The sequence below is a fragment of the Dasypus novemcinctus genome, chromosome 25 (assembly GCF_030445035.2).
Source record: "Dasypus novemcinctus isolate mDasNov1 chromosome 25, mDasNov1.1.hap2, whole genome shotgun sequence".
NCBI lineage: Eukaryota > Metazoa > Chordata > Mammalia > Cingulata > Dasypodidae > Dasypus > Dasypus novemcinctus.
Window position 1 is genome coordinate 15,350,151 of NC_080697.1, and position 52,608 is coordinate 15,402,758.

General features: G+C 38.8%; 1 protein-coding gene and 1 pseudogene across 2 annotated transcripts; both read right to left on the reverse strand.

The window, feature by feature from the left end:
* Window positions 1-315: 315 nt before the first annotated feature.
* On the reverse strand, window positions 316-51,930 carry DNAJC27 (DnaJ heat shock protein family (Hsp40) member C27). Of its 2 annotated transcripts, XM_058287715.2 has the most exons (7): window positions 51,608-51,930; window positions 35,671-35,753; window positions 27,978-28,047; window positions 19,003-19,167; window positions 18,246-18,368; window positions 7,030-7,190; window positions 316-4,070 (listed from the first exon to the last, which is right to left on the reverse strand). In XM_058287715.2, the coding sequence occupies exons 1-7, from the start codon at window positions 51,692-51,694 to the stop codon at window positions 3,938-3,940; spliced, it is 822 nt and encodes a 273-aa protein (XP_058143698.1). In that variant the 5' UTR covers window positions 51,695-51,930; the 3' UTR covers window positions 316-3,937. The 2 variants fall into 2 exon arrangements, with proteins under 2 accessions (XP_058143698.1, XP_004473264.1); XM_004473207.4 differs by lacking the exons at window positions 27,978-28,047; window positions 35,671-35,753 and having other exon boundaries at window positions 51,608-51,911.
* LOC101447088 (ras-related C3 botulinum toxin substrate 1 pseudogene) lies at window positions 45,142-45,887 on the reverse strand (annotated as a pseudogene).
* Window positions 51,931-52,608: the final 678 nt, after the last annotated feature.

A 52,608-nucleotide genomic window follows, 5' to 3' on the forward strand; every position in this document is an offset into this window, starting at 1 on the left:
GTCCAGGGACCAGTTAACTTTAGTCCATTAAAATGAGTTAACAACAGGTTCATCTGAATCAGAAAGGCAAAAATGTTAGTATCATTCTTTAGACGAAATCAAAAGACTTTCATCACTACTTAATATGGTTAGAATAGCCTGATAACAATAATAAAACAATAAAAAGACTGATGAACAAAATTTCCTCCATTTTGCAAAAGGAAAATTAAAGGAAGATGTCTTAAGTCACAGTTGGTGAGGATCTGGATTGGTTTCTAGCCTGGAATGTTTTACATTAAAGATGAGTGTCACAACAGGTAAATACAGCCCACAGACTGGTGTTTGAGATTTGACTTTACTTTACAAAAATACACAACTTCAATACATATGGCACTCTCTATACAAGACATAAACAGTTGATAGATTGAACATTTTCACTTATTTAAACAGACAAAGGGGGAAGAATGGCTGGACAGCAGTCAATGCAGGAAGCTTACCAAAACCATCCAACTTTCCAACAAAAGTCATTTTGTCCATAGGATCTTTATTGCACAGCTTAATATTGCACTCACTGCTCCTTAGACACAATCTAACGTATCCACATCGCCAGTGTAAGCATTTTTCCTTCTCCAGAAATGGTTAGTGGAAAAAGCAATGTACCAACAATATTAACTGAGTTTTACAATTGTGCTAACTACCAGTTAGGAGACCATGAATCTCTCATCACATTGTACACCTTGCAATGGAAGGTGGTTAGCTATATCTTGCAGCTAAATTCATTTTCCAAAGTTTTGCAAAAACATTGGCAGACTCACAGTGAACAAGATGGTGTGTGGTGAAGGAAATGGCATTCTGGTGTCTACTCAAAGTGCCTGTGAGAAGGGCACTGTCAAAGACAACTTGCTCATTGTTCTGTGAGGAACAGCTGCTTCAGGACCCACTCCCAGCTTATGGGGCTGCTGACTACTCTGGCTGTCTTTCAGAAATTTAGCTGTCTTATCTATGGCACATTCACCTAACACTGAGTTAGATGCTAGTTTATAAGTATCAAGACACATTTACCAGCTGAGAATTCAAAATGTGAGAACATACTAGAATAAATTTCCTGAGGTCAACATAAGCCTGAAAGATTGTTGTGCAATTTCTAGAATTATAGCAATATATCCTGGGTAGCAGCACAATGACCCCCAAGTCTGGATTTGCCAATTAACAGGTTAACAAAACCAAGGACAAGTTTATATGAAGAAATGAAATAATGATGCTGAAGTAAAAGAAATAATGACAGTTAAATTGCAATGAGAATATCAGTTCAAAAGGAGGCAGGAAAGGGAGAACAGAGGAACAAAAGGAAAGTGCATTTTAAAGTGCTTAGGTAGGTTGGATGATTAATTTCAAATGCCTCCAGGGATTTCTATCAAGTGTAAAAAGTGTTACTTCTTAGAGACTCAGATGTAGAAGAAATGGCTCTTCTTTAATAATAGCTGTTCAAACTTTTTATTCTTTTTTGAAAAACAGGATTCTCTAAAACATTTTTTTGGCAACTGAGAGTATTCTGCTAGTTGTTACTCTCACTGATGTACTTTGAAACCCCAAATGGCTGAGGGATTTTAATAAGGTTGAACTACAGGATGCATATTTGCATCAAGAATTTAAATTAATGCATAAAGGTCTGAAATTTTTTACATGAAGTTAGTGTTAGCAAATCTTTTCATTGTATATCATGCTTCATTATTTTTTAATATGCTTCTCAAGGATCATCAAAAAAATTCTAGGACCCTGAAGACTAACCTTCTTATTTTCTTTCCTTTGTGTAAATGAGGCAGGATGTGGCCATCTTTAACTTTAATCGTGAAGGTGTGGACACTAAATCCCAAGACCTAAGGATCAAAACCAGGTAAACGACAAGCCGCATCCTCGCACGCAAGGAAGTGAACGGGAGCACTCAAGAGCAGGCTCTGCCGGAGCTGCTCGTCCGCGCACGGAGTTAAGGACGAGGGGCCGCTCTGGTATTTAGTGAGAGTGAGGAGAACTGGCCCCAGCTTTGTGTACAGGGCCATATACTCCGTGAGCCATCGGGCCGATTTGGGCTGACACCCCTTTACACAGCCCCCTAATTCCCAGGACATGTAAGTTGATCCCCTAATTCACAGGACTCGTAAGTTCTATGGCAAGAGTCAGGTCATGTGTGAATTTAGGGCATGGTGACAGCCTGAAGCAAAATTTAGGTCCAAAAGAACTCTGTAACGTAGGGGTTGGAACCCTGTGGGCCCAGAAGCTAGTTAAGACTTGGGGGAAATGCCACAAGAGCTCATCTATCAGATTTCAATTTATAGAAAATACCTTTTCTTCTGAGGTGGTAAGGTAGATACTATTTGGTGCTCAGTAAGGGATGGCTGTTTAAAATTCATGGGACAGTAATGTTTCACACAGTTGAAAGCCCCAATTAAAGCAGCTAAAAATACAAGCAGTGTAATGAGAGGTAACGAGTCAAGTGTTGAGACCGACTATATAAGCTACGCAGGAAAAGCCAGTCCTAATACCTGATCATCCTCTATCCCGTTACACTCAGCATGAGAAGATGGCAAGAGAATGTATTTCCCTATGTGATTTTCGTTTTCATAATCTGTGGTTTAAAATTATTACTCAGAAATTTGGAGCCCAAGCAAAAACGACAGATATTCCTCCCCACACATGCCTTAAGATCTGCCCACCAGCACCCGTGAGGGATTCATACTTGTCTCTGGTTAACCAGGCCCAGTTCAAGGCTTGTGAAGGCATGGGTTGGAAGCCAGGGATTTCAGGAGAGAGAAAATGACAGCAGATGTCGGGATTAAAAGCAAACAAACAGGGAGGAGCTGCAGCTCAGTGGGTTGAGTGCCTGCCTCCCATGTATGATGTCCTGGGTTTAATCCCTGGTACCTCCTAAAAAACAAAAACAAACAAAACAAAAAAAGGGGGAAGGGGTGGGCAGGGAAGAAGAGGAATAAAGAATGAACCAACATTGAAGAGCAAGCAAGGAAAGAGGCCTGGTTTGCTGAGGAGACCAGTCTCTCCCACCTGCCTGGGGACACTGATGCAGAATCAAGAAAAAGGATAAGACCCGGAGGAGGACTCGCCAGTGTGCCAATCCCGCCCCCAGCTGGGCCGCCCTTTCCCCTGCGGAGGTGTGCATGACCTTGGGGTGGGACCTGCAAGTACTTCTGCCTTGGGGTCTGAGTCCTGCTCCAGGGTGCCAAGGGCTCTCTACTGCGACCAGCAACCACTTCCGGGCTAAGGAAAGGCAGGAGTGCCCAGAATTTGAGGCTGCTGCCCCTTTTCTCTCTTAAGACTAGCTCGTCTCTCCCCCTGGTGGTTGGAGAAGGAGAAGAGTGAATGTCATCAAAGGGCTGCTTAATTCAGAACTGTAGCATCTCATTTCACAAACTTCCGAAGGGAAGTTCATTCATTACAGATTGATGGTTAAAAGACCACCTTAGGAATTCATTGTAAAAGAAGCAACTTCCTTGTGAGGTCACATCAAACTTATAGGACTTTTGATATTGCCTGTTTCCACTTTTGTGGTCTCCCTCTATGATTATAAACCCTGCTTCCCCCAAAAGGGTGAAAGGATTCTCCTTCCTCCTTCCAGAAACCTCATGGACTTTCCTGAGCAAAGTGCCTAAGGGATGTACAATTAAAGAGCTTACGAATGAATGAGAAAAAACCAGATTATCTAGAAATATGAAAGGAATAGGATCCTAGTGATGCCTGGTTCTCTTCACTTTATGCAGATCTAGGTTACCTCTCTAAAATATCTAGGACCTGGTAACAGGCACCTGAATTACTGGTTTGCAAATGGCAACGAACACAGGAGTGAGAAAAGCAGTGAGTGAGTGTGGAGGCGATATCCACGTTGGTTCTTTCTCTCCTGGGAGATCTGTTTGCACTTGAGTCCCACGCTGGCCCTTTTCTCTACTTTCTACTTGATGTTTTTCAGGAGCGCTGTCCGGGCATTCACAACTGCTTTGAAGGCATCTTCACTGCCAGGCGCTACGCATTTGTCGGGGTGAAGAAGCACAGCAAGTTTCCGATATGCTTTGTTTACTTCGTCCCTGTGCAAAGGAGGAAAGGGAGTTCAGAAACAGGGTCAGTCCCAGCCTACTACAGCTTAGCTGTCTGAACACGTATAATAGCTCCTTCTGTGAGCAGATTCCAAGTAATTATTACCCCTTCTCCAAGATGGGACCAAAGGGTTAGGAAATAAGGAACAAATGAATAATGCATAACATACAAGTAATAAATACCACCACCTAATAATTTGTAAAATGAGTCTATCAACACTAAGAAAATGCCTGGTAAAAGAATGATCAGATGAAAATCAACTGTAGTTGGCACTGAGTAGGCATGCAAATCTCTGCTGACTGAAGAACGAGTGTGTGGCATTCAGGGAAGGCCCTAGAACAGAGGTCGACAGAAGGTGGGCCTGTGTATTCAACACAGACCATCTGGAGAAACAGAGCTGACAGAGGCTAGCTTTCAACATGGCACAGCATGGCATGGCATTCCACAAGGCAATGGGGCTGGGAAGTAACAAGAAACTAAGTTGGCCAGGGAGCAGGGTCAGTAAATGAAATACTGTTTCTTGACGACAACAAAACAAAACAATTGAATTTGATAAACAACAAAAACAGTACATGTTTCATGACAAAACGGTGTTGGGAAAGCCGTTTCTTGAATTAGGAAGTTGTCACAATCACCCAGGCATGACATACAAGAGTTTAGATGAAGGCGTTTGTAGAAACAAACAAGGGAAGATAAAAGAGATAATATAAAGAAGGAATTGGCAGAAGTAGGTGATAAGTTGAATATATAGATAGAGGAGATATAAGAGAAAGGGCCTGAAATGAGTTCCAGGATCACGGACAGTCCGAGGCCTGGGCAAGATGATGACACCACAGACAAGAAAGACACTGGGAAGGGGAACCTGAGCATTACAGTGAGTTCACTGAGACCACAGAAAAGAGAGAGAATCCTATTGTCTAGGGGGCGAAAGGAGCAAAGGGCCACAGGCAGTTACAGTAAGACAATGGAGTTCCAGGGGAGATCTTTAGGCTTCTGAGCTTCTCAATGAGCAAAAACTGGTCCAGTAGGACTGGAGACTGGACCCAACCCTCTCGCTGCTCTTCTGTCATCCCAGGTGCCAGGCCTCCTACAGGGTTCTCTGTTCCCAGACACTCCCCAGGTATCTTTCCCAGATGGTTTAATTCCCCAACTTCCTCTTGCAATTCAGGATTCCAGTTAACCTATAAGCATGGATATGGTACTTCCTCAAATGCCCAAACCTTTGCTCCTTTATTTTTTCATCAGAAGGGTTTCTAATTTGATCTCTCCAAATTAGAGATGGTTTTGGGGAGACGGTCTTTGATACCTTGGATGTGATAGAAAGTCTTAGGTGTCAACTTGGAGACTGAGGTTACAGGGCCACGTTAACTGTTCTCCGTTGTTTATCGTCACACAGTTCTGCTTCCTGAGTGAGGACGCCCAGATAGGGTGAGGAGCTTTGCCGTGTCCTCTGCGCTAAGAGGGTCTTTCAAGAATTTTAGGTTGCACGAGAGATTTCCAATGAAAATTTTTGGAGAAACAAGATCGATTTAAACATAACAATTCTATTGAAGATGAAGATTTTCAGAAAGTTTCATAGTAAATATAGCACTGAGAAAACAATAAAGCTCCCTAGAACTAAAGACAACAAAATGTTTTTAGCTTTTTCTCAAATGTGCCCAATGCTATATAAAATTAGTCTGGTAGACCCAGTGGAGCAAAGGAAAAAGAAGTACAAGTTCACATTGGTTAAGAATATAGAACTTATGAAGGTCTGCTAAGTTTGGTAGATTCGGTTAATCACAGGGAATAAAGAAGGAACCAAAAGGTTCTTTTTCCTTCATGAATATTGTTCTAATTAATCAGTAAGTAGATGAAGTAATAGTTCCTTAAATTTAGAGCCAATATCTCTTGGAGATGAAATGGGAGAATTTAAAATAGAGATCTGAAAAGACATTTAAAAGATATAATAATACATAAGACATCTGAATTCCTCTAAGTTGTAAGCATTGTCAATAATGCTGGGAAGTAGAGGGGACCAGAAGCTGTCTTCTTCTTCCCTTTCCCTCTTTCCTTCTGTATTGTATAATATGCTAGATACTCAGATGGAGAAGAGACAGCTAATGCTTTTGGTGTTCAGAAGGCAATTTTAAGACATACTTTTTCTTTTGTGGACATCAAAGTGAAAAAGTAGAAAGGGAGAAGTAAGGGAGGAAGGCTAAGGTGTAAAAGACAAGATCTGAGAACGCTTATAAATTCTAATATGCATGGCAGGGGTCATATTATATCTTTAAAAGTTATAGGACCATTCAGAATAATTAATTTTATTTTGCACAAGCAACAAATAATAGTGATGGCATTTCTTTTGGGAGAAAAATAACTGGCTCAAATAAAATAATTTAACAAAAATGCATATACAAACAGAGGAGCTAGCAGGATTTTGTTTGAAAGAAGGAGAAAATGAGACAGAGGAATAGGACAGATAAGTGCTCTAGGGTCAAAAATCAATCCTACCACTAACTTGGTGAGGTCCTTGAATATGTATTTAATCTCACTAAGTCCCAGTTTTTTCACCTATAAAATAAATGTTGGACAAGTTGATTGCTAATGCCCTCATCTTCTCTAAAATTCTATTATTTAATAATTCTCTTTTTGTAAGGCTTTTGTAAGGTTACATTAGTTTCACAGGTTTTGCTCAACACGGACAAAAGCCAAGCATACCATTTCCTAAGGTATTAATGCATACCCATGGCCCAGTTTTCCTATCAGGTAACTTAACTAAGCCCTCTGTTTCATTTCTTTGTTCATTAGTCAATCCAGTGAGGCAGAGTCATTAAGCAATCTTGATATATTTGCACACATCTTTGTATCTCTAGCCAATTAGAAAAAGTACAGGGCACCAGCAATTTTGACTCTTGGGTCTTTCTCTATAGTAGGACTCAACACTAAGGATCCTACAGCAGCGCTTACCTTGAGGCCCCAGGTTTGACTCCCAACATGTCCCAACTATCTTTACTATTTCGAATTCTGCGAATGGTGTCTGCTTGTTCTTTGGTGAAACTAGCACTGCTATTCGTGATAGGACGTTTCCCGCCATTTTCACATAAATCAACTATGGATACATAAAAGGTCTGCAAAAAGAAAACACATCCTATAGTAGAACTGATTCTGTGAAAACAGGAATTCCTTTTAAGCATGATTTTAAAGACTTTTAATAGATTTCAGTAATTTCTGAAAGTTTAATTAATAAAGAAAATATGTACTTTGGAAATATTTTTCTTGTAGAGTTTATATGGATATATATTTATACATTTTAAAACAGAAAACATATAAAGAATTAAATTAAAATGGTCAATAATACTACTGTTGGCTAACTCCACTTGAGGTTAAAAATTCGCGTGCAGCCCATTACTCCAAGCTGTTTTTGGTGACAAAGCAGCTGAACTGCACAGGAATGGCCCACTGCGCACCTGGAATCTCTCCAGCTGACAACCTAAAAGCTGCTCCTGAACTATCAGCAATTACATTAAAAAGTTTTCTGGTGAATACACTAGAGATCTATATTTCAGAGACACCAAGACCCAGCCACTATACCACACTTCTTAAATGAGAAATATCTCCTAAGCCTCACAGAGGAACAAATGGATATACTTCTAGAAATGGATCTGACTTTCCTTAGAGATGTCAACATTAGACGTTATAACAATAACTAAATCCACCAACAGTTGTATTTGATGATTTCTTAAAACATTAAAAAGTTTTAGGGAAGCGGACTTTGCCCAGTGGTTAGGGCATCCATCTACCACATGGGAGGTCCACGGTTCAAACCCTGGGCCTCCTTGACCCATGTGGAGCAGGCCCATGTGCAGTGCTGATGCGCGCAAGGAGTGCTGTGCCACGCAGGTGTGTCCCCCGCGTAGGGGAGCCCCACGCACAAGGAGTGCGCCCCATAAGGAGAGCCGCCCAGTGTGAAAGAAAGTGCAGCCTGCCTAAGAAGGGCGCCGCCCACACGGAGAGCTAACACAAGATGACGCAACAAAAAGAACACAGATTCCCGTGCCGCTGACAACAACAGAAGTGGACAAAGAAGAAGATGCAGCAAAAGAGACACAGAGAACATAACAGAGGCAGGGGGGTGGGGGGTGGGGGAAAGAAATAAATATTTAAAAAAAGAAACATTAAAAAGTTTTGAACAGACAAGACCCTGCCCCAATCAAAATGGCACAGTGAGATACTCCAGGGCTCTGTCCCCCCACAGAAGCATTGAACAACCAGCAATAACTGGCAGAAACATCTTCTCAAAGCTCTGAAACAGTTAGAAGACTACAACAGCAAGGGAAGCACTGAATCAAGAAAAAGACTACTTAAAAGTGGTAGGCTCTCATGGCACCTGGCTGGCCCCTTTCCCCCTCACTAGCCCGATGTGGAGCCAGCTGCACTCCTGGTGTGGATCCCCAGTCCTGTTTTTGGAGGGAGCAGAGTACCCCTTATGCACATACTGGAAGCACATCTGTCTAACCCAATCTGCCTGGTGGTGGCCTGAGAGACTTTCCATCCCAGAGCTTGCCTGTATTTGAAGAAATAAGATTCAAAAAATTCCCAAATTTGATGAAAACACCTGACTACTGATCCAAGAAACTCACTAAACCAAAGTATGGTAAATATAAAGAGAGCCACACTTAGGCACTTGATAGTTAAAATTATGAAAACAAAGATAAAGAGAAACTGTTGAAAGTAGCGAGAGGGAAAAAAAGGCATTATGTACAGAAGACTAAGAGTAAGAAAGTCTGATGACATCTTATGGGACACAATGGAGGCTAGAACATAGTGGAACAATACCTTTAAAGTCATTAAAGAAATTTCACCTCTAAGAGCTATTACTTATACCCCTTGCACCAGTTTATAGTACTCAGACCTGCCAGCATTCTTACTACTTTACTACTCTCAGCCTCACAGTAAGTACTCAGGTATGAAATGAGGATAACAACTGCCTCACATTGTTATGACTCTCAGATGAAATGAACACGTAAAATTTTCCAAAATTGTAAAATACTAATCAAATGGCTAAATGTCACTACTGCACATATTTACATACAAATTCACATAGATCTATGAACCCAATAGAATATGAAGTGAGGACTGTAGGAAGATGGTGGAGGAGGAAGTTCTAGAATTCAGTTCTTCCACCAGAAAAACTATTAAACAGTAAGGAACTATCTGAAACAACTATTTTGAAACTCTGGAAGAAAGGAAGAGGCTGGTAAATTATGGTAAAGACCAGTAAATTATTCTTACTGAGACTCATCCCCTACTCTCAGAGCAGGCCACCATGGGGTCCAGCTCCTGGCTACTAGCTGGTGATAGAAAGGGACAAAATACCCTCATCCCCATGATAAGGGGTGTGCACAGCTGGTCACCAATCATGGCTTTGGCCAGTGACTTCAGACTGCTGGGAGCCAGGATGTGAAGGCAACCACTGCTCCAACCAATCCTGGACAAAGGTAACAGCAAAGGAGACTTAAAGATATTAAACTTTGCCAAGGCCATGAGGGACAATTAGTTGTAGGGCTACATTTGCTGAAAGTTCAATTTTCAGAAACCATGGAAGAAGTTCCTGGCTCCCTTCCTGATTCTCCTTCCCGGGCATTTTGGTGGTTGTCTGTGTCCCCGTCATGGGTCCCTGGCCCTGTTTCAGCTGGGAAAGACTTGCTTGGAAAACTCCTCTCTAATGTGCCCCATCTCCCAGAATTTGCTCTCTAGGCGAGGCAACGAAAGGAGTATAAGAAATTAGAAGTGGACAGTCTAGGGCAAAGGCTTGCCTGCTTTATTTATTTATTTATATAATTTTTAAAGCTTTTTAAAGATACTTAGATTACATAAATGTTACATTAAAAATATAGGGGATTCCCATATGCCCCACTACCTAACCCTCCCACATTTTCCCACATCAGTGTGGTACATTTGTTACAATTGTCCTTCATTAGTGTGATACATTTGTTACAATTAAGGAACACATTTTGGAACACTGCCACTAAGCATGGATTATAGTTTACATTGTAGTTTACAGTCTCTCTTGCACAATTTTATAAGTTATGACAAGATATATAATGGCCTGTATCTGTCATTGCAATATCATTCAGGACAACTCCCAAGTCCTGAAAATACCCCCATATTACTACAATTTTTCCCTCCCCCTTCCCCTCAGAACCTCCAGTGGCCACTGCTTCCACAACAATGACAAAAGTTCTTCCATAGCTAGAATAACAATAAGTCTACAGTAGAATAACAATAAGTCTACTCTAGTCCATCTTTCATTCCCCAAGCCTGAGGATTCTAGGATGGTGATGGCCACTCCACCCCCTAATTGAGAGGGGGCTTAGATTCCAAGGGGCAGATGGATGTGACTATCTTGCTTGTAGTTGCAGACTCTGTTACTTGAGATGGTTGTTGTCCATCATCATCTCCTTGTTAATTGCCCTGGGTGAGTCCAAAGAACTGGAAAGTAGGGGTTGCAAATCTGTTGAGATTCAGGACCCAAATGGTACATGGACAGCTCAAATACTTAAGTCTCTTGAACATACACCTATCAACTTTAGTACTAACTATAGGTTCAAATAGAAGGGGTAGAAAAGCCATGTGTAGGGAAACCCCAACTGAGTCCAACTCTATCACATTGGGGAACACAAATACTAAAGTAGGGCCCACTGGCAGGGTGCCAAACTCCTGAGCTGTCTGCCCTGCCTATAGTGACTGGATGTCTCCAGAGCCCTCAGGAGTAATATTTACTATGGCAGTGAAATGATCCTGCTGAGACATGCATAAGCGTAACCTCTGGAATGACCTCCCAACTCACTCTGAAGTTTCTTAGCCATATAAACTCATTTGTCTTTACCTTTCCCCCTATTTGGTCAAGGCCTTTTTCCAGTTGCATTGCTAGTTGGTGTTTGGTAGTAATTTCTTGGTGGCAGGGAGGCCCATCCCCGGGAGTCAAGTCCCATGCTGGTGGAAAGGAAGGTAATGCATTTATATGTTGATTTTGACTTAGAGAGAGCCTTGCCTGCTTTAAACACCTGGGAGACTGAGGTTAAAACAACTAACAAGCACAAGCCCAGGAAAAGACATAGACCCAGAAAAGACAGCAACCCTGCATACTGCATTCATCTTAGGCAGACATTCTTGATAAGAGGGCTGAAGCTCAAGAAAATCTCTGTGTTATCACCAGCTGGTTACAAAATCAAGAAACAGACATCTTCGGGAATAAATCCTAGGATGAACATTCTAAAATATTAAAATGTTCAGTGTGTAACAAAAGAGTATAAGATAAAACAACCAGAACAGGAAATGATGGCCATCCAAAGAAAGAGGATATAGTTCCAGAAAACATAAACACCAGTAGGTGGACTTCCCAAAGAAAGACCTCAGAAAAATGATCTTAAAAATGCTCAAGGAGATGAAGGAAAATACAGAGAAAGAACTAAAGGATATTAGGAAAACAATAAATAAGCAATATGAGAGTCAAAGTAAAGAGACAGAAATTTTAAAAAGGAACCAAAAAGAACTACTGAAGATCAAAATAACTGAAATGAAAAATTCCCAGGAGAGTTTCAAGAGTAGACTGGAGCTGACAGAAGACAGAATCAGTGAATTTGAAGATAAGACAATTGAAATGAGTCAGGCGAAAGAGTAGAAAGGAAAAAAAGAATTATAAAAAATGAAAGAAGCCCAAGAGACGTCTGGGACACCATCAAGGGTATCAATATATACATTATGGGAGATTAAGGAGAAGCGAGAAAGAGGCAGAAGTAATATTCAAAGAAATAATGACAGAGAACTTCCCAAACTTAGCAAAAGATGTGAATATGCACATCCAAGAAGCCCAGAGGACACTAAACAGAATAAGCATAAAGAAAAACACACAGTGAAATATCGATCACACTGTCAAATCTGAAGTACGAGCAGAGAGTTTGAAAACTGCCAAGAGTAAAGCAACACGTTATGCACAGAGGAGCCACAATTAGATTAAGTGCTGATTTCTCATCAGAAACCATGGAGGCAAGTAGGCTGTGGGCTGAAATACTTTAAGTGCTGAAAGAAAACAACTGTCAACCAAGAATTTCATATCCAGCAAGACATTTTTTTTTTTTCAAAATTGAAGGACAGATTAAGACATTCTCAGACAAACAAAAGCTGAGGGAGTTGACCACTAGACCTGCTGTACAAGCAATGCTAAAGGATGATCTTCAGATTGAAAGGAAAAGGACAAAGCAGCATAAAGAAATAAAGACCTCTGGTAAAGGTAACCATTTGGATAACTACAAATGCCTGTACTATTGTATTGTAGATTTTGATATATAATTCCTCTCTTACTACTTCCTACAGGAGCTAAAATGCAAATGCATAAAAAGTAACAATAAATCTATGGTTTTGGACATATAATGTACAAAGATACAAATGGTAACAAGTATAAAAAAAGGTGTGGGGACAGACAGGTATAGGAAAAGGGTATGTAAATACTGCTGAAGTCAAGATGGTATCAAACTAAATATGACTGCTATATACTTAAGATGTTAAATTTTAATCCTTGGTAACCACAAAGAAAATATATGAAAAAATACATCCAGACAGAAATGAGAAGCTGCTCAATATGGTACAACATAAAAAATGACATACACATAAAACTAAGCATAATGGAAGAAATGAAGAACAAAAAAAGTATAAGACCAAATAGCAAAATGGCAGAAAAAAAGTCCTGTACTATCAGTAGTGACTTTAAATGTAAATGGATTAAACTCTCCAGTCAAAAGGCAGAGATTGGCAAAATGGATAAAAAAGCATAACCCCACTATATGTTATCTGCAAGAGACTCACTGTAAATTCAAAGACACAAGTAGTGGCAAAAAAGAGAGCTGGAGTAGCTATACTAATATCAGATAAAATAACTCTAAGTCAAAAGCTGCTACAAGGGACAAAGACAGCCTTTATATACAGATAAATGGGTTCAACAGGAAGATGTAACAATTATAAATATATATATATCTAACAGCAGAGCCCCAAAGTAAAGGAAGAAAATTTAAAGGGATAAACTGATGGTTCTACATTAATAGTAGGAGACTTTAATAAAACACTTTCAATAATGGATAGAAGATTTACGAAGAAGATCAATAGGGAAATACAAGACAAATGAAATCAACTAGACTAACACACACAAACAGAACATTCACTCAACAACAGAATACACATTCTTATAAGTGCACATGAATCATTCTCCAGGATAGATCATATCTTAGGTCACAGAACAAGCCTCAATAAATTAAAAAATACTGAAATCATATAATGTATCTTCTCTGACCATAATGGAATGAAACAAGAAATTAATAACAGAGGGAGAAATGGAAAATTCACAAATAATGTGGAAATTAAACAATGTGCTTTTAAACAGCCAATAGGTTAAAGAGAAAATCACAAGGGAAATTAGGAAATATCTTGAGGGGGATGAAAATGAAAACACAACATATCAAAATTTATGTGATGCAGAAAGGCAGTGCTGAGGGAAATTTATAGCTCTAAATGCTTATATTAAAAAAAAAAAAAGAAAGATTTCAAATCAGAACCCTAACCTCAAAACTAGAAGAATCAGAAAAAGTAGTGCAAACTAAACCCAAAGCAAGTCAAAGGAAGTAAATAACAAAGACCAGAGTAGAGATAAATGAAATAGAAAGCAAAAACAACAGAGGGAACCAACAAAACCAAAAGTTGGTTCTTTGCAAAGATCAATAAAATTGACAAACCTATAGGTCAACTGAAAAAGAAAAAAGAGGAAGGACACATGAACTAAAATTAGAAATGAAAAGAATAACATTACTACTGACCCCACTGAAATAAAAAGGTCTATAAGAGGATACTGTGAACAACTGTATGCCAATAAATTAGATAAACTAGATGAAATGGACAAATTCTTAGAAACCTACAAACTACCTATACTGATTCAAGAAGGAATGGAAGATCTCAACAAACCAATAACTACAAGAGATTGAGTCAGTCATAAAACCTCCCAACAAAGAAAAGACCAGAACCAGATGGCTTCACAGCGGATTTTGCCAAACATACCAAGAAGAAATAACACCAATCCTGCTCAAATATTCCAAAAAACTGAGGAAGGAACACTCCCTAATTTATTCTACAAGGCCAACATCACCCTCATACCAAAGCCAGATAAAGTTGCAATAAGAAAGGAAAATTACAGACGAATCTCTCCTATGAATACAGGTGCAAAAATCCTTAACAAAATACTAGTAAACTAAATCCAAAACATTAAAAGAATTATACAGCATGATTAAGTGGGACTTATCCTGGTATGCAAGGATGGTTCAACATAAAAACAATTAATGTAATATACCACACTTACAGAATGAAGGAAAAAACCCACACATGATCATCTCAATTGATGCAGAAAGACCATTTGACAAAATCTACCACCCCTTCATGATAAAAAACCCTTAGAATATTAGGAATAGAAGGAAAGTTCCTCAACATCATAAAAGGCATATATGAAAAACCCACAGCTACCATCCTACTTAATGGTGAGAGACTGAAAGCTTTCCCTCTAAGATTAGGAACAAGACAAGGATCCCTATTGTCACCAGTCTGGAAGTTCTTGCCAGAGCAATTAGGCAAGAAAAAGAAATAAAAGGCATCCAAGTTGGAATGGAAGAAGTAAAACTTTCCCTATTCACAAATGACATTATCTTAAATGCAGAAAACCCTGAAAACTCCACAACTAAGCTCCTATAGTTAATAAACAAATTCGACAAAGTGGTGGGTGTTGATCAATACTAAAAAATCAGTAGTGTTTTATACACAAACAATAATTGGAAGAAAAAATCAGAAAATAATTCCTTGTACAATAACTAAAAGAATCAAATATATAGGAATCAATTTAACCAAGGATGTAAAGGACTTGTACACAGAAAACTATAAAACATTGCTAAAAGAAATCAAAGATGACCAAAATAAATGGAAGAACATTCTGTTTTCATGGACTGGAAGACTAAATATTGTTAAGATGCCAATCCTACCCAAAGTTATTTACAGTCTCAATATATTAATAATTCCAATCAAAATTTTCAGAACTTTTTTGGCAGAAATGGAAAAGATAATCATGCAAATATAAGAAAGAGTAAGGGGCTCCAAATAGTAAAAGTCATCTTGATAAAGAAGATTGAAGTTGGAGGACTCACACTTCCCAAAGTTAAAAATTATTATAAAGCCATAGTAATCAAAACAGCATGGTATTGACACAAGGACAGAAATGTACAGCAATGTAATTGAATTGAGAGCTCAGAATTCAACCCTCACTAACAGCCAACTAATTTTGACAAGGGAGAAAAAACTACTCAACTGGAAAAGAACAATCTTTTCCACAAATGGTTCTGGGAAAAGTGGATATCCATTTGGAAAAAAAAAAAAAAAAAAAAAGATGGTCCCTACCTCACACAACATACAAAAATCAACTTAAGGGAAACGGACTTTGGCCCGGTGGTTAGGGCGTCCGTCTACCATATGGGAGGTCCGTGGTTCAAGCCCCGGCCTCCTTGACCCGTGTGGAGCTGGCCATGCGCAGCGCTGATGCACGCAAGGAGTGCCGTGCCACGCAAGGGTGTCCCCCGCGTGGGGGAGCCCCACGCACAAGGAGTGCGCCCATGAGGAAAGCCGCCCAGCGTGAAAAGAAAGAGCAGCCTGCCCAGGAATGGCGCCGCCCACACTTCCCGTGCCGCTGACAACAACAGAAGCGGACAAAGAAACAAGACGCAGCAAATAGACACCAAGAACAGACAACCAGGGGAGGGGGGGAAATTAAATAAATAAATAAATCTTTAAAAAAAAAAAATCAACTTAAAATAGATCAAAGATTTAAATGTAAGAACCAGAACTCTCAAACTCCTAGAAAAACAAGTAGAAAGCATTTTCAAGACCTGTGTTGGTCAATGGTTTCTTAGACTTTACAAAAAAAGCAACAAAAGAAAAACTAGATAAATGGGACCTTATCAATAGTAAATACTTGTATTCTTCAAAGGACATTATCACAAAAGTAAAACAACAATCTCCCCAATGGAAACCACATATCTGGTAAGGTTTAATATCCAGAATATATAAAGAAGACCATTTTAAAAACAAAAAGTCAAACAAAAAAATGTGTGAAAGGCTTGAATATACATTTTGCCAAAGAAGATATACAAATGGCCAGAAAGCACATGAAAAAATACTCAACATCACTAGTCCTGAGGGAAATGCAAATCAAAACCACAGTGATATGCCATTTCATACCCAAAAGAATGGCTACTAATAAAAAAATGGAAAATTACACGTGTTGGAAGAATTAGGAGAAACAGGAACACTCATCCACTGCTGGTGGGAATATAAAATGTTGTAGCTGCTGTGGAAGACAGTTTGGCGGTTCCTCAGAAAGTAGAGAACTACCAATGACCCAGTAATCACACTTCTAGCTGTACACCAAAAAGAATTGAAAGCAGGGACTCAAATATTTGCACTCTGATATTCAAAAAAGGCATTATTCATAAACGCCAAAAGATGGAAGTAAACTAAGTATCCATTACTGATGAATGTATAAACAAAATGTGGTCTATACATACAGTAGAAGATTATTCAGCTGTTAAAAAGGAACGAAGTTCTGATACATGTGGCAACATAGATGAACCTTGAAGACATCATGTTGAGTGAATTAAACCAGACATAAAAGGACAAATACTGTATGATCTCACTGATTTGAAACAATTAGAAAAAGCAAACTCACAGAGTCAGAATCTAGAATATAGATTACCAGGATATGGGGTAGGGACAGGGGATGGTTAATTAAAGCTTAACACGTACAAGTTCCTATTTGAAATGATGGAAATATTTTGGTAATGGATGGTAGTGATGGTAACAATGTTGGAATATAATTAACAGCACTGAAATATATCTCTGGTTGAAGGGAGAAATGTTAGGCTGTACATATGGTGACAAAAATTTTTTTAAAACAGTGAACCCTAAGTTAAACCACAGTTAACAGCACAATCATAAAAGTGTGCTTCAATCAATTGTAACAAATGCTCCACACCAATGCAAGGTGTTAATAATAGGGTGGCATATAGGAATCCTGTATTTTATGCATGATTGTTCTGTAAACCCACAACTTCTCTAATAAAGAGAAAAAAAAAAGGAATATGAAGCATGACAAACCACAGTCAACCTTATTTAGTCTTGAAATAGAAGCCTCCAATGCCCAATTCAGCCTGTCAGCCAAGGATAACACCTGTCTTCTAGAAGGAGGGCTGAGATCTTATGAGAAGGAAATTCAGCATAAAACTGTGAATAAAATCCCACTCAGTAATTAGGAACAACTCTATATTAGAGCTACATTTTCTGAAGTGCTAAAAACTTCCAAAATAGCAGATGTATTTATTAGAAGAAAAATTCATTACTCTTGATACCACTTCCTTCCAAATATATCTATAATGAAGAATTGATTTGACTTTATAACATTGTTTTAAATAGCTTTCTTTCCTTGAAATTATTCAAGATTACTGTACTTTAACAGTGACCATCCATTCAGGTTGCAAAATGAGTACATCTTTCTATTGCCTACTTGACTGATGATAGCTTATTTTTACATGTGACTGGCTGGATTCTGCAATAATGGTTTTCCATTAATTCTCTAATTACACCCCTTTGGGCTACAATATAGGATTATATTAACTGTAGCAACACACTTTTGCCAAAATAATGCTTTGGTTATATGTAACACCGCTAACCAAAGATGATTCTGAAGAAAGTATTTGTCCCACTTAAGTAATACATAATAATTGTTTTTAAAACTGACCATCACCATCATCACCTGGGGAGCATTTTGGGAATATAGATTCCTGGGTTCTATCACACCATTAAGTTTCCAATAAGTTGAGGACCCAGAAATCAGTATTTTGAAAATTTCCCCAGGTGATTTAGCCAGATTTGGCATCTACTGGTCTATAATAGAAGGAAACTGTCTCTTTCTCTCACCAGCTTCTGAAAAGAAAGAGCTTATTCCAATAGGAAATGCTTATTACTTTTTTGCTTCTCATAATGTAAACTAAAATTTGACATAGTCAGTCTTGACACAAGCTCTAAAATGACAAAATGCTAGTTACCTGGAACATCTCGCTAATTCCCTCTCCAGTCTGTGCTGAAGTTTCAAAATACAGGAACCCTCTGCTTTCAGCCCAAAGACGCCCTTCACTTTCATCTACACAGCGATGCTTGGTACAGTCAATCTGAAATAGAAAGTTGGGGTACAGAGAGAAGATTGCAATCTTGTCCCACTAGAATAAGCCCAGTGACATCATTATCAATCCTTTACTGAGACAAAACTATTCTTACTGAAACCCGGAACTGTACATAAAATTATCAGGACCAAAATGAACAAAAATACTAATCCTGAGAAAAGACTGATTTTCTGAGGCAAAAGGACCAGTGCCTGCTACGGCACTCCTCCTTTTATCCATTGGGAAAATAGCTGTCGCACACCTCTGTGATCGCAGGCCTTATAATATCTGCCAGGCTCCAGGGGCCATGGTCTGCTTTTCCCATACATTCCCATAGTCTCCACTTCATGTAAGTAAGGCCCCTCCTCCAGATCAGAGTGGGATTATGAGGACCCACCTCTCCTGCTCAGTCACCAATATCCTCCCTCCAGTATGGCACAAGAAAGAAAGTGGATAACAATTTTGATATACGAGGTTTTGTTTTTTTTGTTGTTACTGCTGTAGAGACATGTTTTGAAAGGTGGTTGAGCCTTATATTGCAGAAAAAATAATTTTTCTTTTCATTTGTTTTCCAAAACTCAAAAGCTACACTTTATCCATAATGAATCTAGAAAGTTGGTCATACCATTTCCAAAGCAGTTACCTTGTTGGCACACACTACAAATATAATATTTTCCATGTTTCCATGAGGTCCAAGTTCTTGCTTCATTTCTGCCAACCATGCATCAAGGGCATCAAAGGAATCTTTCTGTCCAACATCATAAACCAGTATCACACCCTGTGTGTCCTTGTAAAATTCATTACGAACCTTCACATAAAAGAACAAATGCACAAGATATATACATTTTGTGATTTTATAAAACTAAATCTCATAGTTATTAACTTAGCCAAGTGTGTTATTTTGTGTATTTGTAGTATTTGTTCTTTCTCAATATCTACTGCTTTTTAGAGAACTTTGTTTTTTAATTTGTTGGCCAAAGTAACAGAGAGACATGATAAAATAATACATTAGTACAGAAGGACTACTAATGGAGACCAATGGCCTCCTGCATTATTTCTTCCCACACCCACTGTCATTCCCCAGAAGTAATAAACCTTTAATTGTTTTTAGCAGACTTTAAAAGAGCACAATTTATACACGGTAAATTTCTTCTTAAGAAGAACTAGGAAGGTGAGAGAATAATTCAAAAGAATTAGGCAAAAATGACATGAGTATCAGCAATAGCTACAGCCATTTATATTATATATCATACCCCAAAGTTGGCTTTCCTCAGAATGCTGATGAACAGAGCTTCCCTAGGACTCCTGGGTCTGTACGTCGACTTGGGAATTCTGAACTCAGAGCCTCAGTGTAGTGTGATGGAAGAGAGCACAGGCTCTGGACTCAGACAGATCTGGGTTCACACTTACTAATCGTGTCATCTTGGGCAATTCACTTAACCTCTCTGCGTCTCAATTTTCTCATCCATAAAATGAAGATATTACTATTTAAACCACAGGGTTATTATGAGGATTATATGAGATAATGAAGGCAAAGCACCTAGTATGGTGCCTGGCCAAGGTGTGTTAGTACCTTCTTCCTTCCTTGTTTTCATTCTCTGGTTGGCCTCCTTTGATGTTTTCATTAGAGATGGCAACTTGCCTTTAGGACATATCTACAATTCCTGGAAGAGGCAGCATGACGTATTGGGCACACTAAAGTGGCAGAAGCGATGAGAGGTTGAGTGTGTGAGGAGCAGCCCTGACTGGTTATAGGTTTCAGGCCAAAGAGAAACTTGTCAGAGGCCATATATGATGCGTTCTTTTCACAAATGCCAGTATGACTGAGACTCATACTAGACATGTAGTAAGGAATAAGGACAACTTACACACATCAGGCATGAAATGTCTTATGGGTTTCTAAGCATAGACAGACACCTGGACCAAGAATAACTGTGTGTTAATTTGGAGTAACCCAAGAAGCTATCACCTAAAGTTAAAACCAACAAAAGCAGAAAGACTTTTAAACAATGAAGACCAATAGTCTTCTCCTCTTCCTGGTCCTTAGCCCTTCCTCAGTAGTTAACAACGGGGGCTCTCCTTTCTTTACTGAAATTCTTACTGCCTTGGCTCCTTGATTCTTCAATTAACTGTCTTCCACCAAGTCTTCTCTCCACTGCTCCCACCCCTTCCTACCACCAAATTCCCCAAATCCTGTCCTAGATTCCTTTTCCTTTCTTTTTAAATTCTTCCTCCCAACTCAGTAACATCAACCACTGTAGCACTTTGATATGGTTATGAATTTCAAAAATAGATACTGGATTATGCCTGAAGTCTGATCTGTCCCTGGGCATGATTGAGTTATGATGAGATAAAAGGCATGTCAAAGAACAGAGTTGAGGGTTTCTGATGTTGAAATTTGATGCTGAAGACTTAAGCTGGAGCCCAGGGAAGTCAGCACACAGAGAAAAGAGAAACCAGCCACAGGAAGAAAGGAACCTTGAACCCAGAGAAAAGCAAGCCCCAGGAACACAGGAACCCAGGAAGCCTGAACCCTCACAGACATTGGCAGCCATCTTGCTCCAAACAGACTTTGGTGAAGGAAGTAACTTATGCTTATGGCCTAGTATCTGTAAGCTCCTGCCCCAAATAAATACCCTTTATAAAAACCAACCAATTTCTGGTATTTTGCATCAGCACCCCTTTGGCTAATACAACCACTTACACAGTTTCAACAGCAAGAACCTCCGTAAGTCCTTTCATCTAAACTTTCAGAACTTGCATTTTAATTAGCAATAGACTTCCAGCTGAACTTCCTGCTCAAACTCATGTACATGTACAGTAGGAAATCCATCAACTCATTCCTTCATAAAATGTTCGTTCTCTTGAACTTCCATTGACGACAGGTTGATGTTAACCTTTGTAACTTACTTCTCCCTTTGCTCAGTAGATTCAAGCAGTCCTGTTGAGGCCATTTTTAACACTTTTCTTGCACCTCCCACTTCCTTTCCAATCTCATTACCAACATTATCTGTTGACTACACTACTGTTAAGAGTCTTCTAAGTAACCTCTCCAACATTTTACTCTATGCATATTTATCTTTTAAAAGCCCTCCTTGTCATTTAATTTCCCTGGCTCAAAAATTCTTTAGTGCTCCTCACTGTCAACCTTCAAAGTTCAAACTCTTTTAGATGACATAAAATCTTCTGATTGGCTCTCCATCACCCTTCCCAGTCTTATCTTCCTACTATCCTCTTTCAGACTTCTCATTTCCCAAATCCATCCTAATGTCTTCCTAACCACACCTGGAAATGGACACCTATTTTATTAACAGTCTTCCAAGATTTAGCTAAAATATAATTATTGCTATATCTTTCATGAAGCTTTTCCTGCCCCACTCCTTACCATTTAACCCCTTACCCTTGGCCAAACAGAATATGTGCATATCACTTCCTTCCTAGTTTTATAATTAGTATATCCAGCTGTCTTCTCCACTAGACTGTAAGCAATATGAAAGCAGGCATAGCAATGCATCCATCTTTGTGTCACCCACAAAGTCTAGCAGATAGATGTATTTGAGACATATCTGTTTAACTGAATGGCTGAATGTGCTACAGAAGGGAACAAAATGGTTGTGACGGACTGGCCAAAGGGGAAAAGAATTAAAAAATGTAGGTCATGCTGTCCAGAACGGAGATTTGCACGTAAAAACAGAATGAAGCAAGCACAAGTCCCTCTTTTAAGGGACTTAAGTTCAAGCCTGGGATCAGCAACTAGCTACCTATGTAAACTCGTGTAAATTGTTTTATTACACCAAGGCTTAGTTTCCTCATCTGTAAAATGAAAAGGTTATCATAGATGATCTCAACAGTCCTCTAGGTTCTATTACTTTTGGTCCTGGCAATCTTATTGCATGCGAAGTTTAATTAAATAGGATGCTAAGGGGGTTAGGAGTTCTTTAATTCTTAAAGAAGCAATTTCTGCCCAGCAGTAACAGAGCCACCAAGACGGTAGTGTCAGTGGAAACCAGGCAGAGCTAGAACTTCTGCACCTGTCCAGGAATAAGGAGGAGTCCCCCCTCCCTCAGGTGCCAATGGAGACGGAGGGGGAGCTTGGATTTCTACCTCCATCTGGTTAGAAAGGAAACAATCTAATTTGTGGGTTAGAATAAGTTGCTAGTCAAATATTACTCAGGCCTCAGAGAGTTTCTAAAATCAAGCTTCTGTAAGGCAACTCTAATTCATACCAATAAACTCCAGAATTCAGTGTGGTCACAGGACTGGTGGTAAAACACAGGCCCCACATTTCCCCTCAGCAGCCCCCCTTTGACGCTTTCCTCTGAGACTCTGTAATCTCACATATTAAGCAGACTGCCAGTTCTCAGCAAGCCTTCTGGGCAAACCTGCCAAGAGGACTGGTAGCAGTGGAAGTTTTGATGGAGAACAGGTAGCAAGGAACTGAGGAAGCCAGGAACAAAGGGGACGGCTGTGGGTGCTACTCTAGGTGTGTGCTGAGCAAGGGTATCTTCTGGTCAGCTTGGGGCGCAGAAGATGTTGGCTTGCTCTGGCCAAAAAGCAGGGGCTAAGGGTGTGAGTTGCAGACAACAAATATTTGCAAAAAAAGGAGAGATCAAGGCTATTTCAGTAAAAAGGTACTTCAAGAGTGATTTCAAGGAGTTTCTATAATTATACTTTTTTTTTACATGAACTGCTGAAAAAATCGATTGCAATCTCAAGTTGCATTAACAGGAATTTAGTGTTAAAGACAGAAATTAATGAAATGCATGATATTTTTCACTAGTTAGAACATATCTGCAATGTTAGGCTCAGGTTTTGTTTCCACACCAGCTAACTACAGATCATCCACAAAGGCACTGACTAGGAATGCGAATAAGTCTAGCTGTGGCAGGAATAAAAACTGTTTCACATGGAGAGGAGTAGACTAACACATATTAGACAGTCTCTCTTGTAGAAACACAGACTCAGTCTATGTTGCTTCAAAAAACAAGGCTGGAATCAGTGGTGAAAGTCAAAGGAAGGCTGCTTTCATAAGGAAGAAGGTGCTAAACTAGAAAGTTTTGACTCTGCAAAGGATTATTTCATGAAGCAGTGAGGCCCTATCATTAGAGATATTCATTTTCCAGACTCTTACAGTTGATACTGCTCCTAACTGTCCTGTGTATAATTATTATCCCTGGGCTCCCAACAACCTACATAATCCTTACTTATCTCCAAGCTCTCAGTTTACATGTTGATTCCTTCAGCAGGACTTCCTGACCTCTCAGATAAGTGAAGCCTTGGTATTAGGGCTCCCAAGCACTCTGTCAATTATTTAATGACATATTAAAGTTCTGTAAGGGCAAGGGATGGTGTACGTTCAGTGCCCAGCATTGAACCTGGCATATGAATGATGACCATCTATCAGTAACGCTACAGAAAAAAATGCTTACACTGGGCAGGGGTCTAGACCATATTAATTCACAGACATCTTCTAACTCCATTTGTATAACACTGGTGTAATTTATGTTAGTGTTTCTGGTGGTTAGCATCTTTGTCAAACTTCTGGTCAATTAGACTCTCCATGCCTTTTTCACTGATAATAATTCATACTTGTGAAATTGATTTAACCCATTACAAGACTTCACATATAAAAGGAATTCATATTACTTAAATAGTGGAGTATCTTCATATGATAGAAGATTATGCAGTCATTAATAGTTATTAGTCCTCAGGGAAGGTGGAATTGTATTCTTCCCTCTTCCTCCTGCAGAGTACAGCTAAAATCCCAGGGCATTACATATAAAACAAAAATAAGAAGATTCTGAAAGAAGTAGAGAAGAAAGCAGTCTGGCTAGGGACCTCAAGATCCAAGGAATGACATGGTGATAAGTTTTCTGGGTTTTCTTGTCTCATATATGCCAGACTTGGAGCTAAAGAAGTCAGCAACTCAGAAATGCTAATGGGTACAGCAGCAGAAAAATAAAAAGCCCAACAAAAGCCTGATCCCTCTAGACAAAGGACCAAATGGAAAACTTTTAGACAATAACAACTCTACTCCAGTAAAACACAGAAAAAACTGTCATCCTACCCCTGCCTAGTCTAGTAAAGAATGAGTGGGGAGTCTAGAGCTCACCCTTTCAAAACTGTAACAAGGTGTCTCAAAACCCCTACCAGAGTGGTATCAGGAGAGGTCAAAAAGTCAGCCAGTACTTTAATCCTCCACTGGCCAGTAATGAGTCTCTGCCCACTGTCCCAGCGGAGATCACTTTGGGAGCCAGGTCTTCCACCTAAAGAGGCCACCACCACTATGGTGTCAGTGGAGACCACCAGGGGAGCTGGAATTCCCAACCACATGCTGAGGAGTTTCTCTTTCCTTAGGGAATCTGGACTTTTACCTCCACCTGGAAGTAATGAGATGATGTTCTCTTGCCAGAGTGGTATTAAAGAAAACACCTAAAACAGAAGGTTTAAATCGATCCAGAGTCTCATAAAATAATGTGAAAATATACAGGTTTCGATAAAAATCATTCAAATGATATATCATTTGTCCTGTTTCAAACTGGATGAAAAAAAAAGACAATCAATAAAGACACCAATAAAGAGATGTTAAAATTATCTGAAAAAGATCTTCAAACAGTTATCAAGAAAATGATTCAATGAACAATTACATACATACCTGAGATAAACAAAAAAGAGAGTTTCAAAAAAAAGAAATAGAATGTCTCAGCAAATAATTAGAAAATATAAAGAAGAAATATTAGAACTGAAAAAAATACAGTAACCAAAATGAAAAGCTCAGTGGTTGGGTTCAACAGCAGAATGGAGGATATAGAGGAAAGAATCCGTGAACTGGAAGATAGAACAATAAAAACTAACCATTCTGACCAAGAGAGAGAAAACAGACAAAAAAAAAAAAAAAAAAGAAAAGAAAAGAATAGAACTTCAGACACCTGTGGGGCAACAACAAAAGATCTAGTTTTCTTATCATCAGAGTCCTGGAAGGAGAGGAGAAAGAGGGCAGGGCTTAAAATTTACTCAAAGAAATATAGCTGAAAACCTTCCAAATCCAGCAAGATTCACGAAGCTGAGAAAACCCCAAAGAGGATAACCCCAAAGAAATCTATACCAAGACATATCATAATTAAAACTTCTGAAACCTAAAGACAAAGGGAAAAATCTTGAAAGCTGCCAGAGAACAATGATTTCTTGCCTACAGGAAGAAAACATTTGGAATGACAGCATATTTCTCATCAGAAACCAGGGAGGCCATAGGGAGGTGTGATGGTTAGACTATTGTGTTAACTCAGCCAGGTAACTGTGCCCAGCTGTTTGGTTAAGCAAGTACTGGGCTAAATGTAATACAGGGCATTTATGAACTTTAGTCACCGTTGACTTTACTGCAGTGGTAAATCATAGATATCTGATTACGATTACATCAATTAGGGCAACGGCCATCAGCAATGAGTGACACTTTATCCAATCAGTTGAATGCCTTAAAAGGGGAAGTGATCCCAGCACTGAGTGAGAATTTCCCAGCTCATCCTTGAACAGCCAACATCTCCCAGAACTCACCAAGAACCGTCACTGGACTTTCACCAGAGTCCCTGGTTGCAGTCTGCCTGTGGAACCTGGACTTGTGCATCCTCACGGTCACGTGAGTGACTCTGATAAATCTCTAACTATCCACAGATATCTCTTGTTGATTCTGTTTCCCTAGAGAACCCTGACTAATACAGGAGTGGTCAAAATATTTTTCAAGTGTTGAAGGAAAATAACTATCAACCTAGAATCCTATACCCATCAAAAATATCCTTAACGAATGAAGGAGAAATCAAGACATTTTAGGGTGAAGAAAAACTAATTTGTCACCAGCAGATTTCTCTAAAAGAATGTCTAAAGGAAGTTTTCTAAATAAACAGGAAATGATAAAAGAAGGAACCTTGTACCATCAGCAAAAAAATAAAGAACACAGTAAGCATTTTCTAAATTACATTTTATGGTAGATGCAAAAACTGTAACACTTTCTGATGTGGTTCTAAATGTTTGTAAAGGAAATATTTAAGGCAATATAATACCCAGAGTAACCACTAAAAACACTACAGATAGACTAAAGTTGAACTTTTAAACATGTGTGAATAATGCATAGGAAGGAAGGAAAAAGAAAACAGAAACAAAAAAAGAGAATAAACAGAAAACAAAAACTAAAATGGAAGACTTAAGCCCTAATATATCCATAATTACATTAAAGGTAATTAGTCACAATATACAAATTAAAAGATGAAAATTGACAGAGTGGATTAAAAAACATGACCCAAATATCTGCTGTCTATAAAAAACTCACTCCACATTGGAAAGCTGAAAGTAAAAGGATAGAAAAAGATATATCATGCAAACATTAATCAAAGGAAAGCAGGAATGGTTATATTAATATCAAGGTATGCATCAGAGAAAAGGTATTTACATAATGATAAAATTATATAATGAAGACATAGCAATCCTAAATGTATATGCCCCAAACAATAGAGTTGTAAAATATGTGTACAAGCTGTTGAAACTAAAAGGAGAAATAGACAAATCCACAATTACAACTGGAAGCTTCAACACCCCTCTCTCAAAAATTAACAGAACTAAATAGAAAATCAGCAAGAATAAAGAAGGCAACAAACACCATCAACCAATGAATCTAACTGACATTTATACAACACTTCAGCCAACAATAGCAGAATATACATTCTTTTCATGTGCCCATGAAACATACAATAAGATAGACCATATACTGGGTTACGAAACAAATGTCAACAAATTTTTAAAAACTGAAATCATATAGAGTGTGTTCTCCAACCATAATAGAATTAAACTAGAAATCGATAATAGAAAAATAACAGAAACTCTCCAAGCACTTGAAAACTGAACAACATACTTGTAAAATAATCAATGGGTCAAATAGGAAGTCTGAAGGGAAATTAAAAAAAATACAAAAATTTTACTGAATGAAAATGAAAATACAATGTATCAAAATTGCTATAGCTGTGCTAAGAGGGAAATTCATAGCATTGAATACACACATTAGGTAAGATTTAAAAATCTCAAATCAAGTCTTAGCACCCATCTAAGAAAATAGAACAAGAAGAGCAAAATGAATTTAAAGCAAGCAAAAGGAAGGAAATACTAAAGATAAAAGTAGAAATCAATGAAATTGAAACAGAAAATAGAGAAAATCAATATAATAAGGAAGTGGCTCTTTGAAAGGATCAATAAAATTAACAGACTTCTAGCAAAACTGACAAAGACAAAAGAGAAATGACACAAATTATCAGGAATGAATCAGGGATATTACGATAGACTCTGCAGGCCAAGGTATGTAAATAGAAAACAATAGCTCTCGGAAGGTTAAAATGTTTTATCTAAGTGTTTGAAAACATTAGCGGTGAAATTTCCTAGCCCTACTTAAGGGATAGCACAAAAGATCAACAGGTATCCTCCATTAAGTTAAGGCTTGGAAGGCAAATCATCAACACCAGCTAGAATTTACCTAATTCTACATATGGTCTGAATACTGGCTGTTTCAGGTAATTAAGGCTCTTTCCTCAAATCCACTGACAATACTGGATTCAAGTTTTCTCAAAAAGGCTTTCTTACCTCATAGAAGAAAGGATGTCCAGCCATATCAAAGATGTTAACTTTGATTTCTCTGTCTCTGACTTGTACCCTGAAATGTTCAAATGGAAACAGTCCCAAAGAAGGTCATAGTTTCTACATTCAAATTAATATCATTTATTATTATATTATATACTTATCATTTATTATTAAGAATATCAATAGGGTATGCAAGTGAAATTTAGAAGAGGCTTTCTTAGTGCCTCTTTTTGATTCTGGGTCATCTTTACGAGGACCCAGCAACTTGGCATGTGATTTGCCTCCTTATTTTCAGAGCACAGAAGCCACTGGGAATTAAGCAATCTTATTTCCCTTCACCTTGACTACACTCTTTAATTGGTAAATGGCAGTTATTACTATGATATTAAGGAAAATTAATTTGGGACAATTAGGAGCCAGATGAAGAAAAACAAAACTTTTTATTTCACTGAGTAAAAGATCCTGTAATTACAATTGGTTATGCTTGGTCACCATGCAGTAGAATAACAAAGATGTATATTATTAATGACATCTGTTTAATTTTCTGGTGATCTTCATTTGTGAAAGGGCAATCAAGTCAATTTTTTAAGAAATTTGAAAATAAAGAAAAGAACTAAAAGGGAAAACATACCATTCATACTAGAATTAACTACTTTTAATAGCCACACATTTGCTTCCATAATTTTTAGAGAAAAATCACTATTGGAAGTGAATGAATGGACACTACAAATAAGGCAAAGAATAAAGAGAAATACAAAGATGAATGTTTAAAAGTGACCCCAAACCCTATCTTCCAGAAATAACCTTCATTAATATGAGAGGCACATCATCGTCTACTTCCTTCCATGCATTGATAACACTGATAAGCAAGACCATTTCTATAAAAATGGGATCATACAATTTTTAAAGTATTAAAATATTTTTTTCTTGAGTTTAACAAAAAAAGAAACTGAAGTGAAGGTATGAATAACTGACTATAAATGTTTCCTCACCGCAAGAAATATTTATTTCTAAGAGATCCCTCTAAGTTAAGAACACAGACTATTAACAATAAACTAAGAGATTAGATCATGATATTTTTTAAGCAACCCATATCTGTTTTAGAGAGCAGTGACATGACACCCAGCTATAGTGTACAAGGACATCAGCTCTTGCTCTCATTGTTCCTGTACTCCCTCCTGGTTTACTTATTAGTATTATAATCATGTCCAAGTTTGTAACATTCACCTTCTGTTTTGAAACCATAATTCCTACAGTTGGTTTATATACTTGCATATTTAAGCCAATTCAATACTGACCACTAATCATTTTACCATGAATTCTTCATTCCTGAATTCATTATTGTATTTCATTAATTCTAAGATGTACATTTGTTATATTTTGACACCGGTGAAGTCAGGATCCATTTTATAATTAATGCCACGTCAGAATGTAAGTGTTTTAGTTTTTCTTTCTTGACACAAAATTAAGAGGCTCCTACAATTGACAGTCTCTTAGAGTCCACAAAAAAACAGGATCTCCAATTATTTCTTAATTGGTTGGATCTAATTGTCAAGTTTTTAAAGACAGGCTCATGGTGTTCTAATCTCTGAATTCTTTCATGTTTTAAAAGTCTGCCTAACACTTTCATATGTGAATGGTGTCTTGACCAGATATAATATGTTTTGGGTCACACTTTCTTTCTTTTAGAATGCATTGCTCCAGCATGATTTTTCCCTTCTGAGGTTCCTGAAAACAGACACATACACACACAAAAAAAACTTTATCCCTAAAATCCAGTAGCTTAACTAGAACATTACCTCTGTGTTGAGAGGTCAGTTTTGGATTTTTCTAGGGTATGGTTTACTTTTCCTATCTGAAGATTTGGTCCTTTCCTCTGTTTCCTCTTGTTTCATGTCTTTTAAAACAGCTCTCTTCCATTTGTTGGGTTATTTACTTCTGTGCAACAATTATCCTTATGTTGGATCATCTCTTCCTACTTTCCATGTCTACCACTTCCCTCTAATTATTTTACTCTTGCTTTTTTTCATCTGTATTCATTTTAACTATCTTGTTTTCCCCCATTATAGTAAATCAGTTCTCAGTGTTTTGCATTCTTTCCTGGTGTTTCTGAATGTATTTGTTTTTATGTAACAATGGTGTATTAAGCCTCAGTTAGTTTCTGAAGACTGGCAATCTTTTTATTTCACTGTTATTTCATCATCTCATCTTTATTTAGGCTTTTGATTTTCCCCAACTTATATTCTTAAGCTATTCTATAGTTTAAAGCAATTGGGAGAAGTCTCCTCCTGGTCTTCCAGGCAGATATTCTTTTAGACTGGGTACTTGCACAGCATGATCCTTTATTCCTTTTTCACAGACACGTTCATTTGATTGCTGTAGCAGTTTGATATTGTTTTTCTTTTAAAAGATTAATTTTTCTTTCCTTTCCCGCCCCAGTTGTCTGCTCTCTGTGTCCAGTCACTGTGTGTTCTTCTGTGTCTGCTTGTATTCTTGTCAGCAGCACCAGGAATCTGTCTCTTTTTGTTGCTCATCTTGCTGCATCAGCTCTCTGTGTGTGCGGTGCCACTCCTGGGCAGGCTGCACTTTTTTCATGCTAGGCGGCTCTCCTTACGGGGTGCACTCCTTGCATGTGGGGCTCCCCTGCGTGGCATGGCACTCCTGTGCACATCAGCACTGTGCATGGGCCAGCTCATCACACAGGTCAGGAGGCACTGGGTTTGAACCCTAGACCTCCCATGTGGTAGGCGGATACTCTATCCATTGAGCCAAATCTGCTTCCCTGATATTGTTTTTGAATTCCAAAAATAGATATTAGATTATGTTTGTGAACTGGTCTGTTTCTCAGGGCATATTAGATTGTACTGGATTCAAGGTTTCACTTTTACTCGAGTTGTGATTAGGGCTTTGATTGGGCTATGTCAGTGGGATGTTGAATCCCTGCAGATTTCTATGCCTCACCCAGTCAACCTTGCAAACCAAAAGCTTAGGGGTGGACCCTAGGAAAATCTGTATTTTTACAAACTCTGCAAGTAAATCATATGTACACTGCAATTAGAGTGTCATCATATTGAAAACAGGGAGGACAGAATGGACAGCACCCCTCTTTCTTCTCCCAGTTGTGGTTCAAATGGGTTCTGCCATCTTTTTATTGATTCCACTCTGACTAGTAGGGGAACAGAGCAGGGAAAAGCACCAGCCCCTCTTGGACCAACCAAAGCTATCCCTTTCTTTTAAACTTGAGTCCTTAGTTTTTTTTTTGTTCCTATCTAGAAGTTATAAACATGAACCTGAGAGTTGCTGGCAGCTGTGTAAAGGAAGCCCACTTGAAAGACTGAAGCCAATGGACAAAGAGATGAAGTGAAAATGACCTGGCTATTTTCTGTTCCTTGTTCCAGCCCAGCTACACAATCCTTGTTGTTGGATTATATGAATTCATTGATTTTTTAAAAGTTGGTTTGAGTTAGGTTCTATAAATTTATATCTTCCTGACTTATCATAAGACAACTCTCTTTTCCTAGAAAGTTTTAGCCAGAAACAGAATAACAGGATCCATTGAATAAACCACAAGTGTATGGCTTAATATGGCATTTTTATTTCCTAGGCTGCTTAAAGCAGATACCATTAAATGGTTTGGCTAAAACAATGGAAATTTATTAGCTTACAGTTTGAGGCCAAGAACATGTCTAAATCAAGGCATCATCAAAGTGATGCTTTCTTCCCAAAGACTGGCAGCTGGTGACCCTTGGTTCCTCTGTCACATGGCAAGACACACGGTGGCATCTACTAATTTCTCCCCTCTTTCAGGTTTCATTGCTTTCAGCTTCTTGCTTTTGTGGCTTTTTCTCCTTGTCTGCAATTCACTGTCTTATAAAGGACTCCAGTAAGAGGATTAAGACCCATTCTGATTGAGGCAGTCACACCATAATTGACGCAGCCTCATCAATAGGTTCTACTTATGATGGGTCCACACCCACAGGAATGGATTAATTTTAAGAACATACAATTTCAAACCACCAGATGTAATTCTAATTTCTTGGTAAATCAACTAGCAAATTATATGGATTCAAAATAAAATTACCTTAAATAGGATGACCTACCGTATCACTGATGAAATTCTGCTTCCTGAGAAAGGACCCAGGACCTCATACATGGGAAGTGGGTGCTCAAGCACTGAGCTACATCTGCTCCCAACACCCCACCTTTTTAATCTACCTTCTTAAGGCTTGCCCTCATACCCTAATCTTGAAAACCTCCTCTACAGATGAATCTATCTTACTAACAACAAATATTTGAGTATCTACAATGTACAAGAACTATGCCACACACAGTTGGGGATTTATGCTAATAGCTCCTTCTTCAAGGAGCTTATATAAAACCTAGCAGTAGTGGTTAAACGCATACAACTACAAGGCAATTTATAATATAGAGAGAACTATGGTTATTTGCAACCAAAAAGAGTTCTGACAAAGAACTCTTTATCAGTGTTCCGAAGGCCATTTGGGAGCAGTGGCATTTACACCTTGAAGAAGTAACAGGTGGAGAGATGAGGGGAAAGGACATTCCAAGTGGAGAGAATGAATTATGGCACCAAGAGGCAAAGCATGAAGGCAGTAGTTCGGTGTGGATGGAAAGCAAAGTATGCAAAGAAACTTAATAAGAGAGAAGGGGTTAGGGCAGGTTGTGGCCAGAGTAGAAAGGGCCTGAAATCCCACACTTAGGGTATGTGCAATATACCTCAATTCTACTCTTTGGCAGTGTTATTTCCTGCTAATTTAACCCTATCTCCCCAAACTCAACCCACTTGTGTATCTATGTATTTTAGTTTGCTGGAAGTTGCTGGGAGCAACATACCAGAAACGGGATGGTTTTTACAATGGGGATTTATTAGGTTAAAAGCTTACAGTGGGGGAAGCAGATGTGGCTCAAGCGAATGGGCTCCCGCCTCCCAGGTTTAGTTCCCGGTGCCTCCTAAAGAAGACGCACAAGACAATGAACTGACACGATGGGCAGGTACAGTAAGCTGACGCAACAAGATGATGCAACAAGAGACACAAAGAAAACATAATGAGAGACACAACAAAGCAGGGAGAGGAGGTGGCTCCCTCCCACATCAAAGGTCCCAGGTTTGGTTCCTGGTGCCTCCTAAAAAGACCAGAACACAACAAATAGACACAGCAAATGCAAACAATGACGGGGTAGGGAGAAATAAATAAATAAAATAAATATATTTTTTAAAAAAAGCTTATAGTAGGAAGCGGATGTAGCTCAGTGGTTGAGCTCCTGCTTCCCATTTACAATGTCCTGGGTTTGATCCCTGGTACCTCCTAAAAACAAAAACAAACAGAAAAAAAACTCTCATTGGGAGCAGATGTAGCTCAGTGGCTGAGTACCTGCTTCCTATGTAAAAGGCCCTGGGTTTGATCCCCAGTATGTCCTGGGAAAAAAAGAAGTTCACTTTCTCCCCAAGCTCAGGAGGGCGACCAGTCACATGCAGGGCATAACAGCGGCATGAGCTCCTCTCTTCTGGCTACTCTCTGTGTCTGTGGCTTTTTTCCTGTGTCTGCAGTTTTTATTCCTTCATTTATAAAGAACTCTAGTAAGAGGGTTAAGACTCATGCTGGGTTATGCCCTACTGGAACAATCTGACCAAACACCCCTTAACTGATCTAATCTAATCAAAGGTTCACAATAGATTCAATTAAGAACATAATTTTCTGGGATCCACATAGAAGACTCAAACCAACATAGTGTGTATATGTCTATATATAGATACACACACACACACACACACACATAAAACAAAATTTGCAATTTCAACAATTTTTAAGCATACAATTCAGTGACATTAATTACATTTACAATGTTGTGCTATCATCACTACTGTGTAGTACCAAAACTTTTTCATTACCCAAAACAGAAACTCTATAACCACTGAGTGATAACTCCCCATTTCCTCTGCCCTCAGGCTCTGGTAAATCTCTAATCTAATCTAATTTGCTTATTCTAGATATTTCATATGACTGGAATTAGACAATATTTGTCCTTTTTGTGTCTGGCTTGTTTCATTTAGCATAGTGTTTTCAAGGTTCACCCATGTTGTCACATGTATCAGAACTTTATTCCTTTTCAAGGCTGAATAATATTCCACTGCATGTACATTTTGCCTATCCTTTCAACTGGTGATGGGCACTGGGTTGTTTCCACCTTTTGGCAACTGTGAATAATGTTGCTATGAACATCAAGTATCTGTTCAAGTCTCTGCTTTCAGTTATTTTATATATCTAAGAGTAGAAGGGCTGGGGAACATAGGTAATTCTGTTTAACATTTGAAGAATGCCAAACTGTTTTCCATAGTGGCTGCACCATTTTATCTTTCCACTTGCAATACACAAGGATTCTAATTTCCTCACCAACACTTGATTTTTTCCACTGTGGTTTTGATTTGCATTTCCCTAATGACTAATGATGTGTAGCATCTTAATGTGTTTATTGGCCAACTGTTATCTCCTTTGGAGAAATGAATAAATGCTTTGCCCATTTTCAAAGTGGGTTATCTTTTCGTTGTTGAGTTGTAAGTTTCTTTATATATTCTGCATAGTAATGTCTTATCAGGGATATGTCCAAATATTTTCTCCCATTTTGTATGCTGTCTTTTCACTTTCTTGATAATCCCCTTTGATGCACAAAAGTTTTTAGTTTTGATAAAAATCCAATTTACTTTTTTTTCCTCTTGTTGCTCATGCTTTTGGTGTCATATGTAAGAATTTACTGCCAAATCCAAGGTCATTAAGATTTGCCTCTATGTTTGCTTAGAGTTTTATGGTTTTAGCTCTTATATTTGGGTCATAATTTAATTTTTAGTTAATTTTTGTATATAGTGTGAGGCAGGGGTCCAATTTCATTCTTTTGCACATGGATATTCCATTTGTTGAAGAGACTATTCTTTTCTCATTGCATGGACTCTCAATTCTATTCCATTGGTATATATGTCTATCCTGATACCAGTACCACACTGACTTGATTAATGTACATTTGTAGCAAATTTTGAAATCAGAAGTATGAGTCCTTCAATTTTGTTCTTTTTAAAGATTGTTTTGGCTATCTGAGGTCCTTTGCTTTTCCATTTCTGCAATTTGATAATTGACTTTTCCATTTCTGAATCTGATGAATGACTTTTCCATTTCTGCAAAAAAAAGGCTGCTGGAATTATGATTCACTGATTCTTGATTCACTTCCAAATTCACCTTTCCCAGATAATGTTTGCTGGATTTCAATAGGCTATAAAGATCATAAACCGATAAAGGAAGTCCTCTGGTAGAAAATTTTCCACATACTATTTAGACTTTTTACAGAGAATATTTCAAAACGCTCTAAAAACAAACCTATTAATAATCCTTGCTAATATGAAAACACACTTTCTAAAGTAAGGCTTTGTGTCACCTTGCTCATCATTGTTGGCTTTATACCTAATGCAGGGTCTGAAAAACAGAATGTGCTCAATATATTTACTGGATGAATGAATGAGATATCAGTACAAATCTGTAAATGGCTCTTATTCTTCTTTTCCAACTTATTTTCAAAGTCTCCTATTTAAAGATTTCCTTCATAAATGTAAAGATGTAAATGGAACTAATTTTAGCAGGGGTTCTGAATTTTTGTGTAATTTACAAATCCAGAGAAACAATATACTCACTTTGTGACTCCATAGTCAATTCCAATTGTCGCAAGGTATTTAGATACAAATCTTTTCTCACAGTATCGCTTTATAATACAGCTCTAAAAAGGTAAAAATACAGGCATTTAGTCATATATACTGGAACATATACTAAAGAAGAACATTTCTTCATTTATCGCTACAAAGAAGAAAGCATTTTCAAAGTCTCAAATGACAAAACAGCTGCAACAAAAGGGAAGCAAATACTTAAAGAATTGAAAAAAATTATTTTTAAATCCTTCCCTTACAGCCAATTGTGGATATATTTTCATGTTCGCAGTTCTTGTGCTCTTTTCTTTTGAAGACCTCTTCTATTCTTCCTTCAACGATACCACCAAATGTTTTTGTCTAGCCTTGAACTATTCCAAGATCACATCTACATCTCCAAATATCTACTACACCAGTTTCTACTTAGAAGTCCCACTGTCACCTCAAATCCAACATATCCCAAAAATGAACTAATCTTACACATGAAAACAGCTCACCTGCTGTCATATGACATCCTAGTTAAGTTATAAGACTATTATTTTCCCAATCACAGAGGAACAATTGTACTCATGTTTGATTCCAGACCTTTCAAAATCTTCTTTTAAATGTTTCTTCCATCCTTCCCTTCATTTTAATTTCCACTGGTACTATACTTTGGTTTAGGTCCTCATCACTTATTCCTAGATTATGATGGGAATATTATATTACTGGTCTTTCTGCCTCCTTTTCCTCCCAACTTCAACTGGTCTGTACATCGGTACTGTTATTTCACTTCCCTAACTCAAAAATCTTCATTGGCAGGAAGCAGATGTGGCTCAACTGATAGAGCTTCTGCCTACCTTATGGGAGGACCTGGGTTTGATCCCTGGGGTCTTCTGGTGGAAAAGAAGACGAGAAAGCGTGCCTGCACAGCAAGCCAGTGCCCACGCGGTGAGCCAGTACCTACATGAGAGTCTGCACGAATCCCCATGTGGTGAGCCAGTACCCCGCGCAAGTGAGTCACGCAGCAAGATGTGACGCATCAAAAGAGAGACAAGGGGAAAGTCAAGGGAAGTGCTGCAGAAACCAGAACTAAGGTGGCACAATTGACAGGGAACCTCTCCCCCATCAGAGGTCTCCAGGATCGAAACTGGTGAATCCTAGAGGTGAGAAATGAGAAGAGAAGACAACACAGCAAAAACAGCAAGGCGGGAGGAGGGTAAGGAGGGAAATAAATAAAAAACCATAAATCTTAAATTAAAAAAAATCTTCAGTCCCTTCTCAATGTAGAGTTTGAAATCTAAATTCCTTTGTCTTCTATTCAAACCCTCCATAATCTATCTTCTTTGTCTATAAACTCTGTCTCTGCAGAACTCCCAGGCCCAGGATTCCTGACTCCTGCCATTAACTTTCCCTCTATTTGCAATGTGCTTTCTCCCTTCTTTCTAAATCTTACTTATGCTTTAAGGCCCAGCTCAAACTCTGAGCACCCAAGCTTATAAGTGATTTTACCTTCATCTGAACTTCCCTAGCACAATATATAAATATATACTATCAGTATAGTATTATATAGTATAATATTGTATATCTTATATTAGTATAGAATACTATATATTTTACTACTATTTGCCAATCATACACTGTCTTGCATAATTAGTTAATTCTTCACATGTATATATATTTCCTCAGTTAGACAAAAAGCTACTTGCAGGCAAGCACCAATATTTTACACTTTTACCTTCTGCAGCAACTAGCTCAATGCATTTCACATAGTTGAGGTTTGATAATAAGCAGTAATTAGATTAAAAGAAACACGGGCTGTTTATGATTATGAATGGCAATGAAAGCCAATTTTTTGCTAAATAATTTTTCCTTTATTGGAGAAGTTGAAGGTTTGCAGAACACTCGTACATAAAATACAGGATTCTCATATATCGCCCAATTACTAACAACTTGCATTGGTGTGGAATATTTGATATGAAAACCAATTTTTAAAATGACTTGTATGTGTATACATATATATATAAATTTTTTAAAAGATTTATTTATTTCCCCCCTTGTTGTCTGCTCTCTGTGTCTGCTTGACTTCTCTTCAGGAGGCACTGGGAACCAAACCTGAGACCTCCCATGTGGGAGAGAGGCAGTCAATCACTTGAGACACCTCAGCTCCCTGCTTTGTTGTGTCTCTTACTGTCTTTCCTCTTTGTGTCTCATTGTTGCGTCATCTTGTTGTGTCAGCTCGTCGTGCCTGCCCATCACACCAGCTGTCTTGCTCAGCTTCTCCAGGAGGCACCGGGTATTGAACCCGGGATGTCCCATGTGGCAGGTGGGAGCCCAATTACCTGAGCCACATCTGCTTCCCATGACCTGTGTGTGTGTGTGTGTATATATATATATATACACTTTATTTCTCTCTCTCTCTCTCTATATATATACTTTATTTCTCTGCCTCCCTCCCTCATTGTTTGCACTTGCTGTCTGTTTTGTGTCCATTTGCTGTGTGTTCTTCTGTGTCTGCTTATCTTCTCTTTAGGCAACATTGGGAATTGATCCTGGGACCTTCTGGAGCGGGAGAGAGGTGCTCAATTGCTTATGCCACCTCAGCTCCCTGGTCTGCTGTGTCTCTTATTGTCTCTCCTCTGTGTTCTTTTTGTTGCATCATCTTGCTGCACCAGCTTGCCATGTGGGCCAGCACTCCTGTGCAGGCCAGCACCCCTGTGTGGGCCGGCTCTCCACTAGGACCAGCTAGCCTTCACCAGGAGGCCCTGGGAATCAAACCCTGGACCTCCTGTATTGTGGACTGAAGCCAATTGCTTCAGCCACATCTGCTTCCCTATGACTTGATTATTAATAACAATCCTTAGCACTCATGAAACTTATATTGTAAGTGCTGGTAAAAGAGTTTATTTTGCTCAAATCATGAGCCTCCATCTAAATTAAAAGACAGGGCAGTTACTTTAAAAGGTACTTTATAACCTCATGGAGAATTGAAGGAAAAATTTCTTGAGAGTGAGAACTGCTAAGAGGCTATACTTTTAAAAAACACTTTATAGCTTAAAAGCACTTCACAAATGTTTTCTCCCACAATTTCCTTAGAAAATAAATATAGTCATTTTCAAATTATTAATGAGATTAAGGGACATGGAAATCCTTTAACTCTAGCATGCTAACTAAACTGTTTAGAGAGATATACATTTAAATAATAGTTTTAATAACCTTTTCCTGTAACACAATGAGACAGGGTTCCCCTGTTCCTTAGGATTTTATGAGCTAAGTTAAATAATATAAATAGAGACAGAATAAATAAAATTAAATGAATAAAAGAGTGAATTAACTTAATGTTAACTAGGGAGGCAAATTAGTTTTAAATAGGTCTCCCAAGTATAGAATGCTGATAATATTAACAGAATTCAAATGTTAGGGAAAAGTGTGTGGTAAAATAAAAATAAAAGCATAAAGTAAAGAGGTAGGCTGATAATGTATAGATGGTTATTTGAGCTGTTGGAACCTGTATTAGTCTGCCAAGCTGGTGCCAATGCCAAGTACTAGAAATCTGTTGGCTTTTACAAAGGGTATTTGGGGTAAAAACTTAGAGTTACAAGCCCTGAAGAGTCCAACTCAAGGTTGCTTTCTCACCAAAGTCAGTTGCCACGTGTTGAAGCAAGAGGTCGCTGATCTTTGCCTGGTCTCTCCTCTTGAGGCTCCCTGGGCCGAGCTCCTTCCCAATCTCAGCTGGAGGCAAGCACAGGGCTTGTCTCTCAGGGCTTCCTATTTCAGTCCCTGGCATAGGGCTTGTTTCTTTCCAGGCCTTCTCAGCTGCTCTGTTCTCTTCAGGTGCAAACTATCAGGCAAATGGCTCATCTTTCCCTGGGGCCCCAGAATAAAAAATGACAGAGCTCTCTCTCTTCCTTGTATCTTCTTGAGTGAGTGTCCATGTATATTGGCCCACTAAGGGGGTGGGGACTCAGTCTGAGTCACACCCTACTGATGTGGTCACGTCAAAAGCCCCAAGTTGCTTTTATCAAGTATACTTAAATCCTTTGAATTTAATACAATCAAAGGGTATCATACCCAAAGGAACAGATAAGTTTACAAACATAATCTTTCTCCTTTTGGGATTCATAAATAATCTCAAACGCCACAGAACCTATACAAAAATATACAGTCATTCATTCAACAAATGGAGAGTTTGTAACCGATGATGGACATTGTATTGGGTGCTGGAATATAAAGGCAGGATCAGTCCCTGTCTACAAGGTGCTTTCAGTTTATTGAAAGAAGGCACTAAATAAATAATTACACAAACTGAAGTTGTGATAATGATGTAAAAATTACAGGATGCTATTAGTTAATGCAATGAGAACCTAATATTTTACTTTCCGGTGAATTTAGAAAAATATGCACTAAAAATAAAAACAGCACTTTATCTGAGATTAAAAACACATCCCCTTCCACACAAAGTGCTCACAGCAGCATTATTCATAATAGACAAAAAGTAGAAACAACCCAAATGTTCATCAACTGGGATGAATGGAGTATTTGGCATTAACAAGCAATGAAGTGCTGATGCATGCTACACCATGAGTAAACCTTGAAAACATAATGAAAACATAAGTGAAAACGTAAGTGAAAGAAGCCAGCGCAAAGGGCCACATAATGTATGATTCCATTTACACGAAGTGTCCAGAATAGGCAAATCCAGAGACAAAAAGTAGATTAGTGGTTCCTCAGGCTAGGGGGTAGGGGGTATTGGAGAGAGACTGCTAATAGGTATGGGGTTTTGTGGGGGCTGGTGAAAATGTTCTAAATTGATTGTGGTGATAGTTGCACAACTCTGTGAATATACTAAAAACCTGTGATTTGTACAATTTAAATTTAAATAGGTGAATTGTATGGTATATGAATTAAATCTCTGTACTAAAGTTGTTACTTAAAAAAAAAAAATCTGTTGGGAAGAAGGGAATTCTGAAGACCTTAAGATTTCTCTGTGATCTTTGTTTATGTCCAATTCAACTCTGTATTGCCAACTTACCCCAAAGTTCCACTCTAGTTATCAAGGTCCTCTAGGATTCAAAGTTTCCTAATGAGTATTAATTCTGAGATAATACAAATAATAACAATCAGAAATGACTGCAGTTTTACCTATTAAGAATGTTTTTTTTCACACTGCACAAGTTTTACATGAATAGAAAATAAAAGTTTTGGGCAGGAGCTTGAGTTTTATAAATATAAAGAAGTGCTGTATTTAAAAGTTTTTGAGACAAACCTTTTAAGGCTGAGGTATCCAATTCCCAACATGAGGCCACACTTTCACATGAAATGTAAACATTTTCTTTCTCTATGTAACTGTGATCAAGAGTCTAATGAGACTTCAGAAGAAACAAATCTAGTCATGAACCACAGAAAGAGGGCATATATTTTTATTGTTAAAAAAATCCAAATTGTACAGAAATGTATAAAAAAAAAGAGTAAAAAAACTTTTGAAACCCACCACTACAAGAAAATTGTCTATAACATGGTGGTGACATGTTACTTTGAAGCATTTCTTTACATATTAGGTTAAACCATACTAAATTCACATTTTTTTACAGTTAAATCTATGCTGTTTCATATGGTTCAACCAACTGCTTGTATGTGTTTAATTTCTCATTGACAGGAACATACTGTTTTGCAGGCACCCTCTTCTCTTCCTCCAGTCTTGTTTCCTTACCTCTTCTCAACCTCTCTATCCCATCTCCCAAGATAACACAAACTTTCAAACCTTTCTCTATGCTCTTAAAACTTTGATTTGCTCAGGGATTCTGGAAAAGAAAAGTTACTCTCCCTTGCCCCACAACCCCCAAATAAGAAAAAAGAAGCAAGTTGCCCCAGCTGCTGCCAGAAGTCATCTTTCGACCATCAGGAGTCAGCCTTAGAATGCAGCCAATGATGCTATGGACACAAGACAGGAGAGAGAGGGAAGCCTGGGTCCCTGATATCACCGAACCTTTGATCAACCACCCTGAAGCTTGCCCTAGATCTTCAGTTTTACTAAATAAATATTTTCTTGTTTAATTCAATTGAATTCAATTTTTCTTAGTTGCAGTCAAAAGCAACCATATCATAGTACTACATAGATTTCTCTGGAGTTTTCTTTTCTTTCTACACAAAGATTATGGAGATCCCTCCCCATCATGTGATATAATGCTAACCTCAGTTTTTTCCCTGGCTGCATAACAGTCTATGGTATGCACATATTCCTTTTATTGGTGAAAATTCACTGTTTCCAGTTTCTTTTCTATTACAGATAATGTTGCAAAAAAACCCCACCTAGAGTGTGTGTATATAAACTGTGTGTGTGTGTGTGTGTGTGTGTGTGTGTATCCTTAAATACTAGTACTTTAATTTCTGTGGAATAAATTCCAGGGTAAAACTGCTGGGTCAAAGAACATATTTTAAATTTTAGTAGCTATCACCATCTGCTCTTCAAAAAGGCATATTTCTAACAGCAATATGCAGGTATCTTTTCCCTAAATCCCTGCTAACAACAGATGTTAGCATTCTTTTAGTCATTACCAATCTGGTTAGTGAGAATTTCGTTGTTACTTTAATTTGTATTTCATTGACGACAAATGAAGTTGAGAATCTTTTCATATGCTTACTGGATATTTGGATTTGTTCTTCTGTGTAATGCCCAATTCATATTTCCTATCCATTTTTCTTTTGAGTTATTTCTCTTTTTTATTACCTTTCTATGGTTTGGACATATCTATTGTTTTATCTTTGCCCTGTTTGGTTGCCTTTAATTTTTATAGATATTTTTGCTATGTAATTGCTTCTATTATTATTATTTATATAGACTCAATAATGCCTGTCTTTTCTTTATGGTTTCTGGGGTTACTTTCTTGGCTGAAAAATGTTGAACTATAGGTTGAACATATATTGCACATGTTCTGAAATTTTTGTTTTATTCTTTAAAATATTTAAATCACAAATTCATCTGTAATTTATTTTTGTATGTAGGAAACATAGGGGCCCAACTTAATTTTCTTTCAGATGGATATCCAATTGTACTAAGAGCAGTTTTCTTACTGAACTGACTTAACAATATCACCTTGGTTATTTTTTAAATTTCTTTATGCAATGGGATCTATTTCTGGACTTTCTGTTCTATTCTACTACTCTATTTAACTATTTTTATACCAATATAATACTGTCTGGATTGGCTTCATATTATGTACATATTTTAATTTATGATTCAAGGATTTATTGTCATACACACAAAACACACTGCTAATTGCATTAGCAAAAGATCAATGTAAAAACACTCCACAATTGTGCAACTGTCAACTAAGATGTACAGTACATTGTCAGCACTAGCGCTGAGTTTACAGAACCTCACAGACCCAAGGAGCATTCTAAAGAAAAGTGGAAGGGGAAGCATGTGTCCATGATGAGGAGGTACAGGGTAAGGTCAGTATTAGTCAAGGTACAGTGTTGGTCAGCTGGCAAGATAGTGATGTGGCTCAAGCAACTGGGCTCCCATCTACCATATGAGAGGTCCAGGGTTCGATTCCTGGGGCCTCCTGGTGAAGGCAAGCTAGCCCTCACAGTGAGCTGGCCCACACAGAGTGCAAGATGATGCAACAAAAAGAGACACAGAAGAGAGACAATAAGAGACGCAGCAGACCAGGGAGCTGAGGTGGTACAAGAGATGGAGCTTCTCTCTCCTACTCCGGAAGGTCCCAGGATTGGTTCCTGGTGCTGCCTAAAGAGAAGACAGGCAGACACAGAAGAACACACAGCAAATGGGGGAGGGGGAAAGGGGGAAGGAAGGAAGGGGGGAGAAATATATAAGTCTTTAAGAAAAAAGGGTCAGAGCTTAAGAATATCTAAATTATTTTAAAAACTGTAAAGCTGCAACACATGATTTTTACATCTAGTTAGGAAGGAAAGTACATATCAGCTTTGACTAAAGTAATGTGAAAACAGGAATGTACTTTTACTTATCTACAAAACAATGAAATTCTAATGGATTATCAGAAGGGTTTTATAATACAAAGAGACATATTGCTCATTAAGAAAGGATTACATAAGAAATGCACTTACTAAATTCAAATTAGTAACTGTGGGAATTAAATGCCCAGTTTTGGGAGTTTAGGCAGGGACTGCAGGTGCAAGAGAAAGGAAAAGCTTAAGAAAAACACTTCCTTTTCATACTGACCTTTCTTCATAATCTACTGCATTTGACAGAAATTAACCTTTTAAAAATTGTACCCATGACACTTTTATTCAGTTTAATTATTCTGTGTACAATGTAGAGTAATATTTTGTCAAAATACTGTCTTCATCCTTCGATCACATCAAGGGCTGCACAAACCCCAGCCTAGTACACTCCCCACTCCACTAAGAGCAGAACACGTTATTACAGGAAACACAGTGTATTAGTCAGCCAAAGGGCTGCTGATGCAAAATACCAGAAATTGGTTGGTTTTTATAAAGGGTATTTATTTGGGGCAGGAGCTTACAGTTACTAGGCTATAAAGCATAAGTTACTTCCCTCACCAAAGTCTATTTGGAACAAGATGGCTGACGATGTCTGTGAAGGTTCAGGCTTCCTGGGTTCCTACATTCCGGGCGCTTGATTTCCTCTGGGTTCAAGGTTCCTTTCTTCCAGGGACTGGCTTCTCTTTCCTCTGTGAGCTTACCTCCTGGCTCTTCAGCATCAAACTCCAACATGAAAACTCCAACATCAGAAACCCCCAACTCTGTCCTTAGCCATGCCTTTTATCTGTGAGTCCCCACCCCAAGGGGTGGGGACTCAACACCCTAAGCATAACTCAATCATGTCCTGGTACAGATCAGATTACAAACATAATCCAGTATCTATTTTTAGAATTCATAACCATATCAAACTGCTATACACAAGAAATCAGGTTTCTGTTCAAAATCTCAGCAAAAGCTAATTAAACTAACTTGAAAAGAAAATTCACTACAAAATCAAAAGATTGATCCAAAGGATTGAGTTGTTATATTCATTCCATTACGATATACAGTACAATGTTATGTAATGAACATGGATTGATAAATTATTGAATGCGTTAAATGGCAACATTTCATTAAGGAGGATGTACTTTCAGGCTTTCCATATCTGAAAACTAGTTAGAAAGTGTCTACATTTCCTAACATCAGAAGCTACAGTCTTCTTGAAGACAAGGGTCTTTAAAATAGTTTAGTGCTTAGTGTTTGCAGCACAACAAGGCAACTTAGTTCAAAGGGTATGTTAGCAACTCAATCTTAGCAAGAATTGGGGCTTTTGAAAGATAAGGCCTTAAGAAGGCTTGTCCTTTAGGGCTAAATTTTACTAGAATGTGAAAGTTTGAACTCTTACATTTTAAACAAACAAAATCTGGAAATTACTGATTGGTTCAAAAGGGTCTTATGGAAAAACCAATCTGTAACAAAAACTTGTCATTGAGTGTGAAGTTTCCACCATTTCTGAGCAAAGCACACAAAGGTTCCAAGTGGGGCAGAGTAAGGAACAAGGGACTCTGACATTTACAGCAGCAGGCATTTTCTCTTCCTCTTCTTGACAGGGGGTGGGCAGAGAATTGCCCTGATAGCTTCATCAAACACTGTCTTGAGGCCCTGCTGTAGAGCGCTGAGCACTAAAGGTATTTTACAGCACCGATCTCCTTCTTCATAGCTAACCCCTGAGGATAGGTGATGGGGTCAGCTTCTTTTCCTTCAGTTTCTCGATCATGTCTTCTTCATCCCTAAGATCAAGTTTAGTTCCCACTAGGATGATGGGAGCATTGGGACAATGGTGTTGTACTTCAGGATACCACTTTGCATGAACATTTTTCAAATGATACAGGACTCACGAGGGAAAAACAAATTAAGAAGACATCTGCAGATAGGATAGGGGGCATAATCAGTCATAATCTTCTTGTCCAGCTGTATCCCATAAGCCTAGATTCACTGGTTTTCCTTCTACCTTAACACTGGCAGAATAGTTGTCAAAGACAGTGGGAATATATTCTCCAGGAAAAGCACTGGCTGTATAACTGATCACCAGGCAAGTTTTACCTACAGCCCCATCTCCCACCACCACACACTCGGTGGCCTGCATCTGGGCTGCTCGCTGGACCACGGCGGGGGTGATCTGTGCTACGGTGATGAGCGGTGGACATGGGACATGGTGGGCGCTGTCCATGCTGCCTGACCCTCAGCGCACTGGCAGCTGAAGTCCAGCAGCGGCCACCACCCAGGCTGGAGGAAAACTGCAGAGAAACCTTCATATTTTATTTTAATACCTGTTAACACAAAATTCTTCCTCTTTCTACTGTCCACCCCATCTTTCTTTTTCATACTTTGATTAGCAAGTCTCACTCAAAAACATAGTATGGCTTTCTATGTGTCCACATCTTATTTATGCCCTTCAATGAGATTTTAGTTTCTTTCACATAGGTAGCATACTTTTCTTTTACATAGATTCCTAATAGCATATAGTATGTTACTATTATAAATGGAATATCTTCTTCTATTTCCATTTTTGCCTTTGTTAATATAAAGAGCTATTAATTTCACACATATTTATATATGTATTTTTATGTATTTATCTTGTGTCCAGTCACCTTACCAAATTCCCTATTAAAGTAGATGAAGAGTCTTTTGGATAGTCTAGGTATACTATCATTTAATTAGGAAAGATAATATTTTATTTTTAAATATTTATATTGGCCATGTCATTTCCTTATCTTATTACATCTCTAGAACTTCTAAAACAATGCTGAATAATAATGGTAATAGCAAGTAATCTTTTTTGTACCTAATTTTAATGGAAATGTCTAACATATTACATTTTGGTATAATGTTTGCTGTGGGCCAAAGAAATACTGTTTATCATATTTAGGTGGTTTCATTTTATTCTGATTTTGCTTAAAGTTTTTCTTAGGACTGACTATTGGATTATATCAAATGTTTTTTTCAGTACTGACAGTATCATTTATTATTTTCCCTATTAACCTGTTATATAACAAATTATGTTGATCAACTTCCTGATATTGAACCATGCTTCCATTCCTGGATCGTACTTGAATTGTTTTTGATACATTTTGATACAATGATACATTGTTACTTAGAAATTTTTCCTCTCTAAGTATATGTGAAATTGGTATATAATTTTCTTTTTTGGTACTATATCACATTTTGCCATTTATGTTACTAAGACTTCATATAATAAATTTTGGTGCAGTTCATCTTTTCCTTTGACTTAGAAAAGCAATTGAAATTATGTTATTTAAAGTTTAAATAAAGCTTGTTCATGAAACCATCTGGTCCTAACCTTTTTGGGATGGAAAATCTTTAATTGCTTTTCTAATTTCTTCTGAGGTGAATGATCTATTGGGTTTTCTACTCCATGAGTCAATTTTGGTAATTAATATTTTTCTAAAAAATCCTCCATTTTCTCTACATTTAAAAATATGCTCCTATCAAAGTAAGTAGTAGTATTATTATATCTTTCTTTTATTTCTTCCAGGGATGTGATTTTGTCTCCTTCTCATTCTAATCATGTAATTTTTTGCCTTCTCTATTCTTTTTTTTTTTTTTTAAGGATTTATTTATTTATTTCTCTCCCCTCCCCCCCTACCCCGGTTGTCTGTTCTCTGTGTCAGTTTGCTGCATCTTCTTTGTCCGCTTCTGTTGTTGTCAGCGGCACGGGAATCTGTGTTTCTTTTTGTTGCGTCATCTTGCTGTGTCAGCTCTCTGTGTGTGCGGCACCATTCCTGGGCAGGCTGCACTTTCTTTCGCTCTAGGTGTGGAGCTCCCCTATGCAGGGACAGCCCTGCATGGCAGGGCACTTCTTGCACGCATCAGCACTGCGCATGGGCCAGCTCCACACGGGTCAAGGAGGCCCGGGGTTTGAACCGTGCACCTCCCATATGGTAGACAGACACCCTAACCACTGGGCCAAGTCCGCCGCCCTCTATTCTTAAAAGAATGTTTTAGGTGCTTATCTTTTTCAGTGATCTTTCCAAAGAATTCTCTTTTTCTCTTGGTTTGTTTCCTTTTTAATATTTCTTAAGGTCCCTTAGTTTTTAAATTGAGATTGATTTTATTGTATTTATCACATACCATAAAACTAATCCTTTAAAAATGTACAATTCAATAGTTTTTAGTATATTAACAAAGCTATACAACTATTAAGTTTCCTTAGTTTTTACTTTTATCCTTTAGAAATAAGATATACATTTCCCTTTGACTAAAGTTTTAGTTTTGTCTTGAAGGTTTTAGTATGGAGACTTTCTTTTCCTTGATTTCTAGTTACTTTGTCCTTTGTTTTGATTTCCACTTTGATCCAAGGATTATTTAGTAGGGCATTTCTTAATTTTTTTTTTCTTTAGGAGATACCAGGGATTGAAGCCAGTATCTCATGTATGAGAAGTGGGCACTCAACAGCCGAGCTCTACCTGCTTCCCCATTTCTTAATTATTAACTCTAAAACTGCTTACTGTATATCTTCCTACATTTTCCAAGTTCTTTAAAATGGATGTGTATTACTTTTATCACGAGGGTAAAATAAGCTTTTTAAAGTAATATTTAAATCTTTTATCCATCTAGAATAAATTTTTGAGAAAGGAATGCAATAGGAATCCACACTCCCAACTCTCCAAATAGTAGGTAGTTTTTCCAACAATAATTATTAAATGGCCCCTACTTTCCCATATTTCACTACATTTATTGTAAACTTAATTTCCTTATGTGTTTTGGCTTCTTTCTGGACTCTATTCTGTTCCACTGATATCTATAAATTTTCTTTCTTGTGCCAATAGGAAAAGGATGGTGGCATTAGAATATGTCTTTTAATAACTTGCAGAGTTAATGTCTTCTCATTTCTGTTTTTTCTTTTTTTACAATTTCCTTGGTTATTCTCATGTTTATTTTGCCTTTAGGATTTTAGTAACTTTTTTTTTTTTTTTTTGAGGTACAGGGGACAGGGGATTGAACCCGGGTCCTTGTACGTGGGAAGGCAGAGCTCAACCACTAAGTCACATTGGCTTCCCGGAGTTGGTTTTTTCATTTGTTTTGCTCCTGGGACCTTGGGAGGCAAGCACTCAAACGCCTGAGCCACATCTGCTCCCTACTAACTTTTTAAAAAATTTCCCCCTCCTTGTGTCTTGCTTGTTGCCTGCTTTCTGTGTCCATTCGCTGTGCGCTCTTCTGTGTTTTTACTTGTCTCCCTTTCTGTTGCGTTACCTTGCTGAGTAGGCACACCGTGGTGCTTGCAGGCCGGCGGCTCTCTGCGGCATGCAGGCAAACCTGCCTTCACAATGAGACCCCGGGACGCCAACCTGGTGCCTCCCATATGGTAGAGGGAGCCCAACTGATTGAGCCACAGCTGCTTCCCTCTAGTAACTTTTAATTATGTTCTGAAAAAATAAATCCCATTGCATTTTGAATCGGATTATATGTATAGATTTTTTTTTTTTTAAAGATTTATTTTTATTTATTTAATTCCCCTCCCCTCCACCGGTTGTCTGTTTTCTGTGTCTTTTTGCTGCGTCTTGTTTCTTTGTCCGCTTCTGTTGTCGTCAGCGGCACGGGAAGTGTGGGCGGCGCCATTCCTCGGCAGGCTGCTCCCTCCTTCGCGCTGGGCGGCTTTCCTTAGGGGTGCACTCCTTGCGCGTGGGGCTCCCCTACGCGGGGGACACCCCTGTGTGGCACGGCACTCCTTGCGCACATCAGCACTGCGCATGGGCCAGCTCCACGCGGGTCAAGGAGGCCCGGGGCTTGAACCGCGGGCCTCCCATGTGGTAGACGGACACCCTAACCACTGGGCCAAAGTCCGTTTCCCTGTATAGATTATTTTAAAAGAACTGACATCTCTACAATATTGAATGGTCTTATCTAAGGGAAAAATATATATTTCTACTTGCTTAAGTAATTTTATGTCCCATTGTAGAGCCTGAAATTTTTCTTCATGTAGGTCCTATTTCTCCTTAAGTTTAAACCTAGGCCAATCTATTTTAGTTATTATACACTAAAATTGTTTTTCAATTATATATCCAACTAATTATAATTTGGATATAGTAAAGCTGTTAATTTTTCTTTCCTCCAACCAGATTTGTTGAACATAACAAAATTCTGTATACAAAGTGACCTAGACTTGCTGTTTCAAAACATGGTCCTTTCTTACCAATATTTTGATGGGCCAGTACATAGAGTGCCAAAAAGCAACTTACTCGAAAATAAATAGAAAAATGCCCAATACACATTAAATGAATGGCCTAACTAGTGGAGCTTTAGCAGTTCTATAAGATAATTAACTGAGTCTCTATGACAGAAGGAGAATTCATACACTACATCAAGAAGCCATTTTGTGCACTGCCTATGTGATGCTATTGTTTATCAGGATCATAATATTCCCATTATCTGATTTATAACACAGACATATCACTGGCATCAGAGGTTAGCTTAGCTGTCTGCTGAGCTAGAACAGATTATCACCCAACATGCTCACCTGACAGGGTCCCAAGGCAGTCCACATTAAATCTTTGTCAACTTATGCCAAGAACTGCAAAAGCCATTAATTTCTGTGAATTAATGGTGTAACCTATTGCTTTATTGTATTTTCTTATCCAATAGTTTCCTGGTTGATTCTTTTTGTTTTTTGGTAAATAATTACATAATCAACAAATGATAATTTGCCTTTCCCGTTTGAATGTATTTTATTTTTTCTCTTGCCTGATTGCTTTGGCTAATATACCTAGAATAATGTTAAGTAAATATGGTGACACTGCATTTTGGGCTGCTTCTAATGTTGCATCAAGTGTAATAAAATTACAAAAGTGATACATGTTCACTTAATCTTCGAGAGGCTTTTCTTTTCTTTTTAATGCCTGCAGCTTAGGTGACATTCAATAGATGTTTGCTCATTTTTCAGTAAATGCTCTTTTAATATATACATACACACATATACACACATACACATAAATAGTATAGGATAATGCCAAATGGAAAGGAAAGGCAGTGATAAACATTTTTTGAGCATTTCATATGTGCAGGGTGTTGACTTTCATTAACAGCTTTTTGGGCATTCGGATCCTACTCAGCTTTGATTTTGATAGCTATTCATTGTGGAAAAAGTACTGCAGTGGCATTTCGACAGCCAGATTTGATTCCTGCCTCTGTCACTGATTGAAGGATCTTGGGAGGGTCTTAACCAACAGCTTCTATAATTCCAACCCAGAGAAAAGACACAACCTGGGAGAAGTGGAGGCAGTCCTAAAACTCTTGAGGGAGGCGTCTAGTCACCTCTAGCACCACCATTGCCGCGCACCCCAGACTAAGGGAGAGTTTATAGCCTATACCCCAGTAGATGGAGCTGAGAGAAAAGACGTGTAACTAAGGCTTCTTTGAAAGGATGGAGGTGTGACACTACAAGAAATAAATAAAAACCAAAATTCAAAAAGCCGCCTCCTTGACATGCATTGCACCACCCTGAGACACACGTCAGCATCACTTATACTCCCCTGTAATGGAAATGCAACATTCAACAAATCCTCACACGCACCCCAGTAAGTTCCTATCGGCCCCTAAGCACTGCTGGGGTAACTAAACTTTTATTTTCCACCTTCCAGTCCTGGACGGGTCACCTAGAATGCAGATGTGCTATCTAAGCAGACGACCTGATCACGGGACCTAGGCCTCCTCATTCTCTCTGGTACATTCTGCGTTAGAGGTCACACCAGACACCTTCTTACAAGGAGTGACGTCCCCGGAGTAAAAGTCAAAGAGGTCAGGCGGCTGCTCCCCACCGAAGCCGCGTCCCCTCGGAAGAGACCCGGCCCCGCTCAGGGGCGGGGAGGAGGCTGGGCCCCTGGCTGTTGAGTGGCCGCCCGCGCAGCCAATCGGCACGCCGCCCCGCCGCGCTGAGGTCCCGCCCCTGCCGGCGCGCTGTACTCACTTTTCCCACTTCGGCGTTGCCCATGGAGATGACTTTGATGCGCAGGGACTTGACGGGCTCCTTCCGCTTGGGCATGGTGGCCTCCATCCCCTCGCTCTCTCGGGGCCAGCCGCCTCCGTCTCTCCTTCTTCGCCAAGCGGGCCCGTCCCTTAGGCCTCGTCGGCCAATGGCGGCCCCGCTGCTCTCGTCACCGCCTCAGCTGCGCGCCTCGCCATCCCGCCGCTGCCTAGCAGCCGGCGCGGGTGGTGGGGCGCGCCGGGAGCTGGGGGCGGGGGAGGCGAGTCTCGCGATGGTAGGGAAGGGCGGCGTGACGTCATCGCCCAGGCCCTGGAGAGGCGCTGCTGGCTGCCTGTTCCCGCGGGTCGTGCGAGTGCCCCGGAACGCGTCCCGATACGAGGGGGGCGGCCCTGAGGGGTGGCCGCGTAGGCGTTTGTTGCTTTCGACGCCGAGACGGAATTTTTGGCTGTTCGGGGCAGACGCTCGGGCTGGAAGTATCTAGAATTATGGGTTTGTTCAAGGCTCGTCACGCCAAATTTTCCAAGTAAACGACGGGCCGTTGTAGGGGTGTTTTCTCTGAGACCCATTTTCTGCTCTTGCCCCGCAACAGTAGGTTTCCTTTGCTCGGGCTCGCTGTGAGGCGGGTCAGGAACCAGGGAAGTCGGGGCCATAGTTCTGGGAGAGGGGCTTTAGGCAAGATAGGAAACGACTCTCGTCCGTTATTTTTATTTTTATTTTTTTTGAAGGAGCGGTGCGTTTGGAGGCTAGATGAGTTTAGTGCAGTGTTGCTCTTGTATTACTTAGCTCTAAAGACTTTGGAATCAGTTGCTCCTCTGTAGGAGGAAGCTCAGATGTTTCCTTCCCTTCCAGTTCTGTATAGCTATAATCTCCTTTTCCTCCTCTCCCCACCACTCATATCCACACGTAACCTCGAATTTGGTTCTTGCCTGCCCCTTACTCGGCACTGTGGCAGTAGAATAATGAATTCTAAGATAATCATATTA

Bases quoted from the DNA above. Each gene is read 5' to 3' on its own strand.
- DNAJC27 (XM_058287715.2), bottom strand. From the start codon at position 51,694: ATGGAGGCCACCATGCCCAAGCGGAAGGAGCCCGTCAAGTCCCTGCGC. The intron at 18,369-19,002 runs GTAACTGCTTTG...TTTCTATTTCAG, and splicing joins TTGTAGTGTGTGCCAACAAG to ATTGACTGTACCAAGCATCG. The intron at 4,071-7,029 runs GTAAGCGCTGCT...TCCTTTGCACAG, and splicing joins GTCAAACCTGGGGCCTCAAG to GGACGAAGTAAACAAAGCAT.